General features: G+C 31.7%; 2 protein-coding genes across 6 annotated transcripts; one reads left to right on the top strand and one right to left on the bottom strand.

Moving 5' to 3' along the window:
• Positions 1-7,862: 7,862 nt before the first annotated feature.
• Positions 7,863-28,304, bottom strand: LOC141692692 (uncharacterized). 3 transcript variants are annotated; one of them, XM_074497605.1, is made up of 27 exons: positions 28,147-28,304; positions 27,778-28,038; positions 27,015-27,074; positions 26,800-26,892; positions 25,024-25,252; positions 24,666-24,772; positions 23,304-23,366; positions 23,050-23,150; positions 20,656-20,750; positions 20,301-20,321; positions 20,111-20,206; positions 19,913-20,033; positions 19,651-19,830; positions 19,352-19,536; positions 18,421-18,692; positions 15,987-16,088; positions 15,096-15,272; positions 14,793-14,981; positions 12,738-12,979; positions 12,477-12,623; positions 11,351-11,570; positions 10,412-10,537; positions 10,194-10,331; positions 9,215-9,280; positions 8,959-9,138; positions 8,618-8,677; positions 7,863-8,129 (listed from the first exon to the last, which is right to left on the bottom strand). In XM_074497605.1, the coding sequence occupies exons 1-27, from the start codon at positions 28,150-28,152 to the stop codon at positions 8,055-8,057; spliced, it is 3,612 nt and encodes a 1,203-aa protein (XP_074353706.1). In that variant the 5' UTR covers positions 28,153-28,304; the 3' UTR covers positions 7,863-8,054. The 3 variants fall into 3 exon arrangements, with proteins under 3 accessions (XP_074353706.1, XP_074353708.1, XP_074353707.1); XM_074497607.1 differs by lacking the exon at positions 9,215-9,280; XM_074497606.1 differs by lacking the exon at positions 28,147-28,304 and having other exon boundaries at positions 27,778-28,044.
• Positions 28,305-48,414: 20,110 nt separating this feature from the next.
• LOC141693285 (cyclin-L1-1) lies at positions 48,415-55,889 on the top strand. Of its 3 annotated transcripts, none has more exons than XM_074498329.1 (9): positions 48,415-48,593; positions 49,415-49,579; positions 50,045-50,126; positions 50,228-50,368; positions 50,476-50,645; positions 53,962-54,229; positions 54,449-54,842; positions 55,382-55,417; positions 55,503-55,889. In XM_074498329.1, exons 2-9 carry the CDS (start codon positions 49,428-49,430, stop codon positions 55,568-55,570), a joined length of 1,311 nt encoding a protein of 436 aa, XP_074354430.1. In that variant the 5' UTR covers positions 48,415-48,593; positions 49,415-49,427; the 3' UTR covers positions 55,571-55,889. The 3 variants fall into 3 exon arrangements, with proteins under 3 accessions (XP_074354430.1, XP_074354429.1, XP_074354428.1); XM_074498328.1 differs by lacking the exon at positions 48,415-48,593 and adding an exon at positions 49,090-49,313; XM_074498327.1 differs by lacking the exon at positions 48,415-48,593 and adding an exon at positions 49,090-49,294.
• The last annotated feature ends 16,200 nt before the right edge of the window (positions 55,890-72,089 follow it).

A 72,089-nucleotide genomic window follows, 5' to 3' on the forward strand; every position in this document is an offset into this window, starting at 1 on the left:
TCCACCTCCTTCCTCCTCCTTAACATCGTTTTCTTGGTGGATATCGGTGGAGTGCTTCACACTTGAGGAGGAACTGCTAAGGATCTCTGATCGTTGTCTCCGAATTATTTTAAAAGGTTAGATTCGATCCCTCGAATTTTTATTCATGATTTATATGCTTTTATTTGGATTTTGTATGTGTAAAAGTGTTTTGCCATGCCCCCGCTGCGTTAAAAATCCAACAGTAGAGCCATTAACATTTCTAAAGAAAAGAGTTTTGTCAACAGTACCTCTTGTGAAGTAATTATCTAACAGAAATTTTGACAAAGTCTCATACCAGGCTCTAGGTGCTTGCTTTAGTCCATAGAGTGCTTTCAACAGATAATACACATAGTCTGGAAAATTTGGCTTACATAAACTTCTTCCTCCAATTCTCCATTCAGAAATGCACTCTTGACATCCATTTGATAGACTTTGAAATTGGCATGGGCTGCATAGGCTAGAAAGATTCTGATGGCTTCAAGTCTGGCAACTGGAGCAAATGTCTCATCAAAATCTATTCCCTCTTGTTGAGAATAGCCTTTAGCAACCAATCTGGCTTTATTCCTTATGACAATGTCATTTTCATCCATCTTGTTTCTGAATACCCATTTTGTGTCAATAGAACTCTTATTCTTTGGCTTGGGTACCAGCTTCCATACTTTGTTCCTTTCAAATTGGTTTAGCTCCTCTTGCATTGCTAAAATCCAATCTGGATCCAATAGAGCTTCTTCCACTCTCTTAGGTTCCTCCTGTGATAGAAAGCTACTATACAGACATTCATCTTGAGTAGCTCTTCTAGTTTGCACTTTAAATGTAGCATCACCAATGATCAGTTCAAAAGGGTGATTCTTGGTCCATTTCCTTTGAGGTGGTAGATTAGCTCTAGATGAGGTTGCCTCGGTATTGTCATGATGTGAGATAGAGTGTTGATTGGTTGAAACTCCCTTTGAGTTGCTGATCCTTTGAAAGGAATTGGGAGTTCTATCAACTGATGAAGTGAAATGATTATTCGTTGACAAACTGTGATCAACGGATGCTTCATTATGAACTTCAACGGATGATGCCCTTTGTCTTTCAACGGATGCTGCATTGCTTCTATCTACGGAAGCTGAATTATGACTTTCAACGGATGCAGCATTCTGTGCATTATCCAAAGGCAGATTTTGAATTCTTTTCGAGGTGCCTTCTCCATCATTCTCATCTTCACTATCATCACAATATATCTCAATGTTGTCAAATTTGAGTCCTTCATGATGTCCCTCATCTGTTAGTCCATCAATCTTTTTATCATCAAACACAACATGCACAGATTCCATGATAATGTTGGTTCTTAGATTGTAGACTCTATATGATTTTCCAGCAGAATAACCAACAAATATTCCTTCATCAGCCTTTGCATCAAACTTCCCTTTGTGATCAGGTTGATTCCTTAGAATGTAGCATTTGCAACCAAAGACATGCAGAAAGTTTAAAGTTGGTTTTCTTCTCTTGAACAATTGATAGGGAGTCATGCCTTTTGCCTGATTAATTAGAGAAATATTCTGAGTGTAACATGCACAGTTAACAGCCTCAGCCCAAAAGTATGTTGGGAGTTTTGACTCTTCAAGCATTGTTCTTGCAGCTTCAATTAGTGATCTGTTCTTCCTTTCCACCATACCATTTTGTTGTGGAGTCCTTGGAGCTGAGAACTCATGCATGATCCCATTTTCTTCACAGAACAACTTCATGGTTGTATTCTTGAACTCAGTTCCATTGTCACTCCTGATATTCCTTACTTTGAAATCTGGATGATTGTTGACTTGCTTGATATGATTGATAATGATTTCACTAGCTTCATCCTTTGATCCAAGGAAATAACCCCATGAAAACTTTGAGAAATCATCTACAATCACTAGGCAATATCTTTTCCTTGAAATTGACAATACATTGACTGGTCCAAAAAGATCTATGTGTAGCAGTTGTAATGGTTCATCAATTGCTGATTCAAGCTTCTTACTGAATGATGCTTTCTTTTGCTTTCCTTTCTGACAAGCATCATACAGTCCATCCCTTGTGAATTTCACTAGAGGGATTCCTCTAACTAAGTCCTTTTTGACTAGATCATTCATTGTCTTAAAATTCAAATGGGACAGCTTCTTGTGCCATAGCCAACTTTTATCTGGACTTGCTTTGCTGAGAAGACAAGTAATTGATTCTGAATCTGTAGAGTTGAAGTCAGCTATGTACATATTCCCTTTTCTAACTCCAGTTAGAACCACTTTGTTGTCCTTCTTACTTGTGACAATACAGGCTTCAGAATTGAAGGAAACAGTATTCCCTCTGTCACATAGTTGACTGATGCTCAATAGATTGTGTTTGAGACCATCAACTAATGCAACTTCATCAATGATGACATTTTCTTTTGAAATCAAGCCATATCCCATAGTGAACCCTTTGCTGTCATCTCCAAAGGTTATGTTAGGGCCAGCTCTCTTCTTGAACTCTGTGAGCAGGGTGAAATCTCCTGTCATGTGTCTTGAACAACCACTGTCCAAGTACCATAGATTCCTTCTTTTTCCCTGCACACAACACAATCAATCAAGTTGATTTTGGTACCCAAGTTTCCTTGGGTCCAGCCTTGTTAGTCTTTTCCTAGACTTCATTCCTCCTGCACCTTTTAACTTAGGTAACTTTGGGTCAACCTTGGTCTCAGATGTAGTTGGTTGAAGTGTAGGGTTAGTCACAGAATCATTTAGCACATTTGGTTGAATTTGATAAGGCATAGATTGTGCAAACATATTATTCCACATAGGCATGTTGTATGGCATCTGAGGCATACTGAATGCAGTAAAATAAGGATTATTAACATATGGCATGTTTTCAAAATATGCATGAGGATTCTGATGAGACATAACATGCATAGCATGCAGAGGTGACATAGACATGTTAGGCATGGAGGGAGTTAAAGGCATGGGAGCATTCTTAACAGATTTGCAGTTATCAGATAGATGATTAACACTTTTACAATGCACACAACTTTTTCTAAGAGCATACTTATCAGGTGTGTAATTGTTGTGTTTGTTAATCCCTACCTTCCCATTTCTATTAGATTTTCTTTTAGTTTTCTTTTTATCCTCAACCAGTTTAAGCCTATTTTTCAACTGATCTAAAGTCATATGTCCTATATTCACCTTACTGGCATCTTTGGATGTGCTAGCTCCTTCTTTGACAAAGTTCTTGAAAGTTGAACCAACCTTCTTATTGAGATTTTTCTTTTTAGAATCACTTGCCTGTTTTAATTGATGAGCCTTCAACGGATGCTCTTTTTCTTCCTTCAACGGATAACTTTCATCATCCGTTGATTCCACATCCGTTGACAATCCATCAATTAATTCTAACTCCTTTTTGTTTTTCTTCTAGGCATTCTCACAGAATGATTCAATTCCCTGAACCTTGACAATCTGAGCACTAACATCCCTAGATGTTTTCCAGGCCTTGATTACCTCTTGCTCACTTTCTAACTGTTTAGAAAGAATTTCTACTTTCTTAACAGCTTCTTCTACTTCACTCTCAACAGTCAAGCATTTAATTTTAATCTTTTCAAGCTCAATTACCTGATTCTCTAACACAGCATTCCTATCACTTAAAAACAAATTATTCTCTTTGATTCTTGTGCTTTCTTTAGCTAGTGATTTAAGGGAAACACGCAAATGATATAATTCATTGGACATATCATTTATGGCTTCATTGCATTCAATCTTAGAAAGCTGAGAGAGATCAGTAGTAATTACCTGGTTGCTTGATGAACTAGTTTCATTTTCATTAGAATTAGCCATCAGGGCTAGGTTGACATATTCCATATCATCATCTTCATTGGCTCCATCTGCTGCCCAATCATCTTGAGTCAGAAAAGCTCTTTCCTTTTGTTTGAGCAAATCGAAATATTTCTTTTTGTAATCAACTTGCTCAAATTTCTTCTTATCAGAGGATGGTTTTCTGCACTCATTTGCAAAGTGTCCACTTAAGCCATAGTTATAACATTTGAACTTAGATTTGTCCACCATGTTCTTGTTTGACTTAGTGAATTTTATATTTTTCCTGAATTTCATCTTTGCAAACCTCCTGGACAGAAAAGCCAGATGTTCATCAACATCATCAGAGTCATCTTGACTGGAATTGTCTTCATCCTCAGCTACTTGCTCATTTCCCTTGCTTGATTCTGATTTGTTTGTGCCAATTTTGAGATTTGGCATTGTCTTTTCCTCATTCCTGGCTTCAATCTTCTCATTGTCAGCTACAAGTGCAACTGATCCTCCTTTTCTCTTTCCCTTTTCCAACAGCTCATCTTGCTCCATCTCAAGTTCATAGGTCTTCAAAATTCCATATAATCTTTCAAGTGTGAAGTCCTTATAATCTTGAAAATTTCTTAGAGAAACAGTCATAGGCTTCCATTCCTTTGGTAGAGACCTCGGAAATTTTAAATTGGAGTCCTTGACTTGGTACACTCTGCCATACAGCTTCAATCCATTCAACAGTTTCTGAAATCTGTTGAAGGTATCATTCAATGATTCTCCTTCTTCAAAATGAAAATATTCATATTGTTGAATGAGAAGCTGCATTTTGTTTTCTCTAACTTGCTCAGTACCTTCACAGATAAGTTGCACAGTATCCCAAATTTCCTTAGCAGTTTGGTTGTTAATGACATTGTCAAACATATCTTGATCTAGGCCATTAAACAGAATGTTCATGGCTTTCTTGTCCTTGTGAACCTCTTCAATATCTTCAACAGTTCATTCTGCTTTTGGCTTGGGAATAGACTGTCCAATAGCAATTGTGGCCGTTGCAGCTATGGCTATCTTGTGAGGGATGTGAGGACCATTTTCAATGCAGTTGATGTAGCTTTCATCTTGAGAGAGAAGATGTAAATGCATCTTCACTTTCCAGTGATGATAGTTATCTATTTCCAGGATTGGAATCTTTACACCAATATCCTTCTTACTCATGATGTTAGCAGAATAGATCTTTAAACTCTTTGTATGTTAAGAGCTTGCTCTGATACCAATTGTTATTCCTAGTGGACTAACAATGAGATTTACAGAAGGGGGGTTGAATGTAAATCTCAAAACTTTTTCAAGTTTTGAGCAGTTTCTAAGGGTAAGTGTTTTAATGAACAAATGTGTGTGAATTGCTTGAAGCTAATACAGACAGATATATATTCAAACACAAATGTAAAGAACACAAAGAAAACTTTTCTGGTGGATTTGTTGTTCCACCAGAGATGTGTTATTTTAGAAAATCTGTGATTCAAAGAATTTAAATCACAGCTGCGTCCTAGTACAAACTAGATGATTTTCTCTCTGGATTTTTCTAAACAGCTCTGGAAAATTCACACCTAATTACTAGCTGCTACTTGGTTTATATATATCACCAAGTTTACAAGTGAAGACAAAACTGTAAAATACAATTAAAAGATTCTTCACATATTTCTTCTTCATTTCTCTATCCAATGCAATTTAGGTTTAGCTGAGAATCTTTGAATACTTCCTAGTTTGCACCAGAATGGAAATGCTGCATTTTCTTGATTCCTCCTAGAGGCTGCCACATTCCAGTTTGTCTCTGTCAACCCATGTGCCCCTGTCAGCTTATGAATTGTCACTATCAACTGCTATTGAACTAAGCATCCGTTGAAACTTTCATCCGTTGATGACTTTATCCGTTGAAGCTTTATCCGTTGATGCATTAGCAGTTGAAACTTTATTCGTTGAAGCACTCATCCGTTGATGGATGTTATCTGTTGAAGCTTTAGAGACATCTGTTGAAGCTTTGTTTCTCATTCGTTGAAGGCCTTTAATATCAATTGATACTACTTCACTTATACAAAATTACAAGGCATGAAATATTTACAACTAGCCCTCCTATTTGCATATCCACTAGTAGTCAACATGACTGATAATTTCCCACAACATCTAAGAATTACAACTTAAATACAGAGAATGAAATGTGCTACAATACTAAACTTATTTCTAAGTAAAGCTACTTCTTCAACGAATAGCCAAAATGGTCTTATCCGTTGAGGCTACAAACACTAGATTTCTACTTAAATGTTTTGTTTAACTTATCATCAACCTAATACACATATTCCTGACAATACTATTTTTCAAATGTTTTTTACAAAAATAGTGTTTTTTACAACTAAAATCAATTGCATGGGTTTCTGCATCTACATTCAACCTCAAATACAACCAAAAAAACTCTATTATACTCGTTGCATATCTCCGTGGTCGATTCCATATTTTTACAAAAAAAATCAGAAAATAGTAAAATCGTAAAAAACCTTAGAAAAGTTAGTATTTTTAGTAATTTCACAATAAAAATTTGTTAAACCGGAAAATAATTAAATATATATATATATTAAATTATTTCTAAAACCCAAAAGGGGATTGTTGAATTGTTAGAAATTATTAAATTAAACTGCACCCTTAAATATTAAAATTGTTAAATTTAAAGTTTACAGCCAAACCCTAGATTATATTATATTAGGGTTTACGGCTAAACCCTTAAATATAGCCTATACTCCCTCCCCCTCCATCCGGCGAGGTTATATAAGTTTACTATTCCATGTATTTCGAGACATTCATAAAGCATAATTTCCTAAAAAAAATTAAATTTTTTTTGAATAATGTTTAAACTTTTTTTCAGAAAAAAAAATTAAAAAACATATTTTGGAGTTATGATTTAAAGAAGCATTGAAAACATGTCAAAAAATAATGTATAGGATTCATACATTATTAAGGGGTAATTTGTTAAATCTGAATAAATATACTTGATTGATTCAAATTTTTTAATGAATAATATATCTGAACATGAACGAATAATATCGTTTGATAAATAATTTTTCTGAACCATTTTAAAATAACACATTAAAATTTTATAATCTAGTAAAATATATTTATTACATCAAATTAGCAATCGTATTATTTCTACCAAGTGTCCTAATTATAATGTGGAATTCAACAAGATAGAATTAAAGTGTATTTTTGTTTTAAGCATTATTAATTAATGTTATGAGTAGTGCGTACCAAATTAGATATCAAAATTTGGTTCCCGGTGACTTGGCAATTTTGGATGCTTTTGTTGGTGAAATTTATTGAATGTGGGGTTCATTATTATTAATTGATTTGTAGCTAATCAGTCCACAACTTGGTATTTGTAATTCATTTTAAGTATAAATTTGGGGTCTCAAAAATTATTCTAATTTTTTATTTGATAAATATACAAGTTTTTGAGAAAAATAATATATTTTTTAATTAGTGCTAGCAACTAATATTTTCACGGTATTATATTGATATTTATAAATGATGTATGACAATATAGTAGAGAAGTACAGTCTACTAGTGCAGTACTAGAATTTTTAGCCCGAACCATTCAGGAAAAATGAACCATTCAAGTGAAAAAATATTGTAAACAAACAAGCTGGTTACATGAATCGGTCAGATAGCATTTCATTCAGCTAGGTTCAGTTGTAAACAAATGGACCCTAAGACTCATGTGCATAGCTCTTGAAAAGTATTTGTATTACAAGCGTAACTGCTCAACGGCTTGAAAATGCTACGGTCCATCAAAAGTGCACATAAGAGAATGCTCAGCTGTCAAGTCACTCCTGCAGAATTTGTGGTACTTGGAATTTTTAATTTGAATTGTGATATTCTAGAAAAATTTCAGTTTTGCTACTTTGTTTCTTCGCAGCATGCTTACACCTTATAAGTTTATTTAAATTCCACCATTTAACGTACCTGTAAGAGGCGGGCATTAATTTATATAAAAAGATATATGGATTTCTGAACTTGTGAAACACCGGGAAATACACATATAAACAATCAGTACTAGTTTTAACTTTTAAATAATGAATGTTTTGGTACATTTACAACAAAAACTCAGAGAAAAAGAAAAGCTATAGGCAAAATTATGGTACAAGTAAATGTCACGTCCAATCTCCGTAAACCAAAAAATAAATCCTCAAGCCGCATGGTTTCACTTCTCAATATCGAGCATCATCATGACTGGCTTACGTACAGTACAGGAACAAGACCTGCCGTTTTTCCATCCCTACCTGGACGTTTTTTCTTCACCTACAATAAGCATAACATCAAGACAAGTTAGCACATCATTAGGATACACGACTTCACTAACAGCTGCAGCATATTACTCATGGGTAAAATAATTAAATAGCACTCAGTTTGTTCTACAAAACTATAGCTGCAACAGAATGAATACTGCTCCAAGCTTGGCTCAAACACAACCCAAGAGTCTAGTAAGTAGAATCCACACAGTTAGCAAAAGCAATGATATATATACATGAATGTGTAATTTGTGTGTGTCTGGGTTTTTTTGCTTTGGTAGGGAGGGGATATCTAAGAAAAAGTTACATGTAACAGTATATCAGTATGACGTAAAAAGATCATATACAGCCTCAGAATCATAGTACATAATATGCATAGAAACTATCCAAGAGCAAGGTCTTTTAAGTCTTTGTTAATCTATATTATTCAATAACAAATATTAATGATTATCTATCTGCTTTCATTTGCCCGAAAACTTGCCAACAATGTATACTTACATAAAACCAGCCATCAACTTCATACTCAATTTCCACCTCTTCTCCTGCCGTTAGATTCAGCTGCATGGGGGAATAATTACAAAAAATGAACAATTTATAAATAAACAAATAGAGCACACGAAAATCACAAGAACCGATATCCGACAACTGTAATATTCACTGTACTAGTGGAGATCATTCAAAATGAACAGATGTCGCTCGAAGTGAAAATTAATCAACGACGGAAAAAATCAAACATCTAAAATTGAATTTCGATAAAAAAAAATATTCCCATACTTCAAGAACATGTGCTCTTGATAAGGTCAGCAGCCCACCACTATTGTCACTAAAAGTCAACTCACCTCATCATCACCACCAGCAGAGAAGTCATACAGCGCTGATCCATGTTGAGGAATTCCAGAAGAGACTCGCTCCTCATCTTGAGAAGACTCAAAGCTAGAAGAACCAGGCCCGGCTAAGGGATTTTCAAATGACTCGAATCTTCGCACAGGTGATGTATATGGAGGGGGTTCTTCACTTATCTGAAAGCAGTTGAAGCATTAGAGAATTTCACTGTCACATAATTTGACCATATATAACAAGTTAAGAGTTTTTAACCGGATCCCCATATAGCGAGGAACTACTTCCAGAGGGATTACTAAATCTGCTCGCAACTGGTTTTTCCTGTTATATACAACTCAAAGTGGTCAAAACTAATCTAAAAACCTACATTATTTTAGTAAAAAGTAATACCTCATACATACTTACGGTTTCCTGAGGGTATACTTGGTACTCTTTGGAAACTATGGTAGTATATAATATTTTTTGTTAATTGCTGAACAGGACAGTACTAGTCATATATATAATAAAACAGTGCTTGCATTAAAATAAAATTTTAAAATAATAATAAATTTGATAAGAACAAAAATAATAACAATATAATATTAATTAATAATAATACACACACATACTTAACACCATGGAAGTGTTCAGTAGCAACAAACACAGATGAATTGGGCATTGAATGTTATTAACAAAAAGTTCTAGAGATTATGATTCTTTCATGGGTGGCTATACAGCTTTAAAAAGATATTTTCAAAATTTTGCAAGATAAAAGAGAACCAAAAACTAGGAAGAAGCTTCGGCAAAAAAAAACGAGGAAGATGCAATAATCCATGTTCTCTATACAAAGTTCATCCGTTCGGCAAATGTCACAAAATGGGTTTTCTAATTCACCCAAATTTAGCGACATTTACTATTTTACATAAGGAAATACAGAAAAGAAAAACCAAATCATCATCAATTACGTTGAACTTTTTTTAGAGATGCAAGATCTTTACATATGGCTACAATGCAATTTTAGTTATTAATATTTCTTTTATAATATATACAACATATATATTATATATGTTGTATATATATTATATGTGTTGTAGGTGTAAGAAAAAAATCTAGAGCCCACCTAGCTACAAATGTACAAGCACGCACGCATCCAAATATATATACATATATATATAAGAATCTTTGTGAACAAATTAAGCTTAACAGTTAACACAGAGCGTACAATAATTAGCTGGAGTAAAAAGAAACTGCATACCGTGGATTGTGATGAACCATAGGCTGGCTTTGAACTGAACAATGAAGGGTAATTCATTCCACCAAAGTGAGAAGATATGGATGTCTCAACTGATCCTATTGAATCCGGGGATGAGGACCCAGACGACCTATCATCTTCCTGCAAATTCCAGAATATTCTGTTATGAGGACTTGATAACAATAAATTTATGGCTACATGGAAGGGATAAAAGATGATACCCCCAATTCTGTTGTCTCTAAGAGAGTCTTCGCCCACATATCATCATAGCTCATTGAAGGTCTAGAAGTAATGTTCTCCTCTACGTCCGGAGCATCAGTACCAGCCCCAGCAAGAAACTCGTTAACCTGGCATGAACCATTAGGTAAAGAGTCATTGGAAATCATTAGTGTTTCATAAAAATTCATTTTTCATCATACAAGTTGTTCCTCTCTCACCCACACTGTTCAGTTTTCTCATCATACATGTGTTTAATCCAGACATTTAACCCTCTTATAGTCATTTCCAAACTGTAATCTGAGGCTTCTGGACAACTTGTTTGAATAATACTTTGATTCTACTTCATAATATTCAAAGGGGATCAAGTCCATGTGATTAATTAGTAGCGAACAATCTTTTAAAAACAAATAGATATACAAGTATAAAAAACACTCTATGTGTTACATTTACATGCTGGGTTTTGTTTCCAAAAGACCAATAAAACAAATGATAATAACAACCAGGCATGATTACCTCTCAAGTCCCTTAAGTTTCTCCTCTCTGTCTTTTTAATTCTAAATAGGAAAATAGGTTATTTAAAAATTAGGTCAATGTAACTTGGGTCATTAATAGAAGTAATAAAAATAATTAATATTTTAAGAGATGGAAATTCATCAGCTGCATTTGTGGAGCAGTGATACACAGATTTTACAAGATGAGCCAGTATCACAGATGGTGTCATATTTTAACAAAAAATAATATACTAGAAGAGTTGCACCATTAGATGGTCCACTAGCAGAAGGATTGTTTACTTCTTATTAAAGTAGGAATACACTTGTTCAGTTTCTATGCAATTATTGCGCCTACAATTAAACAGAAAGAACAATAGGGAAAATCAACTTTTATCTTTAATTGACCACTTGAATAAATAATTAACTTTGAATAAGAACAGAATTCCTTACCCTATTCATTGCAGGAGCATTGTTTCCCCACAAACCATCATCTCCAAGGTTTGCTGCCCAAGCATTCACAAGGTCATCATCAAGGGAATCAGGATCAGCATGTGTTTCTTTAGTAGTTTCGTAAATAAGTTCAGAAATTCCAGTTGCCACAGCTGGATCATTCATCCCAGTTGACGCACTTATGTTGTACCGATTGCGATAAATGTCAATAAGTTTTGCACTGTTGTAATAACATAAACAAAAAACACAATGAGTTGTGTGACCAATAATAATAAACTTTTGCACCAAAAACTGATAACAATGACATGTGAACGGGGACACGGATACCAGACATAAAACAATTAGACATTTAATGTTGCTTAATGATTTATTTATAATGTTTTTGTACATATACATGATACAATATAGCGATTTCCCATGTAAAGCTAGGATCTAGACTTTATTTAAATCATGGAACTCCTAAATATTATATAAAGACTGATAATATAGATATAAAATGACATATCCTATGGGTTGAACAATACATCTTTCTAGGATTAAGAATTTATTTTAAAAAAAAATCACCCTAGACGGGCTTTTTATGCTTCCACAATTTCTTGTTCTGAAACCAAGTTCTACATCTATGTGAAGACACAAGAATAAATGTAAGAGAACTTACGAAAGACTGTACGAGGAATCAAGTAACATAGAAGGGCAAGGGAGAACAGTTGACCTAGACCAAAGGGGCTAGAGCCCCATTCCGCCCTACTTGTATTGTAGAAATGAATGATGCTAACTTTAGTGAGACATAATAACAAAACCTATTAAGTACGAAAAGAGCAAAGGATGATCATTGAACAAAATTTTGCCAATACCAATAACCTAATTTGTTATGTAATATGTATCTACTGTTTCTCGTATACGGGACCCATAGGCAATAAGAGTCCCCAAAGAGATCTCTAGCTACCAACCACTTGAGCTACTAAGTGCAATTTTATTATGTAATTATTTATTCGGGATCATTACAAAATGCAAACTCAAATCATCATGATCAAACCAAAACGGGAGTCCTAGATATCATGCAAATTTAAGTGAAACATTAAAATGTTCCAGATTAACAAGGAAATGATGCATGAAAGGGACATACCTTGTTGGCCCTAGTGGCAGATATTTTGCTCTTGGAACATAGCAGAACAGTGAGACAAGATCCAGCAACCGCTCATGGGTTTCATAGAGTTTCTTAAGTTCTTCATCTGTCCATTCCTTTTTTGCATTATCATGGTTCCTCATATCCCTATTAATTAAATTGGCCGTATCCAAGAAAAAAACAAGTTAATATTGTTATATTCTTTAATTTTTAACATCATCTTCATTGACCAAATTAGAATGAAGAAAATTCTACTCTTACTTGATCAATTCATCCTGCCCGCTGTACATTTCATCAAGGACCTTTATCATAGGACTTATTAGTGCTCCAAGCCCAGTACCACTAGCTCCTTGATCTTCCCCATTGCTGATGTGCATATCCGAAAACTGGGACTGCACACCACCCTGAGCTAACGTATGTAGGAATTCATAGATCTGTAATCTATATGGCTCCCCAGATCTTATTGCCATGGTTGTGAGAGCTTGAGCAGCTATAATGCGAACCTGCAGTTCACACACAAATTAGAGGAGAGAGTTAACCCCGGTTCAACATACATATATGGCATAACATGTCCCGTACAGAGAGCATATCCAAATTGTAAGAGTTAACATTGTCACAACTCTGTTCCGCAAGTAAAACATTTATAGAGCACATGGCAACACCTATTAATAGAGTAAGATGTTGCCAAGATATACAAAGTGAAACACACACACACAGTATATATAATATATCAATTCAAGGATCTATATGATGCACAAAGCACAATAAGAGATGACACGTATCTTGGCGGTGGTGCTTATAACATACATGTGGAACTAGAGTATCGATAAAGAGTGGAAATGAGTTCAAACTTTTTAATACAATCTATACGCACCAATACAACTTGGGTTCTACCAGCCCAACACAATCGTCCACGACAGTTACCATTCTCAAGCTACTTTTCTAAAAGATAAAATACCCCCACCCAAGGTTGTTAAGTCGACAAGTCGAGCCTCCACGCTCAAGTACCTTCAAATTGACTAGTCGACAAGTCGCCCGACTAGTCGTAAAAAGTCGACAAATAGTCGACATATATATATTTAGAATAATTATAATATATAATATGGGTTGGCACATGTCAATTTCATAATTCATCAAACTTGTATATATAGTGAACAACCCACATGTTCAGTGGATAGTGCATAGTTTTATTGTTCATCAAAAGTTAAAACGTGCTTAGGTAATTTAAAGATTTAAAATTGATGAAAATTAATTGAAGTTGGGAAAAAAAATTAAATGGATAAATTTTAAAATTTCATACCTGATAAAATAAATTTAAAACCTAAAAATCAAATAAAAACTCATCTTTTGTGTAAAAGAATGACAAATTTTTGTTTTTGAATAAAAGAAAAATTAAAATTCCTTTTTTCTATGTTCATAAGTAATGAAATAGAAAAAAGAAAAAAGCAAAAAAAGAAAGATTTAAAATAGTTTTTTTTATAAAACAGAATGAAAAACCGTACATGTACATATATATACAAAACATGTATATATAGACACGTACACACAGAGGAGGTATGAAGAAGAAGAGAGAAGAAGAAATAGAGAAAGAAGAAAGAGATGAAGAAGAGGAGGAGGAGGAGGAAGTAAGACAAAAAGAAGATAGAGATGAAGAACACCATCGATGGATCTATTAATCGCCGACGAGCCGGAATTCATAGCCGGATATAAGCCGCCATCGATGGATCTGTTAATTGGACATTAATACGTCGCCTTTGTAGCCGCCCAGGTTAGAATCGGGTAAGTCTTGGGTTTAAAAAACCCTATTTTGACTATTTGGGCCGGGTCGAGTTTTACCCATGGACGACAAAACAGAAAGTCGCTCCTCGACTTTTTCTTCCTCAGCGACTTGGCGACTAGTCGTTGACTAGTCGGCGACTAGTCCTCGACTTGATAACCATGCCCCCACCCCCTGCAGACAAATCAAAGTATCAAACCTTGTTACTCCATACCCGCACCATACTAAGCGGGCAATTATTTCCCGTAACTGCACAATTCCCCATTTTAACGGGGCGGGTGCCCATTCGGGGCGAATTAAAGACAAATTACCTATATATCCGCCCTATAATTACCCGTGCTGTCAAACGGCCCATAATTTATTTTAGTGGGGCAGCCAGGCAGGGATCCCCCATCCAGAAAAGGGTAGGGGTGGGTTACCCATCTACCAACTTCATTAGAATTTACAGACAACTCAGAAACTACATCTTCTACACAGCTATATCTGATGTTCATCTAGAAAGATACTAGACTCTGAAGGTAATATCAAATAGATGCTACCTCCCAGCTGCCACTAAAAGCACATCTTTGAAGTCGAGTGAGTGCACCAGCTAATGTCGGGTTCCGAGAACTGGCAGCAGCAACCATTTTATCGGCATCTAACATCATTAATGCAGTTCCAGGAGGGGTTGCAGACTCCCAAGCATATTCGGAAGCAGCATAATTTGCATTTTCACCAAGAAACCAGACCTACAATTTTAAACATGGTGATATAGAAAGATTAGCAACTTTTTCTCCATAACATTTCCACTTGCTCTAAACCCGGTCCGGTCATGATAGAGGTCATTGATTTAAGAAGCTTACTGCTGCCTGGACTAATCTTTGCAGTGCAAGTGCTGACTTCGGATCTGATGCAGAGACCCCATCAATTGACGTAATTCCCAACATCGAGCCAGGTTGTGGAGGTGGTAGATCAAGAACAATTGTGACTGCTTCAAGCGCCGTGTGTTTACCATCAGGACCAGCTCCAACAAGGCATGTCTGACAAATTAGATATTAACCTCATCAACAGATGACAGCAACTAAGATAAAATGAGAATGTATGATGCAAATTAGTACACTGCAAGGGTGTAAACTGTGAATAAGTAGTTTCATCCTAAAGGGTGTGAATAAGTAGTTTTATCCTAAGATGGAGTTATTTTTGCAATACTTGGAGAATAAACGGGCTACATTTATTTAGTTTGGAGGTGCCTGAACTGGGTATATCCCTCTTTCCAAACTATCATATCAAACTTGTTTAAAGTTTCAACCACCAGCCCCAGCCACTGTCTGAGGATGCTGATTAAGAGAATTTTAAGCTGGAGCCCGTAGAATTACATAACAATGCAGATGCAGTTCAAAAAATTCATGCTACTTCTAAGAAGAAAAGTCAATGCCCAGTCATCTTTTTAACCGGAGACATCATAGAGAGAATGGAGGTATACGGAAAACAATATCTAGTTATCGGGAATCAAATTATATCAGAAATATTGGTACTTAGATGTAATCAGATGATAAGTAATCTGTATATAAAGCTTAACAGCCAGAAGCCTGCCACTGCCGTCAATATTGAGGCAATATGGAGTAGTCCTTTACACGTAAAGATACAAAATTAAAAACAAGCAAGCCTTTAATAAAAAAGAAACACAAAGTGGGATAATAACAAAAAGAAATAATAAAGGGGTTGATAGTATACAAAAGTGAGAACAGACATACTTTCCACAGTAGTTGCAATACATCAGCATCAATTTTTCCCGGAACTTTAGTAGCAAATATTCTAGCAATCTCAAGAAGAGTGACGGCCATATCTGGAGTAGCCTATTATAATACAGCGGAAAGAGGAACATGAGAAGAAGTAAAGTATAGTTTAATAATAACTAAAGTTTACAATAAAGTCTGTTTTTATCATGTTTCGGTACATAAAGAATGCAACAAAAAGATTGGCATTACACAAGTTCACAATAATCTTCAAATTGACAATTAAAAAAGTCACTGTTATACAAAGCATGGTCTAATACTCTATCTAAAACACAAAACCTGCACACACCCAGGTATGCATACAATATTTCTACCTGCAACCTCTTTGCAACACAGCTGTAGATATATGCCAGGAATTCAGGCACCGCAAGGTCTGAAAGTCTGAAATATATAATGCTGACAATCAGTTTCTGCCTACTACAAATCTGTCCTATCTTCTGGTGTTCTGCAAGCATTCGCGGAACTAGCAACTTCTATCAAGGTGCCTTAAAGTCTATTTTCAGCATGAATGATTCAGTTGATTTCAGGTCCTCTTTCTAATATATCAAAATCATAGTGGTAAATTTTCTGTACTTTTATATCCTGAACTTGCATAGAATTAAATCCTGGCAAAAACAATCGGCAACATAGGAATTTTAAATGACTTGGATCCAATTGAATATCGTGTTGCAGGGCCTAGCCAACACATCATGATAAAACTGAAAAAGAATCTTGCCACTCTCACATGCACCTAATTTTGTAAAGAAATCAACTTAGTTTCTGCTGCTAACAGTGTTTCTTCCAAGATTTCTGTAATGACACCATTTATTTAAACCTGATATCCTCTGTCCAGTTAATGTTAAATACAAAGGCAGGTTCCTTATAAAACTCAGACATGACAATCAGAAAATCGTAGAAAGACCATCTCCAACCCAATTACAAATTTGTACTTCTACACCATTTTAGTGTAAAATTCCTCTCCAACCCAACTCTAAATCGTACACCATTTTGGTGTTAACCAAATTTGGTGTCCCACCAAATTTTTAGAGTTTTTGTTTATTCCAACATTACCCGTTCACTCCTGACCTAAAACAAAGTTATTCCATTTGTATCCTACAGTACCAACTATTTACTATTGTACTTTAACAATAAAATAACCTATATAGTACAAGAATGGTGTGAAATTTAGTGTATGGGGGTTGGAGTTAAATATGAAAATAGTGTAATTTTTACACCATTTTGGTGTGAAATTTTTACACCATTTTGGTGTAGAAATCACACCAAAATAGTGTGATGCACTGTAGATGCCCTAACAATAAAAAACTGATTTTCACCCTAAAGGTGGTTATGAAACTGCCAAAATATCCCAACTCAAAAGGGTGGTATTCATAGAAGTCATGTGTACATTGAAGTGCACGATTTTCTATATGATGAGTGCAACAACAAAATATACTTCTTTAAGGATTCAAAACCTAAGCCCCTGGACAACTATAATTTTTGTTCAACGGATATATAACTCAGGTTCAACATCATTTATTAAACAATAATTAAAATTTTATTGAATACACAAATTAATTTTTTAATAACCTTCTGGGGTTCACCAATACCAAATTAGGGTATAAAAATATGAAATCTTATTTGTTTAATACAGGGGTATTGAGTATGTTGAACCGTAGTTGAATTTTTGTTGAATATATATATTATATAATTCTCAATTATTCTTCTGGGGTTCAACAAAGGGTATACAAATATGAAATATTATTAATTATTATTTAATAAATGATGTTGAACCCAAGTCATATATGTGTTGAACAAAAAAAGTTTGCAAGTTTGTATCTTAGGACAGTTTGTACCGGAACTCAACCCCATGTATAAATGTCTTTTCTTTCACTAATGACCAGGGACCAGATAATAATAATTACAATACAAGAGCGAGGTAATACATGATCATAATCCAATATATTGCACAATCTGAACTTTTGGATGTCGTTGTATTGAATGACAGCCAAACCATGTAAATCCAACATCTTGGTCTTAAAGATTCAGTGATCAAGATTGCTGAGAGAAAGAGAGATCAGACAACGGAAAAGTAAAAAGAAACATACGCATTATGGTCCCCGTGTTTTTAATTTTCAGAGACAGCCGCTATTAGGGCGTAAAAAGAATAAAGTCTCCTTACTAGACCAGAATATAAAATGGCAACTGCTACTAATGTTACAAGTTCTATAAATGAAGTTATAAGCTAAAAAAATCATCAAAAACAGCAAATTTCCTATAATATGAAATATAGAGTAAAACACCAATGATTAATCTCCAAATAGTAATATATAGATTATGAAACAAAGTTGAACTATCAAAAAAAACATATGAAACAAAGTTATTAGAAACAAATCTAATAAAACCTTTAAAGTACCTTAAAGCGAGCATGCAAGGTGAGTAAAACATCATTCAATAGAGTTGCTGGCCAAGCAGGATCAGAAAGCTCAGAGGCAATTATTGATTTTAGTTCATCAAAGGATTCATGTGGACTTTGCATCCATATCAAAGCTTTAATAACCATTGCACGAACGTATACACATTCACATGCTACAGTTGTCCGCACCACCTCCATCAATGAGGCTAATAAGCTGGAAACTGTTTCCTTCCCACTGGTGCCATTTGACATAGAAGGAACCTTCCGGTTAGCTGGAGGAAAAGATATGAGATTAAAAAACAACAAATAATGAAGATGAATATAAAGCAAGGTAATTGATTATTGTAATTGTTTGCAAGGACAGGAGACCTGCGCATGTGCCTATCTGAGCATATCTGTAGTTTTAATATATGTGAATGTTTTATTTTTATCTTTATTAAGCAAAAAAAAATATTAATATCAGAATGAGTAAATAACCGTTCCTATCCACCATTCAACTTTTTTGACACAAAAGGAACTATTGCACGTGCATAGGATTATTTAGTTAACTGTTGGTGACCAAAACAAACATCATTTCACATAGTATTATGTAACTTACAGAATTAAGAACTGTCCTCAAACATAATTACGAAGGAAACATCAAATCAGTTTAATCTTGCACCATGGGACAAAAAGAACAAATTATAATCAGAATTTCTAGTCTTGCGGTTTGAACAAGGGAAATGCTAACAAGGACACCTTGTTCACCATAATCAGAGATATAGAAGACTATCCCTAGCATTGTCGCCTATTGGGTACCCATCTTTTTGGTAACAAGAGGTTTACGGTTCAAGGCTCAGTGAAGACGCGTGTGTGAGTAATTGAATATTTATATATCTAGAATTGACCATTACCAATCATATATATGTGTGTATATGTCTAGAAGAGTTACCATCATAGGCAGTTTCATTAATATCTGAATCACTATATTCAGAATAAGTATTGATATTTTCTCCTTCATCAAGATCCTGTAAACCTACAGCAAAAGCAGCGGCTCTACTTTTCCCCATCTCCTGTACAACTCTTGCTGCAGCATGAAGTACAGGTCGGGAGAAACTGCGGAAAGAACTCTCCAGCCTGAAGCATTAGTCAGTGATATAATAATGTTAACATCAACCAAAAAAAAACAATAACAACAAAAACCACATTTTTTTACTAAGAAAAAAGTAAACAGTAAATAAAAGTGTAAACCTTCTCATTACAAGTTTGATCAAGAGTTGGGGCCGTCTTGTCTTCTTTGCTTTATCTTTGGTGGGCTTTGGAGGAATAGCATCTTTGGTTTCTATATTAACATCCTTTGCAGAAGGTGCATCTGGGACCTTAAGAATTTCTCTGGTCAGACGATACCAACCACCGGCACGTTCCTCAGTCCTGTAGTGGAACAATGCAGAATGAAATTTTAAACCCTTATTTCTTAACAGCTGAAACATGTGAAATTGAGCACAAAGACTACCTTTCCGCATTATCAAATTTTCCCAGTACACAAAATATAGCCTCAAAACAAACTCTTTCACTAGGATCAAGGAGCAGTTGATAAAGAAGAGAATTAAACTGAGACTTGATGTCCGGTCTTTCTGTACAAATATAACACTTTAGCATTTACAAACAACTATATCCTTCTTAGAGAAACTACTTTGTTAACGATAAATACCATCCAGTGCCCGAGCTCTAGAAATTGAATAGCACAACCTAGCAAGTGCAACTCTAGCAAGAACATCATGCAAATGAAGAACATCATGCAGAGCTCCTGATACAGTAAAAACCCTACACACGTTAGTAACAACTAGTGAAGTAGCAAGGACATTAATATATGGCACAAGTACTAAGGCTATCACATATACCCCCAGGTTGAACAAGCTTTCCTGCACAAGAAAATGAAAATGAAAATGAAAAGATTAGATAGCTTAAAAACATATATTAATCCACTAATGGCATTTTAGAGATATATTATTTAGAGTAATAACTAATGCATGCATATATAATGCAACTGCAGATGACTACTATAGGGAGGAAATCCATTAAACCAATAATTATAAAGTTGCATGCACTGACCACATAAAACATAAGGGCAGATAGCAGATGTACAAATGTTCTTTTTTCACTTTTACGTAGGGAATAAAAATTGACTGGGCTTCAAGCAAGCATAAACTGTTAAAATTTTCTAGAATAGGAAGCTTTAATAAATGGTCAAAATACCCAATGACATTGCAACTGCATACGGATCCAAAGCTGCCAGCTCAGATATCATCTCTAAAGAATGTCTCACAGCCAGTGGATCAGCAAAAGTTACCCTGAAAGAGCATAAGAATTACTAAAAAACAAAATCATTTGAAGTAGAAAAGCAGTTGAGTCGTGCTGTAAATACAATGCAAAATTAAAAGTTTGCTCTTTATCTCATTGTTTAATAAGAGGCCATCTAAGTGATTGACCTAATTTAGGCCTCTAAAAAGACCCATCATGACTAACATTGCATTTGAATAACCAATATAATTTTGTGAAACCATATCCGAAGTAATATCAGTTTGAAAGACCAAGACCAAAGGAACAATGATCAACTTTATATCAAAAAATAGTTATTACATAAAACTATGGACATTAATAGAAAAGAAACACTTCCTCCATTCCTAATTAAGTGTCCTTTTTAAGTAAACTTCAGTCAAATTGACTAAACTTTTGACCGTAACTTTACAAATATTTATTAACGTTTCGATGTTTTAGAAACTTGGACATGATAATACATGGAATATAGTGTCGTATGTATATATATCTATTACTAAATAATTACAAACAAATTTTATGAAAAAATTAAGGTCAAAATCTGGTCAATTTGATTGAAATTAATCAAAAGGACATTTAAATAGGAAAGGAGAGATTAAATTTTATAGAGAGACAAATAAACATTTCTAGAGGAACATAGAGCATGTGAAATTCAAAAAAAAATAGTTGGAAGAAATACAACTTGCATGTCTAAAAAACATCTGAGACAGCTACTCTATTTTATACCCCCCCCCCCAAAATATGGCTTTAGAAGAAACGCGCGAGCCAGTGGTATTCAATTACATCATATCTCATTTGAGATGGACAAACTCTCCATATAAGGGTTGTTCTCCTATATATCACGAAGTGAGACATGCCTCTTTGATGCAGGACAAAAATAAAAAACATGATAAAAAAAGATAGATATTTGTTGATTAACCACAAAAAATCCAAAAGCCTAAGGTGATCCAACCGAAGAAGAATCACTATCCCAATGGGTTAGGATTGCAACCCATAACAAGAGAGAACAATCGCAATTCAATAGTGACCACAGTCTCCTTAATTATAAAAGATTACATCTTATATAGGAGTAAATCCCTAAACTTAACCACCACATAAAAACTTTAATAAATAAGATAATCCTTTTATTGTTCTACTACTATAATCTAGAATATTCTTAATAATCTATTCATTTGATATAAATAATATCTGGTAAATTTCAATCAAATCTATTCTTAATCAAAAACATAGATAAATACAAATTAATATTTTAATTCCTTGTTCCACATCACTCTTGACTTGTATAAGGTAATAGACCCTAATGAGACAATTTAAAGTCTTAAACAACTTATCGAGTAGATAAACCAAGTAACATATAATCCGTCGATCACTCCATCCACACAACAAATTCCACACACTGCATTTTATATTTAGATAAATATCTAAAATAAACATGTCATAACTTATATAGCAACAACTTATCAGGTGAATATAGTCAGAAACCAAGGGCAGTCGCCCCTTAAAGCATCAGAACAGAAAATATTGTTAAACTTATATGTATGTGACTGTTATTCTTTAAGTGAAATGGGGGCACTTCAATTAGAAAACTACATAGAAAAGGATGCTTTTGAATTTTGATACTATTGACAATAAAGAAATAACAAAAAAATAAAGGGTTAAAACCTAGAAATTGTTATTGTATATAGTTGAGACTGATTTAACTAACATGAACATGACGTTTAGTTGTTACTTATTAGAAATATTTAATTTAAAATTAGACACATACAAATAGGGTCACCTTGGACTACAAACTTTTAGATTACAAACTCAACTTTCAGGATTCACCAAAACAAATTAACCTAAGCTTTGTTTGTAAAACAGTAAAGCAGTATACACTAAAATATGTATATAATTCACTAAAATACATTACAAATACTATTTACCAAGGTTGTAGGCCATTTCGTATTTATAATTGAACATGAGCCCTAAATATAATCTTTTTTTCTGACTGGAACCTGTGACACACATTACTTACTGCCGTCCGTGATCTTTGAAAAGGAAATTGCTATATATTATACACATAAACAGCAAAAAAATCTTAATAGGAAAATTTGACCTACGTTGATCCAAATTTGGAATCAGAAAATAGAACTAACTTTGGGAGACTCTGGTAATCTCGAGTAAAATGAGCAAAATCTAAGAATAAATTAACACCAGAAAGGGTATCTTATACTTGTTTTTAGATAGGTAGTAGAGTTGTACATTACTGACCAAGAGTGCTTATACATGACATGCCTAGATATCGCAAACTTAAACAAATAGTAATAAACTAACCCTTGCACAGCACGATGAAGAAATGCTGGATTTCCTGGATCCAGAGGAAGCCTTCTCAAGGCGCTTAGGGCAGCATATTGCAGATTACTTCGAATAATAAACTGACAATCCAGTGCAAGAAAAAGATATTACAAATGAAATACCTTATTAGAAAAAAGCATGTTAACACAACTGTAAATAATAATAATACAATTACAGGTAATTTAAAAAACAAAATCACAACATAAAATTTAACAGATTATTTCTACAGTTACCTCTTTATCGCCACCTTTTGTCCCAAATATGCCTTTCTTGCGCTTCTGAGGTCCATCAGCAACCTGAGTACCCAATTAAATGTAGCTAAGACATAGTTTTGGCACGCAAACTAGTAAAACAAGTATAAAGTAACACAGTACAATCAATAAGAAAAAAAGGTACAAGTTGAAATGAATTTATGAGATGACGATATCCTACTAAAAAAATTAACTAAAACGTGCATGTGTACAGTCTGCACATTTCAGAATATTGTAAAATCTATCATGGTCAAACTAGAAGAATACTGTAGCATGGCAAGAGAGATTTGTCATGTCATCCTTGTCAAAGATCTGCTTAAAACTTGTATACAAGAAACGGCAAGTAGTACGAGTAGCAAATGCAATTTTCTCTCTTACAAATAATATTACCAACAGGTGAGCCTCTGCATATAATCTTCTGAATGTTATGGGCATTCAGGTGCTCTGAGGTTATGTCAATGCCATATAAACTAGCTATCAGCCATAATAAATATACTCTCTATGAGTGCATCTATACATACGTATTTTTTGATATATAAACTCCTGTACATGCAATAATTATATTAAAATCTATGCCCTTCCGACAAAAAATTGTTAAATTCTAAATATGTAAGAGATATATAAAGTCCAAAGCACTGACAGAGTTAAGGGGTTCTCGGGGAAGTCACACCTCCAAAGTTCGATCTATTTATAAAGGTATAACATTTCTTAAAAACATATTTTGGTTTTAATGTGTAAATATTTAGAAGTTCAAGTTAAATTTCCTAAATTATTTCAAAACAATATAATTTTGTGTTATGTCCAAAGCTACCATAAGCAAACAAAGTATATCCCTCCGTTTTTTATGTACATAGAATTCAACAAAATGAGCAATTTTTACTGAGTATTGGCTCAGGCATGAGCATAACTTGCAAGTAGACGCTTACATGTCCACTGCATAATAGGCAAGATTAAAACAATAATATTATATATACTATATCAACATTCAACAAATAAAAAAGTTAACTAAATTATACTTACAAAGGAAGAAACAATGTTCATAATCCCTCTGTTTTTTTTATATGACGTTTGACTTTTTTGCACACAATTCTAAGTCCTCTGACTGCACAGATAAAATAATATTTTGAAAAATTTTGTTTTTGTAAATTGAAGTTTTAGTTATATATTTTTATTCACAAAAAGAAAAAATTGAAAATTATTATTCCAACTATGCGGTCAAAGCACTTAGAAGTGTGTGCACAAAATTCAAACGACATATAATAAAAACAGAGGGAGTAATATGGCAGCAACATTGTCTAACTACACACAAGGCACCATGAAGATGTAAAAATTGCACATACATACCTTATCAAGAATACCAAACACGATTTCGTACAACCTGGACAGAATTTCAGAGTTACTTGAAGGAGCATACGAAAGAGCCTTCAACGCCTGAAGTCTTCGAGCATGAACTTAATAGACAGAAGATGGCAAAAGTAAATTTAGTCAGGCTTGGACAAGAGTGATTGCATTAATCTCAGAAGTAATAACTTATACTATATTTTATCTATTTCACAACACAAATATCCATAGAATATTTACAATCAATGCACCAAATACAACTAGATTGAGAATAACAAGTTTTCTAGGATGCACTTCTGTAGTATAAATCCTCCACTATCGCACTAACGAATGGAAAAATAGCGAAAGGGAGTTCCATTACATTCAACATCAGCATTTAAGGCCTCCACAGTAAGTCGTTCCACTATTCGAGGCGCCACATCAGCTCGTGTTACGCCTCCACCGGCATCAATGTCAGCTCTAGCATCCCAATTTGGTGTAGGAATTCCACCACCAGGAGTTAAACCTTGTGAACCAGGATCTCCTAATATTCTGGCCAAGTAATAATAGACATATCGTAGAACAGTCCTATCTTCACATTGCTGGTCAAGCTACATAATGAAAACATTATTTAAGTCAAAAAATTTACAAAACCCTCTGTACGGTTCAATTTTGTTGAAACGTAAGATTTCAGTCTTGCATTAAATTGTCTTCCTCAATAACTCAGGCATTTAATAAAAATTATTTGTAAATTTATGTTGAATAATATTTGTTGTATCATACGATCATGTTGGGGTCTTGTTCCGACACCTTAAGATTTTAGAGCGACTGGTTACTTAACATGATACCAGAACTCGGTTTAGGAGGGGACTTGGGTTCGAGTCCTCCCACCCCCGTTTATTTACTTCAAATATTCGTTGTTGGTATTGCCTATATTATTCGGACTCTTCATTTTATCATCGAGTACCCGTGTCGGACCCTTGACACCTAAACATGGATACTCAGATTTGGACAATTATTTTAAGGCAAAAACATGTATATTTTTTCAAAATGTTGTCGAGTCCGATATTTAGACATGTATCCATGTTGGGCACTTCTAACCGAGTCCGAGTAACATAGGGTATTGCTATTAATTATATTTTTTGTTAGGATTGCTACTGGTTATAATGGTTGTTGTCGATCGTAGAGATACGCATCGTACTTTGTACGATTGAGTGAGTGTGACTGGTTACTTGACAATTTAAAAGCTTACTGGTCACGGATTCATATAGCTTACACTCGGCTAAAAATGTAAATGTGGCAACTAGAGCATCACAATTGGCCTCGGACATGTTTTATGCCCATGAAAACAAAGGTGCACCTAGTGTTAGAGTTAGATTTTCACTTTCCATTTCCCCTATATTTAGAGATATATTTACCACCAAAAAAAAGTGCCATTTCAGATTCATGTAAAAGGATTGAGCTATACACCTAAAGAACAAATGGATGCACCTACATCATGCAACATTTTACATAGTAAGCTGAGAATAAACAATTGCAGTATATTTGGAAATTCGTTCTCTCGGAGAAAGAAATTTTAAAGGAAGATGAGATATATCGCGTAAAAAATCAATGTGCACATTTTCTAGTCGATGAAGACTGCATTTTTGCATCAACTCAAGGCATAGATCTCTCTGATTAAATTATAAGTGACTGATGATATGTTAGGATATATACGGTGTAAAGATATAATCAATTCACACAAGAAACTTGCACTATTTGAGATTTGATTCTAAGGCTCTGTTTGGGATTGCTGTTAAAAATTGTTGTGTTGTTAGAAAAAGTGTTGCTGAAAAAAGTGTTGTTATAAAAATCAGATGACTGTTTGGTAATTTTTTGATAAGTATATGTTTTGATGCAAAAAATTAAAAATAATAATGTTTTTTTAAGGTTTCATGGTAAAATCAGCATTTGCTTCCCGCAACAGCTGAAACCGGCTTTTTCTAAAAGCATGGGGGGACTTACTTTCTCTAAGAGCAGCTTTTAGGCCAAAAGCACTTTCCCGAAAAGTAGGTTTTAAATTTTACCAAACAGTTTTTTACCGGCTTTTTAGCGAAAAGCTATTGTTGCTGCAGTAGTTAGGTTGACACAAAACAAATAAAACCAAACAATAACGTACCATAAGCAAAGATGGTGCTAACGAGGGATCAACAGAATTGTAAACGGCAAGTTTGGGAAAAACGTGATGGACTAACTGCTTCTGTGAACTTTTCTGCATTCAAAAACATAGCAAAAAAACATAAACAGTAACAAACACAAGGTAAATAACTTAAAATCTTAAAATCCATTTATGAAACAGTATGTACTGAATCAGGAGTCGAAATGACAGCATACTTGATCTGAACTAGCAGCTAGCTCGTGAATACTCCTTGCAAGTTGTGCATAAGATACTGGCTGTACATATAAATGAGCTTGTATTAGATATGCAAACTAAGATTATTCATTCACAAATCAGTTAACTGTAACCTTCCCCTACTAATCCAAATCAAGCAAATAAAATCACGGTAAAATTTCCGGCAACAGTCTGTTCAACAGTCGATAGCAGAAATACAATCAAAAATGTTGTAAATGAACATTATGGGTCACGATAAAACAATCACTACGAGTAAAGTATAAAGCTCCTCTATTGGTCCAAATTATGCACATATCATATAGTAAAATTGCCAAAAACAATCTATTTAACAATCATTAGGGACAGCATAATGAAAAATGCCATACTTAAGTTAATAATTCTATATAAAATATACAAACTGCAATACTAAATAATAATTTAGTAATGTAGGTTTGCTTCATTAATTTATATCACGTGCATGTCTAACAGTAAAATTGCAAGCGACAATCAATTAGACAATCAATAACAGAAATATGACCAAACTAGCTTTGCATAAGCTGTTAAGTTAGAATTAGGTATAAAAACTTAAATATGGCGTACACAAATAATTTAATCCTAATATTCCTCTATCGATTTCGAAAAATGCGGCATAGCGCAATTTCATCTACTGATTCAAATTAAGCACGTATCATACAGTAAAATTACTGACCAACAACAGTGAACGGAAACAGTATAATCCGAAAAATCGACTAAAAGTAACTAAACCTTCTTTCTCTGTTTCTGCTTCTGAGGCAATATATTAGCTCTAACTGGATTCAAAGCAGCTTTCGCAGCCGATATCGTATCACTCTGGATCTGCATCAAAGTGCCTTTCTTCGATTTCCGATCCGACGCCGGTTTCGAAGGTCCGGTATTAACAGGAGGAAATGCCGCCGGAGAAGCTGCCGGAGAAGAAGACGCAGGTGGAGGCGCCGTCGGCGTAGGATCCGAAGTGATGAGATCCATCAACGTCGTCCCCGAAGAGTCCTGCATAATCAATCAATATATAGTTAATGATGAGTGTGTGTATATTTACTTGAATTGTACTGATCTGGGGTTTAAGAAGAGATCTGAGAGCGGAGAAAATAGACTTACCGCCATTGAATTGGTGTGAGTTGTGAACTCGGTGGATCAACGCTTTGAAAATGAGTGAGTTGGTTGTTATTTCACTCCCAACTTACTTTTTCTTGTCCGAAACGGGTCGGGTCGTCACTGCTATGGGCGTTCGTCGACCGTGGAACAACGATATGCACTTCCGTAAATTAATTAATCTTGTTTTGTTCTTCTGTCTAGTAATATTTTCTAATTTTTTATAAAAAAATATTAAAACGGTAGGAAAATTGGATATTTTTTAACTTAAATTACTGATTACTGTATGTATAATCAAACTTGAAAAATATAAATTCATTTAAATATTATTAACTTTGTATCAACTGGTTTGGTATTTTCATATTAACTAGCTCTATAGCCCGTACAATGAACGGGCATGCTCTAAATTGGGTGAATCGATATTATTTTAGTTATTCTTGTTGATAATATTTCATGTTGTCCCCTTCCTAATGATGATGGATTTATTTGTGTATATGAGTAGATTTTTATTGTGATGACATTGGTGTACAATTGACGTAGAGACTTGTAGTGGCATTTCTTGTTTTTTAGACGATCCATGGAAGTTTTTAGAAATTTTAGTAATTTTACATAATATAGTTGTTTGTTTATATAAGATTTTGTTCTATAATTGTTATTTGAATTTTAGTATTCTTCAATTTTAACTTCCGACCTCATTAACTATTTCCCGTCTCTCAAAAAATATTAATAAATCAACATCTTTCGGCATACTAGGCGCTTTCTGGTTGTATTTCATATGTAAACTTTACCAAAATTATTTATTTTAGTTAATATTATCCGTTCATGCCATAATGACGCAGTAAAATACCAATTTAAACCAACATTATCATATATATTATGAATTATGAAAACCATAAGTTAAAAGTTTTTTTACATAAATTCACATATACATATACATATATATATATGTGTATATATATTATATATACATATATATATGTGTGTATTTATATATATATATATATATATATGAAAGCCCTTAATTTATTTATTTTTGTGTAAATACAAAAATATAATACTTAAAGTATGACATGGTTAGATATAAATATATATTCAGTTAGAGATATAAATGGTTGTGATGCACATAATCATATTTAATATATAAGTTTATCTAGTTCATTTGTTTGTATTATTTAATTCGCAAATGTTTATAGTAAATCTAAATATTAGTGTTAATGTGATAAATATGATATATGTTAGTCAACTGTGTTATTAAAGGTCACCGGTAGGTTGTGATAATATCATTAAAATTAATGACGAACAATAATATTTTGTAAAAATAAAATTTATTATAATTTAAATGTACTACCACTTTTTATAAATAACATGATTTTGTACTCAAGTTTCTCATGTATTAATATTGTTTATTTTATTATAATAATAATAATATTATTATTATAATTATTATTACTATAATATAAATAACAATTATTATTAGAATTTTTAATATATATGTTTTATAAACCTGCTATTAAAATGAAATATTTTTTCTTTTTAATGAAATTTAAAATTATTACTATTAATATTAATATTTATTTTTACTTTATATTTAAAATTCACTTATTTATATTATTAATTTGATAATTAATAATGTATGTATTCTCGTTTTTAGAATTTAACTTATGTTAAAAATAAAGACAATTTTTGTAGACAAAAAAATTTGAATCATTAACTAAAAGGAAAATTTCATTTGAAGATCAGGGTTTTTAATTTTCGGAGCAAATAAAAAGGATAAGACAATACTACGCCATGCCAAATAAAAAATAAACTGAGGGTAATATAATATTTTTATTGTCTTGCTCTAATAATTAAGAACCTGCTCTGAAAATATACCATCTCTCACTAAATTATTATTATATATACATATATACGTACATATGTTTGGATGTATGTATGTATGTATACATGCGTGCATGTATTTCTATAATAATTAGTTATAAATGAATATATATATATATATATATATATTAAGTATGCAATTATTAATCTATATTAATAAGTCAATTATGGGATAACTTATGTATTATATGATCTCTATAATAATTAGTTATAAATAAATATATATATTAAGTATGCAACAACTAATCGATATTAATAAGTGATAACTTATGTATTATATGAATTCTTATGCAATGGTTATCATTTAATTTTTTTATACTAATTTTTTAATAGAGTATGTAAATTTTGTGAAGAAATTATTTTTAATGACTTGCATATTAATGATGTTTTAATTGAGGTAATAAAAATGACATGAATGAATCAGTATTAATTATATAATAATAAATGAGCATTAATGATTACAACAAATAATGTATGAATATTAATTAGTGTATTTATGATTAAATAATGAATGAGCATTAATGGTTAAAACAAATATCGTATGGCTATTATATTTATGATTAAATTTGCTCATTAATTACCGTATTTATGATTAAATAATGAATGAACATTAATGGTTAAAACAAATATTGTATGGACATTAATTATTGTATTTATGATTAAATTTTCTCAGCGAACCCCCTGTTGTTGTATTAGATATATAATAGATAATAGATGTCATCAAAGTTATAGTGTTAATTTTAACTAGCATAATAATTAGTGGGTCATTTTCTAGAGTTTACTAATCCATCATACAATTATAATGTTTTAGCTGTTTTTTTATTTGTAAATATTGTATAATGTCTAACGTATATCAAATACAAGTTGATTGTTTATCAATGTATATTATTTTCATACAAAACATTATCAAATTACACAACATTTCAAATATAGCTCATTAAATAACATATATATATTTTTGTTTGTGTTGTATAATTTGTCGTTAATGAATAAATATAAAAAGGGTAATTAATGTACGTTTAAAACGAAACGATTAAACTTAATCTATAGAATGTCATTACTATGTTTACAAAGAAAAAGCTAAAAATAAACATATATGTCGTATACACAATTGACCAAAAATTTTGAATTTTATTTAAATAAACTATATGTAGTGGGTTATATTATTACCGAATTCACAATTAACTTACGATTAATTTACTTAATTTAAAAAGATAAAAAAATGCAGAATTGAAGTCAGAATGACTTGCAATCATAATATACAATAATATAAAATTTACACTACTCTTAATATAAAAGTTGAATTTAATAAAAAATGTTAATTTTTAAAATTCAACATATGTATGTATGGAAAAAATATTAGTTTTTTATTTACGGTATTGTTAACAAAGTAAGATTAAGTTACATGTGTGTGTGTCATGTAAATTATCGTATATTACATTTCTTAGTAAATTACGATGGTTTTAATTATTTATATGCTAAATATTTGATTTGTGTACATGTATAATCATTATTAACATGTAGTGAGACAATTGATTACTTAAATAACATGAATTATTCAAAAATTAAAATTATGTAATAAATAGATTGCAATAATATATATAGTATTCACATTATTACTAACAAACAATCCATATATATTTTTTACGCAAACGAGTATCAATCATGGTTATAACATAAAACTAAATTATATATTGTAAAGACTTATTATTGATATTCATGATTTTTGTTCAAGAATTCGAAGGAAAAATTATAATCATATCGTTATTTAAACCATTTTTAAGTTTCTTTCATTACGATACTATTCTCCTAAAATTAAATATGTTTCAATTCGATAAAGTTTTATAAATATCAGTTGAACTGGTTATTCCTTCAAATCATTGAACAATATATATTTTTTCTTTAAATAACATAAAATACATTTAATCAAATGCTACAATATATTATAGATATAACTTTTATTCGAATAATTCAAAATTTTAAAATTATTCAAAATATTTGTACAATATTATACTGATCAATGAATATTGCTTATCTAAAAGATTTTTTTTTTTAAAAGCTAGTTTTTTTTTAAATGAAAAATAAAAATTAAATCGATTTAATATATCATTGTAGTTTTAACAAATCTCGTGAGATCTCATATCAAATTTCGAATATTTTTTAAAATCGGGACAAGTCTCAAAAACAATAATGCGCTACGGGTGAATTTAGTAATTTTAATACAAATAATCAATTGACTTGATCATATAAAGACCTTAAACACATTAATTTATATTAACATAAGATATTGAAAAATTTCACATTATTTATAAGATATTCTCGTCGAGCTTGTAATTTAAATTTACAAAACATAGAATGTGACGATGTCTTTCGGTCAGATCATGTAGTCAAATTTCGAGTATTTTTTGAACAATGGGCCAAGTTCTGATTTCAAATTCGAAATAAACTAAAGTGCATTGTCTCATTATAATTCAAACTTATCTAAATATGTAATAACAATAAAGATTATTTATATATAAGCAATTTTATTTCCAATATTTTATTTAAAAATTATATATGTACATTTTAATTACTTTTTATAATAAAAAATATGTTAAAAATATATGAGATATATTTTCAAACTAAAAAATGATTAATAAATAAGATAATAATCCATTTATGTACTATGCCTAACTTAATATATGGAATTCAATTCTTTAAAATTAACTGTACAAATATTCAAGTAATTATTTTTTTTATCGGAATTCAAGTAACTATCTTAAAAACTAAATAAAATATTCACTTAGCACACTTACATATTATGTGTATAATGTGAATGAACTATCCCAATTTAAATACCTACAAACCACATATTTTGTATAAATATTAAAAATAGGGTTAGTTAGGCACGGGTTATTTTATAGAGTTTTTTTATGCATGCAATTATAATGTTTTTAGTTATATTCTTATTTGTAAATGTTGTATAATGTCTAACGTATTTATCTCTGTATCATTTTCGTACAAGACATTACTAAATTACACAACGTTTTCAATAGAGCTCATTAAAAAAAATATATATATATTATTGTTTGTGTTGTATAATTGTATTTAATGAATGAATATAAACAGGGTAGTCATTGTACGTTTAAAATAAAACAAATAAACTTAATATGTAGAATGTCGTTGTTATGTTTACAAAGAAAAAGTTAAAAATTAACATATATGTTGAATATAGAGTTGACTAAAATTTTTGAATTTTATTTAAATAAAATATATAACTGGTATATATATTATTATTGAGTTCTCTACTAACATACAGTTAACTTACTCAAATTAAAAGAATAAAAAATGAATAACTGAATTGAGAATTACTTGCAATCATAATATAAAATTTACACTACTGTTAATATAAAAGTTGATTTTAATGAAAAATGTTAGTTTTTGAAATTTAATGTATGTATGTTTGTAAAAATGTTAGTTTTTTTACACTACTCTTAACAAAATAAGATTAAGTTATATGTGTCTATGTTAGCATGTGAATTATCGTATGTTACATTCTTAGGAAATTACGATGGTTTCAATTATTTATATGCTAAATATCTGATTTATGTACATGTATAATCATTATTAATATCTAGTGAGACAAGTGATTACTTAAATAACATTTATTTATAATTATTCAAAAATTAAAATTATGTAATAAATAAATTACAATAATTTATATATGGTATTCACATTATTACTGACAAACAATCCATATCTGTTTTTTACGCGACCGAGTATCAATCTTGTAACATAAGAATAAATTATATATTGTAAGACTTATTATTGATGTTCATGATTTTTTTTCAATAATTTGAAGGAAACATTCTAATTATATTGTTATTTAAACTATTTTTAAGTTTCTTTCATTACAACTATAATATTTCTTAATATAATAATTTGATAATATTGTATACTATTCTCCTAAAATTAAATATTTTTCAATTCGATAAATTTTATAAATATTAGTTGAACTGTTTAATTTCTTCAAATTATTGAACAATATATATTTTTATAACTAGTATAAAATGTATTGAACTCAATGCTACAATATATAGTATAGATATAACTTTTATTTGAATAATTCAAAATATTAAAATAACTTAAAATATTTGTACAATATTATCTTGATCAATAAATATTATTTATCTAAAAGAATTCTTTTTAAAATACTAGCCTTTTTTAAGTGAAAAATGAAAAATAAATCGATTTAATATATCATCGTAGTTTTAACAAATGTTGTGAGATCTCATATCAAATTTCAAATATTTTTAAAATTGGGACAAGTCCCAAAACACTATTGCGCTACCAGTGAAGTTAATAATTTTAATACAAATAATCAATTGACTTGATCCTATAAATAACTCAAACACATCAAGTTATATTAATATAAGATATCAAAAAAATTTACATTATTGTTAAGATATTCTCGTCGAACTTGTAATTTAAATTTACTAAACGTAGAATATGACAATGTTTTTCGGCTAGTCATGTAGTCAAATTTCGAGTATTTTTGAATAATGGGTCAAATTCTTATTTAAAATTCAAAATAAACTAAAATTCATTTATAATTCGAACTTATCTAAATATTTAATACCAATCTAGATTATTTATATGTAGGCGATTCTATTTTCAATATTTTCTTTAAAAATTATATATGTACATTTTAATTACTTTTTATAATAAAAAATATGTTAAAAATATATGAGATATATTTTTAAACTAAAAAAATAATAAAAAATAAGATAATAATCCATTTATGTATTATGCCTAACTTTATATGTGGAATTTAGTTATTTAAAATTAATTATACAAATATTCAAGTAACTATCATTTTTTTTGCGGAATTCAAGTAACTATTTTTAAAGTTAAATAAAATATTCATTTAGCACACTTACATATTATGTGTATAATAAAAAACACATGTGACAATATGGTGTAGTGGTATGAGGTTGTATAGAATAATGAAGTAACTCGAGTTCGATTCTCCTAAAACCAAACTTTTATATAAATATTAAAAACATGGGTAGTTTAGTTTTTTCAATGAGATTTTTTAATCTCGAAATATTATCCCCTTGTTGTGATATTATATATACAAGAGATGAAAAAATGAAAGTACCTAAAATCAAGTAATTAGTTTTAAACAAAATTAATATAAGATTTAAGAATATTTTTCTTTTCTTAAAAAAATATTTTTCCTTTATGGTTGTTGGCAAAATTCGAACCCAAGAATTTCGATGATGTATTTTTTTAGAATTTAAATCTAACGGTTCTTATTATTTGTTAAGAAGATTTAACGGTCATGATTGACGATTATCAAACAAAACCAAAAAAAACAGTAACAAATTATATCTCATTATTATTATTATAATTTAGTATATACTACTAAAAATCAAGTAAGAAGCTTTAAAGAAAATTAATATAAGGTTTAAGAACATTTTTCCTTTCTTTAAGAAAAAAATATTTTTTCTTGGTATTCTTTCCTTTTAAGTTAATGTGAACTTTAAACAAAATTAATACATTGACCTGAAATTATTCGTTGCAAGAGTTTGTTCATTCAAATATTTATTTGAACTATTACAACCTTTGTGTAGAATAAATGACATACATATATGATTAATATTTTAAAGACTTAATGCATCATAATATACAACAATGTCTCATACTGAACAATAAAATAAGAATTAAATTAAATTAAATATAACTTTTTCATGAAAATGGATAATATGGATTCAAATTTGGTAACTTATTTGTATTCTTAAATTATAATATAAATATTTGTTGTTGGTAACATTCGAAACTCATAACTTATGTAAGGTATAATATATATATATATAGGGCTACTACAATAGAAACCAATTTAGAATAGAAACTAGAAATTAAATAATTTTTAAAAAAAAAACTAATTCGAAATATAACACATATGGTATGCAAATCGATCGTTGAGAGATGTAGAAAAATATAGTGAAATCGGATTTAAAAAAAAAACTTACGGTTTGACGAGAAAAATCAAATTAAAAACGGAGGGGAAAAGCTGAAACGGTGGGGTGATTTCGGGGGACCATTAGATTAGGTAGATCTAATGGCTTAGATTGGTTTCTAGTTTCTATTTTAATTTTAGTTTGTATTTGATCATTCCCTTTTATATATATATATATATATATATATATATATATAGAGAGAGAGAGAGAGAGAGAGAGACAGAGAGAGAAAGAGAGAGAGAGTTAAGTTCTATGGAGTCCTCATTTTTTTGTGGAGACCTCGAGTCCACTCACATTCTGCAATTAAAATATTACGTAAAATATTGCACAACATATAATTTTGTGAATAATCTTGCATAATAACACCCTTTTAATGAAAATTATGCAAAACACTCACAATTTATGAATAGAAAATTACAAAATATATTATTCTACAAAACATGTTTATTTGCTGAACATTCATCTTTACATTACAGAACATATATGTTCTACTCATAAAAATTAGGATATTTGCAAAATTTTCATTTGAATATTAATATTTATATAAAATGATCGCGAAATAATAGGTTCTGCAATAATTTACGTAATATTTTAATTGCAGAACGTAAGTGGACTCCAGGACTCCACAAAAAATGAGGACTCCATAGAATTTTTATATATATATATATATATTGCTGATGGGTTTCGAACCCAATAGCTTGGATAACGTATAAAAATAATTTAAATGTTTGTAGTTGGCGGAATTTGAACCCATGAACTTAGATGATGTGTTTTTTTAGTATTTAGATTTAACGGTCATTATAGTATGTTAAAAATATCTGACGGTCATGACTAAGAATAACCAAACCAGAAAAAGGTACCAAGTTATGCTTCAGTTATTATAGTTTAGTATACATCATGAATAATTTATTTGGCTCATGACTCGATCCAACGTTCATGTATTTTTATGGACCAATGCTAAAAAACTCAAAAAGAAAATTGAATTAATTTTTAAAATAATAATTTTGGTAGGTTCACCAATTTATGAAATTTTCCTATCAAATGTAATTCGGCACATGTACACTACAGTCTACAAGTACATTCATACAACAATTTTAAAAAAGGTTCTAGACTTTTTAGTATTTCTCATAATTTTTTATTTCTAAATCTTCTACTTTCAAAACTAAATTAAGTCACTTTAAACTCAAATTAGTGATTTATAAATTATACAGAACATACCAAGATATTAACTAGATTTTTAAGAGATAAAAAGTTTAAATTTATTTTAAAATAAGTGAAATATTAAAAACCAAGCAAACAAAATCATAATTACTTTCAAATAAACGAACCAAACAAGACGACTGCTTGTAGTATTGGCGTTGCCACCTTAGATTCCCTACCAATAACTCAACTGCGATCCATCCATCCAAGAAATGCATGGAGGCATCGCAAGGAGGGGGAGGGAAGAGGGAGAGATATATGTGTTGTGCAAGAATGTCTGTATAATAACAAAACCAAGTCACGTTGACTACCCTGAGATTCAATTTTGGAAGAAGATCGAACCATGATCATGCCTCGGAAAAAATGTAGAAGCTTGGAGTTGAATAAAACTGTTTTATGAAAGATGTTCTAAGTTAAGATATCGATAAGTGACAGAATAAGTTATATCGAGAAGTCCATAATAGCTTATCGAGAAGTCCAAAATGGCTTATAAAGACGTCTCAGAGATATCGACAAGTCAAATTAAGATGTAGAGAACTGGAGATATCGACAAGTCATTTCCGCATGTAGAGAACTCAAAAATATCGACAAGTCAAATGAGTATGTGAAGAAATTGGAGATATCGACAAGTCAATTTCTCATTAGGGATCTCAGAGATATCGACGAGTCAAAAGATGTATGTAGAGATCTCAGAGATATCGGAAAGTCATTTCTACATGTAGAGATCTCAGACATATCGACAAGTCATTTCACATGCAAAGATATGAATGCAAAGAACTGAAGTTATCAAGTTTTACATGATTATAATTTTGGACCTGCGAAAATAAAAAGAGCAAAGAAATTAGGTCAGGAGCAAGGAAATGTATCATTAAAACATAAAAGATGAAGGGGAAGAGGTAAAGAAATCCACTTCTTTCATTTATCTATCAAAGTTCAAACCAAGAAGATAGAAAATCAAATGTTATAGATTGCAATTCAAATTACTTCAAATTTGAAAAAGCAAGATCACAAAAATAATCACTTTATCAAAATTATAAATAGTAATTTATTAGTTTAGGATATTTACCTTGTAACAGAATTTTAGATCACCGAAGCTCTCAACTCACCGTGGCTCCTTGTTCCGTTTTCTTGCATCAGTTGTGGGATATTGGCCTAGGCGCTAGGAGTACTCAACAGACTTCTCCAAAATGTTGTTTTAAGATAATATTTTCTAAACTAATAAATACTAAATATAATTTCATAATGTAACCTTTCTGATTTTATGATATTGTGATTGGTTGAAATTATGGAAAAGAGAAGTGTTTAGCTACACATGAGAGATATATGAAACTGAAGATTTTTATAGCAAATAACAGATGTCCTTCTTTATTACAATGAGGCTCCTTATATAGAAATCCTCTTCATTATTGATACAGTACTATATTATTTCATTACTTTTTTCTTGTGGTCTTCCAGCATGCTATCCTCCTTTATGTCTTATCTCTGTCGGTCATTGTCATCAAACTTGCCTTTTTCTTTTTGTCTTCTATCATTTCAGCATTTTCAACTTATTTTTTGTAGTCTTTTGCTTTCCTTTCTTCCAGCTTGCATTTTTTCTTCTTTCTTTGAAATTTTTGGGCTTGTAAAGTAGTAACATGTTGGGCCTTTTGTAGTTAAACTACACTGGGCTATAATATGGTATTATTGATGGGCCTTTTGTAGTAAAACTGCATTGGGCTTGTAATATCTTTAATATTGGAATGGATCAATACCTTTTTTTCCTTTTATCCTAATAGGGATATTATTTGTATTATTTGTACTGACACTGATCACTGGTCTCTATTTTGGACTTGTTAAAATGTGATATTGTTCTATGATTTCTTTTGCATGTGTGTGTTGTAGATTAATAATTTTGTCATGCAGTCTTTCAAGCTCGATAGTATCTTGGGACAAAGCTTCATTGTCATAATATAGAGTAAAAATTTCTTCAGCTTGTCCTCCTCGACTTGATCCAATAATATTAGCTTTTCTTGCTCTCAACATGTCTTGTATCTTGATTTTTAAGGTTATAAGACCAATTGCTCTTTTTGTAGAAATTTATTCTTGGAAATTTTCTATATTACATGGGATAGGTAGTTTCAAATTTGCATTGTCTCCACTTACCGGTATCTTTCCAGTGTTAAATATTTGACATATGACTATAGGCTTTCCTACCAAATCTGTTGAAGCATCAAATATCTGGATTCCATAAATTCCATTTCCCATGGATTCCATGTAGGCTTTTGTGGATTCCACAATTACTGTAGGTAATTTTGAAATGTTATATAATGTGTCATCAACTAATATTTTATCAATAAATCCATAGGTAAATAGTTTTTCTACCACATATGGGTTTGCATTTATTTGGCATAAATATCTTGGATATTTACTTGTTTTAATGCCTCGTACTATCTGATCATTTGACTTATAGTCATAATTTTTTCGTATGTTGTTATGATCTCAGATTAGAATTTAACCCCGGCACTCATGGAAATAGGTGGAGATATTTCATGTTAGTTTGAAGAAGAATGAATGGTTGCAAGTTTAGATGTAAAAGTTTGTAGTTTGGTAGAGGGTGCAAGTGGGTTTTGTAGAGTTTTCATTGTTTGTTTGTCTTTTATAACATATGATAACTGTTTCAGAAGATGTGCATTTTCTTGGACTAAAATCTTGATGTCTTTGTCTAACTGGGCGATTGTTTCATATTTTTGGGCTATATCTTCATGATTTTTTGTAATAATTTTTGTAACATCACTGACATACACATCAAAGTTGTTAGTCATCATACTTGTACCTGCTAAAAAAATCAGCTAGAACATTTTTAGTACCAGATATGTTTTTAACAATAAAATCATAACAACAGAAAAATGATTGCCATTTTCTTCTTTTATTTAGTTCTGGCAACAAATCTATTTTGTTTGTAATAAAAGCCTTTACTTGAGTATTGTCTGTTCTAACTATAAACTTTACTGGTAATAAATGATAATGAAATTTTTTATTTCCAAATTTTACTTCCAATAGTTCTTTTTCATTCATATGGTAGTTTAGTTCATTTGGTTTCCACGTTCCTCCTGCATAACCACATATAAGGGGGTTTTCATTGTCAATATCATTATTTTCGTAAGCAATAAGAACAGCTCTCCATCCTATATCACTAGCATCAGTATAAAGTTCTAATTTATCTGTTTCTATCGGTATCCTATATTTTGGTAAATTACTGACCTTTTCTTTAAGAGTTTTAACAGCTTTATCATGTTCTTCTTTCCACTCAAAAGTTTTATTTTTTGTTAATTCTTGTAAGGGTTTCCTTAATTGTCGTAATTTTTTTATATGATCTGCTGCATAATTAATTATTCCTAAAAATTGTTGGACTTCTTTCTTATTTTCTAGTTTATCTTTAAAATTTTGTATTTTTGAAACTATATGATTTTGTAATTTTAATCCATCTTTATCTATTATATATCCTAGGTATTTTATTTTATTTTTAAAGACTTCTGATTTCTTTTAAGAAAGTAGTATCCCATGTTGTTTTACGGTTGTTATAAATTGTTCTAGGTGTTTTATATGGCATTCTAAAGTGTCACTATATATCAGTATATCGTCTACATATACGATGCAAAAATCAATTAATTTTCAAAAAACTTGGTCCATTATTCTCTTAAATATTTGTGGAACATTTTTTAATCCAAAGGGTAATACTATCTATTCATAATGTCCTTGCGGTGCACTAAAAGCTGTTAAAGGTCTGGATTCTTCGGTCAACTTAATTTGCCAAAATCCACTTTTATAGTCAAATTTACTAAACCATTTTTTTTTATTTATGAGTCTATTAATAAGATTTCTTTTATATGATAAGAAATATCCATCAAATATAGTCTTTTTATTTGATTCTCTATAATCTATTACCATTTTAGCCTTGCCTCTTTTTTGTTCAATGTGTTTTCTTACTAAAAAAGCTGGACTACTATGTGGACTTTTACTTTCTTGTATTATTTTTAGTTTTAATAATTCATTTATTTGGATTTCAAATTATTTTTGGTCTGTTGGGCTATATCTAATAGGTTTTGATCTGATTATATCGTTTGCACTTATCAATTTCACCACAGCATATATTTTTTCTTTATCCCATAATTGCACTGTATTTTCTCCAAAATTTGATTTTAGTAAATTATGATATTTTTCCGATAACTCTTGTAGATTATTGTTTATACTTATTATCAAGTTGTTTATACTTAATGTGTTTATAGGCATTATTCTTTTTAAAATTATCCATTTATTACAAGGTGTTTGCAAACTTAAAGTATTAGATGTTACAACTTGTGTTATAAAATGATCTAAAAAATTATTTTCTAATAATATTGGTTGCTTCATTTTATTTTCTTGATAAATTAAAGATAATTTAAATATTGTTTTATTTAATAATATTCTCATGTTTTCAGCTATTGTATCTAATTCTTTTCTTTGTTCATTAAATCCTGTTATTTTAGTTCTGTGTATTTTAGATTTTTTCCATTTATGCGAGGTTAATACTTCTTCTCTTGCCAAGCATAAGTCTGCTCCGCTATCTATAAATATTTTTTGTTTTATTATTTTTCCAGGTTTATGTAAGCTTCTATGTAAATAACTACCATTAATCTGGATAACTTTCACTTGAAGAATTATAAATTAAAGATTCCGATCCACTATCTTTATCAGTTTCACTAACATAAAACTCTCTGTATTCATACCAGTTATCATTATCTTCTTTTATTTGTTTCAGATTCATTATAAATTGTGATGTATTTATATATTTTACTCCCTTTTCTTATAATTTCATTACAATTCCAACATTTGCATTCACTCAAATTTTCTTTTCCTCTATTAAATGGTTTTCTTCTAAATTTTCTTCTATTCCTAAATCTTTTCCTCGTGCCAGAATGATTTCTGAATTTTCTGAACTTTCTTCTTTTATATTTGTTATAATATGGATTGTTGTTCCGATTGTAATTTTGTCTTTTATCAAATCTTTTTATGTATTTTTTCTTATATCTCTTATTTGGTTTTTCTCTCCTTTCATCATCACATCCAAATACTAATTTTCTTTCAGTAAAACCAAATATTTCTCTTAATCCTAGTTTTTATCCTTTTTAACCGTTTGTTGAACTCGGTATTCTTCGCATTTTCTCATAATATATTCTCTTAATACTCTTATTCTTTCTCCTAAAGTGTTTTCTCTTGGTTCTAAATTATTATATTCTTTTGTTATTTCATTATTATATGGTTTTGAAAGATGTTCATAATATAGTTGTTGGTAGATTAGGCTTTCTTCGGGTTGAAACCTAGCTTCATAAAAGAATTTAGTAAAACTTATAGTATATTGAGGTAGTTTATTTATTTTACAAAATTTCATGTTATTTAAATTCATTATTATTTCTATTTTTCTTTCTACCAATACTTGATCTCTAGCTACTATCCATGGTTCTTCTAAAAAATTATCTTTTCAGTATCATATCAAATATTTGTAACATAGATTTTCAGTCTCCTACATTACGCATTACTTCTGTTTTCAATTGGTATGCTATAGATTCTATCCAAGATGCTACTTTTCCTATTAATGTTTTGGATATTAAATCATAAGTATAATCTAAATTATCAGTATGTGTGGAAATCATTAGTGTTATATAAGTTCCTAGATTCCAATCTGTAATCCTTCTACTAATTTCTTGTTCTTCGTAGACATTATCTAAATCTAAGAAATATCCATTAAGGTTAACACCTTGTGACATAGATCCTACAAATTCTTTAAATTCTGCACGATGTCCAATTGGTATATGTTTAGGTATTTTATTACTACTTCTTGTTATTACTTCTAAATTAACATCTGTTAATTCTTCTTCTGTGTAATTATCAGCGTCTTCATTTACAGTTTCCATTTCAGTGTCTATAGATTCGTTATACTCATCTTGATTGTCACTTTGTGGTTCTTCTTTTATGATAGCATTCACATTTTTCATTTTTCTTAAGGCTTGCATTATTTGATTGTTCTCTTTTACTATTTCTGATTTATCTTCATTTTCATATTCTTCTATAAAATTTATTAATTTTTCATTAGAACTGACACTATTACTCGAAGTATCCGAGTTACTTGTACTTTCAGTAATTTTTTCTTTTTCTTTAATTTTTTTTGATTTCTTCTCTTAATATTTCTAAATTTCTTTTGGTTTCCTCTACTTCATGATATAACTATTTTTTCGTTTGTTTTAGTTCTCTTTTAGTATCTTTCAAATCTTTTTTAATATTTTAATATTTGTTTTTATATTTATTATACTTGTCAAACCATTCTTCATTAGTATTTAATTTGAGTTTGCTATTTTCTACTTTTAATCTTTTCAATTCTTGTTCCTGTTTTTCAAACTTTAATTGTATGTATTCTATTTTTTCCTTTTCTATATTATCTAAATTTTTTGATTCCTTTTTCATTGGTTCATATTTATATATCTTTCTTTTTCTAGTAGTTCATTTCCATTATATGTTAATTTAGAAGTAATAACAAGAAGTAGTAATAAAATACCTAAACATATACCAATTGGACATCGTGCAAAATTTAAAGAATTTGTAGGATCTATGTCACAAGGTGTTAACCTTAATGGATATTTCTTAGATTTAGATAATGTCTACGAAGAACAAGAAATTAGTAGATTGATTACACATTGGAATCTAGGAACTTACATAACACTAATGATTTCCACACATACTGATAATTTAGATTATACTTATGATTTAATATCCAAAATATTAATAGGAAAAGTAGCATTTTGGATAGAATCTATAGCATACCAATTGAAAACAGAAGTAATGCGTAATGTAGGAGACTGGAAATCTATGTTACAAATATTTGATATGATACTGAAAAGAGAATTTTTAGGAGAACCATGGATAGTAGCTAGAAATCAAGTATTGGTAGAAAGAAAAATAGAAATAATAATGAATTTAAATAACATAAAATTTTGTAAAATAAATAAACTACCTGAATATACTATAAGTTTTACTAAATACTTTTATGAAGCTAGGTTTTAACCCGAAGAAAGTCTAATATACCAACAACTATATTATGATCATCTTCCAAAACCATATAATAATGAAATAACAAAAGAATATAATAATTTAGAACCAAGAGAAAACACTTTAGGAGAAATAATAAGAGTATTAAGAGGATATCTTATGAGAAAATGCGAAGAATACCGAGTTCAACAAACGGTTAAAAAGAATAAAAAAAACTAGGATTAAGAGAAATATGTGGTTTTACTGAAAGAAGATTGGTATTTGGATGTGATGATGAAAGGAGTGAAAAACCAAATAAGAGATATAAGAAAAAATACATAAAAAGATTTGATAAAAGACAAAACTACAATCGGAACAACAATCCATATTATAACAAATATAAAAGAAGAAAGTTCAGAAAATTCAGAAATAATTCTGGCACGAGGAAAAGATTTAGGAATAAAAGAAAATTTAGAAGAAAACCGTTTAATAAAGGAAAAGAAAAATTGAGTGAATGCAAATGTTGGAATTGTAACGAAAAGGGACATTATGCAAATAAATGCCCTAAATTAAAAGAAAAGGGAGTAAAATATATAGATACATCACAGTTGATAATGAATCTGAAACAAATAAAAGAAGATAATGATAACTGGTATGAATACGAAGAGTTTTATGTTAGTGAAACTGATAAAGATAGTGGATCAGAATCTTTAATTTATAATTCTTCAAGTGAAAGTTATTCAGATTAATTGTAGCTATTTACATAGAAGCTTACATAAACCTAGAAAATTAATAAAACAAAAAATATTTATAGATAGCGGAGCAGACTTACGCTTGGCAAGAGAAGAAGTATTAACCTCGCATAAATAGAAAAAAATCTAAAATACATAGAACTAAAGTAACAAATGTTAATGAACAAAGAAAAGAATTAGATATAATAGCTGAAAACATGAGAATAGTATTAAATAAAACAATATTTAAATTATCTTTAATTTATCAAGATAATAAAATGAAGCAACCAATATTATTAGGAAATAATTTTTGGATCATTTTAAAAGACAAGTTCTAACTTCTAATACTTTAAGTTTGCAAACACCTTGTAATTAATGGATAATATTAAAAAGAATAATGCCTATAAACACATTAAGTATAAACAACTTGATAACAAGTAGAAACAAAAATCTACAAGAATTATCGAAAAAATATCATAATTAACTAAAATCAAATTTTGGAGAAAATCCAGTGCAATTATGGGATAAAGAAAAAATATATTTTGAGGTGAAATTGATAAGTCCAAACGATATAATCAGATCAAAACCTATTAGATATAGCCCAACAGACCAAAAAAATTTTGAAATCCAAATAAATGAATTATTAAAACTAAAAATAATACAAGAAAGTAAAAGTCCACATAGTAATCCAGCTTTTTTAGTAAGAAAACACAGTGAACAAAAAAGAGGCAAGGCTAGAATGATAATAGATTATAGAGAATTAAATAAAAATACTATATTTGATGGATATTTCTTACCATATAAAAGAAATCTTATTAATAGACTCGGAAATAAAAAAATGGTTTAGTAAATTTGACTGTAAAAGTGAATTTTGGCAAATTAAGTTGACCGAAGAATCCAGACCTTTAACAGCTTTTAGTGCACCGCAAGGACATTATGAATGGATAGTATTACCATTTGGATTAAAAAATGTTCCACAAATATTTAAGAGAAGAATGGACCAAGTTTTTTGAAAATTAATTGATTTTTGCATCGTATATGTAAACGATATACTGATATATAGTGACACTTTAGAATGCCATATAAAACACCTAGAACAATTTATAACAACCGTAAAACAACATGGGATACTACTTTCTGAAAAGAAATCAGAAGTCTTTAAAAAAAAATAGAATATCTAGGATATATAATAGATAAAGATGGATTAAAATTAGAAAACCATATAGTTTCAAAAATACAAAATTTTAAAGATAAACTAGAAAATAAGAAAGAAGTCCAACAATTTTTAGGAATAATTAATTATGCAGCTGATCATATAAAAAATTTACCACAATTAAGGAAACCCTTACAAGAATTAACAAAAAATAAACCTTTTGAGTGGAAAGAAGAGCATGATAAAGCTTTTAAAACTCTTAAGGAAAAGGTCAGTAATTTACCAAAACATAGGATACCGATAGAAACAGATAAATTAGAACTTTATAATGATGCTAGTGATATAGGATGGGGAGTTGTTCTTATTACTTACGAAAATAATGGTATTGACAATGAAAAATCCCTTATATGTGGTTATGCAGGAGGAACGTGGAAACCAAATGAACTAAACTACCATGTAAATTAAAAAGAATTATTGGCAGTAAAATTCGGAATTAAAAAATTTCATTATCATTTGTTACCAGTAAAGTTTATAGTTAGAACAGACAATACTCAAGTAAAGGCTTTTATTACAAATAAAATAGATTTGTTGCCAGAACTAATAGAAGAAGAAAATGGCAGTCATTTTTCTGTTGTTATGATTTTATTGTTAAAAACATATATGGTACTAAAAATGTTCTAGCTGATTTTCTTAGCAGGTACAAGTATGACGGCTAACAACTTTGATGTGTATATCAGTGATGTTACAAAAATTATTACAAAAAATTATGAAGATATAGCCCAAAAATATGAAACAATCACCCAGTTAGACAAATACATCAAGATTTTAGTCCAAGAGAATACACATCTTCTGAAACAGTTATCAGTTGCTTTAAAAGACAAACAAACAGTGAAAATTCTACAAAACCCACTTGCACCCTCTACCAAACTACAAACTTTTACATCTAAACTTGCAACCATTCATTCTTCTTCAAACTCACATGAAATATCTCCACCTATTTCCATGAGTACCAGGGTTAAATTCTCATCTGAGATCATAACAATATACGAAAAAATTATGAAATATTATGACTATAAGTCAAATGATCAGGTAGTACGAGGCATTAAAACAAGTAAATATCCAAGATATTTGTGCCAAATAAATGCTAACCCATATGTGATAGAAAAGCTATTTACCTATGGATTTATTGATAAAATATTAGTTGATGACACATTATATAGCATTTCAAAATACCTACAGTAATTGTGGAATCAACAAAAGCCTACATGGAATCCATGGGAAATGGAATTTATGGAATCCAGATATTTGATGCTTCAACAGATTTGGTGGGAAAGCCTATAGTCATATGTCAAATATTCAAGAGTGGAAAAATACCAGTAAATGGAGACAATGCAAATTTGAAACTACCTATCCCATGTAATATAGAAAATTTCCAAGAATGAATTTCTACATAAAGAGCAATTGGTCTTATAACCTTTAAAATCAAGATACAAGACATGTTGAGAGCAAGAAAATCTAATATTGTTGGATCAAGTCGAGGAGGATAAGCTGAAGAAATTATTACTCTATATTATGACAATGAAGGTTTGTCCCAAGATACTATCTAGCTTGAAAGACTGCATGACAAAATTAGTAATCTACAACACACACATGCAAAAGAAACCATAGAACAATATCACATTTTAACAAGTCCAAGAAAGAGACTAGTGATCAATGTCAGTACAAATAATACAAATAATATCCTTATTAAGATAAAAGGAGAAAAAGGTAGTGATCCATTCCAATAGTAAACATATTACAAGCCCAATGTAGTTTTACTACAAAAGGCCCATCAATAATACCATATTATAGCCCAATGTAGTTTAACTACAAAAGGCCTAACATGTTACTACTTTACAAGCCCAAAAATTTCAAAGAAAGAAGAAAAAATGCAAGCCGGAAGAAATGAAAGCAAAAGACTACAAAAAACAAGTTGGAAATGCTGAAATGATAAAAGACAAAAAGAAGAAGGCAAGTTTGATGACAATGACCGACATAGATAAGACATAAAGGAGGATAGCATGCTGGAAGACCACAAGAAAAAAGTAATGAAATAGTATACTACTGTATCAATAATGAAGAGGATTTCTATATAAGGAGACTCATTGTAACAAAAAAGGACATCTGCTATTTGTTATAAAAATTTTCAGTTTCATATATCTCTCATGTGTAACTAAACACTTCTCTTTTCCATAATTTCAGCCAAGCACAATATCATAAAATCAGTAAGGTTACATTATGAAATTATATTTAGAATTTATTAGTTTAGAAAATATTATCTTAAAACAGCATTTTGGAGAAGTGTGTTGAGTACTTCTAGTGCTTAGGCCAATATCTCACAGCTGATGCAAGAAAAGAGAACAAGGAGCCACGGTGAGTTAGAGCTCCGGTGATCTAAAATTCTGTTACAAGGTAAATATCCTAAACTAAAATTATTATTTATAATCTTGATAAAGTGATTATTTTTATGATTATAATATTAAATTTGGTTAGAAATTATGGAAAATTTAAATTAAAAAATGATTTTAATTTTATTTAATATTCTGTGCAGTTATAAAATACCATCTATATTCCTTCTCTCCTTAGGGTTAATAGATGATGAGATTCTAATATTTAAAAAATTTAGTATGCTTAAAACTTATTATATTACCTGTTATATAATATATTTAAGGTACCTATTAATATAGACTCAGTGCAGAATAATTTTATATGTTTTAGTTTACATGTATGTTGTACATAATAATTTTATTTTTAATTGCACTTTACTAATATATTTAAATATTTGGTTCGATTCGGTTATATCGGTCGATTTGAAGGTAAAAACCGAAACCAAACCGAAAAAATTCTGTCTTTAAAATGGCAATCCGTAACCGAACCAAACCGTAAAATTCGGTTTGGTCTGTTTGGATTGGGCGGTTTCGGTGGGTTTGGGTAATTGATGCTCCGCCGCTAGCCATGTCATTGTAGTGTTTTTACACAAGAGTGTGACTAAATTGTAAATTAAACAGATTGAAATCGAAGCAAATTAGCTATTTATCTAGGTCTCAAAATTATTCAAAGGTGCGCAATTTGAAAGTAACGAGCTTCTCCGCTCAGCTCTTCTAGGGTTTCCTGTAAGTATTTGTACCCAGGGTATATAAACTTCTCTTATTTATTCACTTTCAATTTGGAGATTTCTAATGTATAATTGTGAATTAGTTTTTTGTTAAATGGTTTACAATCAATTGATTCAGTGCTCGTGAAGTCATGATTTATACGGCGATAGATACATTTTATTTAACGGATGAAGAATTGAACAACTCGCCGTCTCGAAAAGATGGAATAGACGAGGCTACCGAAGTTAATCTTAGGATTTATGGCTGTGATCTTATTCAGGAGTGCGGTATTTTGTTGAAACTGTATCCTTTTCTTATATTTATGTACGTGTGTGTATGAATAGGGCGGAATGTGGTGGAATTTTGCGTAATTGAATATTCGGACAAATGATATGAATTGTATACCCAGATTGGGAATTTCGGCTTTTAAGAGAAAAAGCGTTATAATACTGAAATGAAATTGACTTATGATGATAGATATTGTGTCTTCAGTTGAGATTTAAGCGAGTGTTGTTAAATATGGCATTGATGAAGTGAGATTTTATGCGTAATAAATAGGTTACCTGCTAATGATAAAAACATATCGGTTATTATGTCTATGATTGTTTTTAAATGTAATTATTTATGAACATATTCATTAGTTTTATATGTAAGTCTCCTCGGCCTTATGGATACATTATTTAGCTGCTTCTAGACATTATGTATAATGATGTTATGTACGTTTTTAAATAGACAATTGAATGGGGATTTCCTTAATTCCGAGTATAGACCTCAAGCAGTTATGGCATCTGGGCAGGTTCTCTTTCATCGTTTTTATTGCAAGAAGTCCTTTGCTAAGTTTAATGTGAAGGTTGGTTTTCTGATCTGTAATCATCACTGTTTAAAATGATTTGGAAGAGTCATAGTGTTCTCTTATAATTTTTTTTGGCTGAACTTGTTATTTCCTTGCAGAGGCTTGCTGCAAGTTGTGTTTGGGTTGCCTCAAAGCTCGAGGAAAATCCTAGGAAAGCAAGACATGTTATTAATGTTTTCCATAGAATGGAATGTAGAAGGGAGAACTTAACGATAGAGCATCTGGATTCATTTTCTAAGGTTAGGTGTTAATGTTAGTTTAAACCATCTGGACTATGTATATCATCTGTTGTGTATGTCGGATCTTAAATTATTTCTTTCCTTATAAGAGTTGCTTATTTTTGCAGAAATATGCCGAACTAAAGTTGGATTTGATCAGAACAGAGAGGCACCTTTTAAAGGAGATGGGTTTTGTCTGCCACGTTGAGCATCCCCATAAATTTATATCGAACTACCTTGCCACTCTTGAAACACCCCCAGAATTGAGACAGGAAGCTTGGAATCTTGCAAATGACAGGTAATTGTAGTGTAGCATGCTTGGTTTTACAAAAGTTGTTAGGGGAGAACTAAATAATCATAGTCACTAGAATGTCTTGAATATCCAGTATAATTGTGCATTGTATTAGATCTACAATCTTTATTATTATTGTTGGTATGCAATAATGCATGATTATTTCATTTCAACCAAAGCAGAGTGTAGCATTAAGATGACTTCAGCTGTTTAAGTAAATGGATTCTGTTAATTTTTCTGTCAATTTCACTAACTTTTTAATCAACCGAGGTGGTATACCGTGCAACATCATAACGTTGTTCTTTTTTTTTTGGGGGGGGGGTGATATAATGCAATGTTAATCATATAGGGCCTGCAATGCGGAGGTTGCGATTTGAAGGAGACTTTTTTTTTGTAATACTATGTCAGCAGGCAGCAGTTATTGAGTGTATCACAGAACTCAGAAAATCAAATACTAATAGACAATTTATTTCTAATCCTGTCAAAAACCACTGAAGGGGCCTCAAGTGATGGTTAATTGGCTATAGTGCTATATTATATTAGCCTTAGCATAAGTGAATTGAGTTCGTTGGTATATTATTAAATAATGAAAAACTGGTATTTCTTCACTAACTCTCTCGCTAAAATATCTATATTTTTCTATATTTCCTCCTTCTGACTATCACAGTATCACCCTTTGATGATATCATATTATATATTTTCTCTTGATTCTCCTTATTCGGGAAACACATGAAAAATTCTTGAAACACTCTTACGCCCCTGGAAGAATAGAAAAACGATTTAATGTAGCAGTGTATTGATCAGAGAACATAATATCCTTTCATGTGAATTCGTGCATTATGCAGAGCCTAGGTTTTCAATTACATTAACACCTACACTTCTGAAGTATATTTATCCCCCGATACTTCTTTATCTACCAGAGTTTTTCTAAGGGATCAGTTGTCTGGCCTTTATTTCTAAGATAGACAATAATGTTGGAGGTGATGGGTTGGTTTTGAGCTGTCATGGAGTAAAAATATTTTGTGTATAATGTTCATGCTTCAAAGTATGGAACTTGTCACTTAGAATTGTTCCGACAAGTAAATTTTTGTTAACAAGTTTTCATTGAAATTTGTGCCATTCTAACAAGGGCTGCATTTTCTTTGGTCTTTGTGGGGAGTTAGGATGTCTGAGAGTACTAACATGAAGCACATAGGTCATGGAAGATTGGTCACATAGATGCTACTCCTTCACTGGTTTACTTCTGTCAGTAGGCCTGTAGGTCTGTAGTTAGTCCCTTGCTGGTCAAATTTTTGTGAAAAACATCCAAGTATTTGTTGGTCGCTCCTTTTCTTCCTTCAATATTCCTAAATTTAAAGTTTCCATGTGCTGGAGTGCAAAATGCACTAATGAGTCTACACCTCACATCACCAAACTACCCCAAACTGTGATCCTGCACATTGTTATCACGAAGACGACTAGTCAACGACTAGTCAGCGACTAGTCGACACGAAGGTACTCAGGCGCCGAGAGTCTCCAAGCCCGACTTGTCGTCGACTAGTTGACGTGAAGGTCACCCAAGAGTCTCGTAGCCCGACTTGGGGCCTTTCATAATTGTGATGTACCACGCTTATTTTGAACTAAGTATTCTACTACTTTTGATCTAAATTATAAAACTAACGTGTTCAAATATATTATATATTAAATCTAGTAATTATACGTATAATGAACACTTTGTCGACTTTTTACGACTAGTCGGACGACTTGTCGACTAGTCTTCACGAAGGTACTAAGGCGTCAAGGGTCGACTTGGCGCCGTGATAACCTTGATCCTGCATGTGCTTTTTTTAATATCATGTTTGTTCATTAAAAAAAAATCCTTTTTGATTTCGATCTTTAAAGTGTACTAAGGCTAGTTGGAGAGTTCAATTACACGAGTAACTGATAATTATGTAAAATTTGATTGCTATGAAGATAAATTATATATCTCAGAAGTTCGACTCAACTGATTGAACTTCTTCCGACTTGGTAACAGGGAAGAAGAGAGGCAACACAGTCAGTGTTGCATTATGAACTCCCCGTGTCTCTCATCTTCCCTGTTAGCAAGGCGGAAGAAGTTCAATCGATGTCCTGCTTCACTCCTTTCTTGTATAGCTTAACTAATAGCTTTTACTTCCATCTTAATTGTTTCCCTGGTCCAGTTTAGTCCGTTTTTCATGGCTTACTCTCTGATACTCCATCTAGGCAGATTGGCATTACTATTAGAATGCAGATGTTGGATTTCTCCCTGGTTATAACCTTACTAGATATCTTTAGGGCTATCTTGTCTGGTATTAAGTTTGTGCAGCTATGTGGCTGGATGGAACTCATGTTCGTGAGCTGCAATATTAGGAAAGCTATAAATTAATCAGTGTTCAGTGTTCACGCTGTAGCATTTATAAATTAGCGGAACAATTTAGCTTTTGTTAATTCTTTTACAGAGTATGCTCGAGAATGTACTCGATTAAGTTTAATAATCCAATTGTATCCATGTTGTGTCCTTACATGTTTTTAGGCGAGTCTTGTATTGGTATTGTCACAGAAATTCTTCTATGACTTTCTATATATATTTGTATAAGATTATAGACCAGCAGTTATGAAACATATTCATCCATCTTCTCATGTAACCCCAAAACGGTGCCTAGAAAAATAAATCTATGATTAGGCCATTGGATATTCAAGAACCTGAGACTAGTAAGGATTCTTATGAACTGTGCTGTCAACTGCAGCATGTAACAGTGTTACTAATAGAATTGGTATAGAATATAAAGAAATGTTTAGGCTCACTTAAGAATTTTTTAACTATTCTTTCTGAAGCTGGTGCAAATGTTTTCGTTTGGGTTTTAATGAATACCTGTATCCACATTGATATTTCGACGAGGTTACAGTAAATTTAATGCAGAAAAGGGTTACCATACACACCCATTATGTCCCGCTCAGAATTAGGATACAGGGAGGGTGAGATATCTGATATCCACACACTTTCCCTTAATCATAGAGAGTTTTTTTGCTGTGATGACTGGTAGCCTGGTAGGACAGGGTAATAGAAGATTGATTACGCAATAGGTTTTGCTCTGCATCAGATTGTTCCATTCTTCTTTTTAGTATGATAGCTGAAACTCTTCAGTGATTTTGATGTTGTTTGTGAACGTAGGAATCAAGAGAATAAAAGCTCCGTATTTTTGTATTTTTTTCAGTTGAGCTTATATACCTTTTTAAGATAGAAAGTAATCATGATGTTTGTTCTATGTCTTTATTGTTGTTTTACTTATACCTTTTCAACTCTTGGTTCTGATTTGAGCAGCTTGCGCACAACTCTATGTGTTCGATTCAAAAGTGAGGTTGTAGCTTGTGGGGTTGTATATGCTGCTGCTCGTAGATTTCAAGTACCCCTGCCCGAGAATCCTCCATGGTGGAAAGCTTTTGATGCAGACAAGTCTGGGATAGAAGAAGTTTGTAGAGTGCTGGCTCATTTGTACAGCCTGCCCAAGGCACAATATATTCCAGTATGCAAGGAAGGAGGCTCTTTTTCTACTACAAGTAAATCATGGGATCCTCAGCCAATGCCAAAGGTAAATCCACTCTCTCATTGTATTGGTGGTTTTCTGCTAAAATTGACTTTTTCAAATATTTTCTCTTATGGCACTTGCATACTTGTCAAAGTATTTTGTGAATATACGAGTCAACCAACTGTAATAATTGTGTTGAACTTAAAATAAGGATATCTTCTCATTGTGTTGAATGTTTTTCTGAATTGTGTTTCTTCTACTTTGTGTCTCCTATATATATAGGAAGATTCCTTGAGTGGCCCACCAACAAAGGACGACCATAAAACAGCTACAACTGTCATCATCAACTCTGGTGGGACAAAGGAGTCACTTGGGAAAACAGCTGTTGGCAAATTGAAAGAGTCAAAGAAAAATGGAGACATTTCTCAAACCATACCTCCCGTAGATGGCGAGGCAAAGGAAGAACAAATACCAAAAAGGCCAAGATCTGAATATAAAATGGAGGGTGGAGGGGAAAGGATCAAGGAGAGGGAGAGAGAGAAAGACAGAGTCAAGGTTCGGGATCGGGAAAGAGGAAAGGACTCTGACAGAGAGCGGGAGCGGGAGGATGGCGAACGTGATAGAGATAAAATTAAGGACAGAACCCACCGTTCAAAAGACAAAGGTAGAGATTCAGGTTAGTTCAGATCCTCAAACATATTTATTTTGTCAACAGTCAAACACTATTTTAATCTGAAGATTAGTATCTAAAGAGAGAAGGGTCTAAAGAAGACCTGTAAAATATCATCAGCTTTATGTACTAGATATGTCATGGTTGCTGTGTAATACAAAAATGAAAAATTAATGATGTGCATTATGTAGAATAGGTTCACGACTACTTGTAAAACTTTATTGTGTAATTTTGTTACTCCACAGTGTGTTGCGAATTTGCATGTGATCATGCATAGTGCTTCTGTCATGAAGTATTTACTATTTACAGTTGATAATGAAACAAAATCACATAATTCTAGTTTCTGTACACTGACGCTTTGAACTAGAAAAAACAATTTAGTTAAACTAAGTGTTAGCCTTTCCCTCAGAGGGTAGAAGTTAAATCTACTTTCTAGTAGCATGCTTTTAAATGATTTACCTGCCCTCTATTCTGAAAATAAAAGTTGAAATATTGTTTACCTGTAGTATCTAATTTGGTTATTCTTCTCTGCTCTCTTTGTACAGGACATTCAGGTATGCTAAAGCATCATTCGTCGCGAGGTATCTAATGTTGTATTAAAATAATTTTTGGATATCTGTTTGTTAATAAAGTAATATCCAACAATGTTATGTCTTGTAACTACAGATCGCGACCATCATAGCTCGTATTCCTCAAGGGAGAAAGATCGCCATAGGCATCATTCTTATAGTTGAAGGCAACCATACTCCAGAGCTGCTCCTAGATGTTGGAAGTGCATTACTGGTGGATAGGTGTATTCCATATTGACTATCAAGAAAAGACGGATGCATACTTTTTTCAAGTGAGATGAAACTGTTGAGTTGCTTAAATGTTCATTTTAGATCTTAATGGCAATCCTGGAAAGCCGTTGGTCCTTGGGTACAGAGTGTGAACGTATGATATTATTCCAATTCACTGTTCTGAAAAGTGGGAGATAAAAGATCCGGTCATCTCATTAGCAGTGTCCAAGTTTGTTTAAATTTTACTAGCAATCAATTTATGGTATTTATATGATATATGTAGTTTTCTTCAAGGGGTTTAAAATGTTGCATCTCATGTGCAAATGTGGTAACTATGGACTGTTTTAAAATATATCTAGAAGTAAAGAAACAACATGCCCGTACTCTTATGGCTCAACTGGTGAAATTAAATTATTTTAATATGTAATCACAAGATGGGGGTTTGCAACTGCAACTGCTCTCTAGCTCCGACTTATCACCACCAGGGGAGGGGGTGTGCTGTGCTGAAATTTTGAGGAGAAAACATTCAAAAGCCACTTCTTTCCAACTGCCATGTTTTCAATTTCTTTTCTACTTTCGATAGAAATATAATGAATTGCTTAATAGGGTCAGTTCTTGTTCTCTGGATATGAACTGTAACATGTAAGATTTCCAACTAAATTAAAAATATCGATATTAATTTGAACGAAAGAATGGAGTCACTTGAATGAAAAATTAACGGTTAACATCTATAGATATCTGAACAGGTGACAATAAAAAAGGCTTAGCAGATAAAAGTACACAAAGAATGATTTAAATTTTCCCCAAAAACAAGCATACACATTATAAGGTAGGTAATATTTTTTTCCCAAAATAACTCTGCAATAAACTATGCCGAGTCGAAACAAATTTGCAAGAAAACGGGGGGAACACGAAACAATTTGTAATATAAAATGACTGGTATCTGCGAATAACCGGTAACTGACTAACACCGACATTGTTTCAATCACATTATTCCTTAAAACATTGTTTCAATCACGTTATTTTTTTAAATAACATCAATTAATCATTGTCAACATAAATAGGCTTATATTTATAAGTACATTTTATAAGTACATGACTGTTGATCATTGTCAACGTATACATGCTCATTTTTATAAGTACATATCGCTAACTGTTATGCGATACATAGCAATATAATCGTCGCCAGAATAATGATCGTCGCCAGAATAATGATATCTTCGTATTTATCTTTAATCCGTTACCTGTAATCGGTTATCGAAAATTTAACATCTTCATAATTATTTACTTGCACAGTTATTACATATCGCAGCCTACTACGTAATTGTAATATTACCTCATCCGCATGATACGTTCACATAAACTTTAAGTACATTTTCAAGTAAAAGCACTAACTATAAGTTATTATAAATATCATGGTTGTTTACCTTATCAACGTAATTAAATTTCTAGTCATTTTTTTACACCCTACTACCGAATTTTAAAAATGGACGAGTCGTTTAAGTAAAACGAAAATAACAAAATTTTAACTCATGTTCATATTACCCTGTTTTTTTTTGAAATGAAGGGAAATAAATTATTAGAAGTAAAAAATTTATATTTTTTCTTCTCGAAACATTCACTCAAAAAGTATTATACAGGTGAAGGTAAATGATGTTGTTACTTTAAAAATACTAAATATTACAAATATGCTCTTATTACCTAAATTATATAACCTTTTAGATTTAAAGTTAAATTGTAACTTGATAACTAAATATATGTTTTCCTTGCAATTCGAGAGCTCGAATAACTAAATAATAATTAATTAGGCCATTTTTGTTTTCATTCTATATATTAATTGATCATCGTAAATCTAAAAAAGGTGGTATTTTATAAGTACAAATTGTTTAATGTGTGTTTAAGAATATATATTAATAAGTTAGATGGCATGCATAAAAAATTTCACAAATCATAATAAGTTAAATTATCAAAAATACATGAAATTTCATATTTATAGTGCGTTACCAGGTGCAGGAGTGTCAGTGACATCTCTGTATTTATCTTTCATTTAAAGCCCGTCATTTGAATTCTAACTACATCTTGACATCTATTTATATGTACATAATTACTGCTTACAGTGCCACCTAATTATAATATTATCTCATCAAAACTCTATGTTAACATGAACTTTAAGTTCGTGTCAAGAAAACATATTAATGTAAGTTATTAAAAATATCGAAATAGCTTATTTTATCAATAAAACTGGATTTAAAGTTTTGCGCCTTACTCCCGATTTTTAAAAATGAACGAAATTAAGTACAAAGTAAAGCGGATAATAAAATGCTTACTCTTATTCGCGTTCACAAGTTCATTTAAAAGAGGTAAATAAGTTATTAGCATTGAAATTATTATTTTTACTTTAGAAAGTTGCAGTAAAAAATGGGATTCAAATGAAAGTAGGTACCGTGATTAATTAAAAAAAAGTTAATATATATCGGAATAGCTTACTCTATCAATAAAATTGGATTTTAAGTTTATGCCTTACTCTCAAATTTAAAAAATAGAACGAAATATTATTTTTACGAGAAAATGAACGAAATTTACTGTAAAGAAAACCGGATAAGAAAATGATTAGAAGTGAAAGTTTTATTTTATTTTTCTAGAAAATTTTAGTGAAAATGGGATTCAAGTAAAAATTAGCGGTGTGATTAACTAAAAAAATATTATAAATATACTCGTATTACTTAAGTTATACACTAATTTTCTAGATCTAAAGTTAAATTTGTAACTTAACGATTAATTATATGCTTTCCATAGAATATGGGAGCATGCTAATAAAATTAGTTTCACTCTATAATTTTTCAAACTCGGAGATCAAGCCGGTGAAACATACTATTTATTCTTTTAATTATTTTCTCTTATATTTATTTACTTCTTTTAAAAAACTCGAAAACAAGATATTAATTAATCCTATTTCAAAATTCTCTCGCGCCATGTTATGGCAAACGTCAAATTTAAAAAACACAATTTTCTTAAACTACAAATATTTTAAAAACAGAAGTAAATAGCTATTTTTTAAAACTCATGTACATTTCTTTTCCAAACTAAGTAATACTTTGCAACAAGTACCGTAAAAACTTTTCATAAATTAAAATTTGAGGCATTTTGAATAAAAGAATGCTTGAACAATATACTAGTGGTGCCTTAAAATATTAGGACATTCATCATGTGCCCACTAAACATGCTCTATCTCATTTATTTCAATTAAAAAATTATTCCCCTCCCATTTTACACATCTCTCTTCTCTTATCATTTATTTTCCCTCCTCATCATAATTTAAAAATATTATTACTTTAGTAATAATACACAAATATAAGGCATATTATTGGGGCTGATATACAACAAATTTGTCTTAAATCACTAGAACATAATATTTTATTATATTTATATAACATTTCTAAAACATTGTTGGACTTACTCTTATATTAAATAATTTTTATTTCTCCTAAATGATTTAAGTTTTTTTTACAAGGACCCGTATGATTAACATAAAATAAATTCTATTGAATAACTCAAGTATTTAAAAATTTATTAAAAATTTATTCTCTATTATCGGTCATGAGTTCTACCTCGCGGAAATTATTAAGAACAGATAACTATAAATCAAATTTGTCAAAAAAAAAATATACACGAGTGCCAAGTTCCAACTTCCAATTTCCCAGTTTACTTGATTTTTGCATATTTACATATACTAGCCTAGAATCCGTGCGATGCGCGGATTCTTTTTAATATTACATAATTTGTTTGAATTTAATTTGGAGTAAAAACTTTAAGTTATGAAACTTAATTATTTGAAATTTTAATAATATGATTTGATAATACTTATTAATATACACATATGTGTATAAGTTAGTGATACTACAGTTTTAAAAAATAATGCAATGATTGAAATTTATATGTTACTGATATTTATAGGTATGTTTATGAAATATTATTATATTTAATTAAAAGGTAAATTTTAGCTGAGATCAATAGTATACGAATTGTCATTAGTCTGTTAACCGGCCAAATCCAACTAACTATATTCAGATTTATATTATTTTAATATGTTTAAAACCTAGATCAATGGTAAAATTTTATGTGTCAATGACAAAAAGATTATGTTAGCTTGAGGCACGTTATATCAACCAAATCCATCTAAGTATACTTACTATTTTGTTTAATTTTATTTTAGCACACGGTGATTATTATTTTTGATTTTATACCGAATGAATAATATGTATTTTGTTAGGTCACACACACTGTAGAAGGGGGTTGAATACAGTGTCTAGTACAATCAAATCTAATTAAGAACACAAATATGAAACACAAAATAATCTTATTAATAAAACAGTATTACAGTAGAACCGTTCTCTCTCAGTGATGAACAAATATCACGAGAGCTGCTAAGGTTACAATGAATAATATTCTCGATTAAGATAACACTTATAGTGTAAACCCTACGATGTGTTTATATAGACACACAGTTACAAGATAAACTTCTAATTGATATCGAACATAAGTCTGCATCCTAAAATATATCAACTAGTTATCTTTTCTTCCAAGTATTCTATTCTTCATAAAATTATTCTCCATGCATATCTCTTCTTGTGTTTGCCTTAATCTTCTTTCCTTCAATCAGTCGTCTTCTTCATCTAAATGTCTTCTTAAGTCCTGATATTATCTCCTGATAAATATCTTCTGATATCTTAAGTTCTGATAACTTAAGTCTTGATATCTTAAGTTCCGACTTCAGTGTAAGTACTGATTTCCAGTTAATTCCTGATTTGTCTTGTTAGTTAAGATCTGAAAACTAAACACAAATTATTATTAGACATGACATCACAAATATATCTAACAATCTCCCCCAACTTGTAAATTAGCATAATATACAAGTTTAATAGATATTTGATGATGTCAAAAACATTAAGTACAAATGCATATGAGAATTTGACTAAGTAACAACAACTCACAGTCCTTGTAGCTTTTACCATCCTTAAAGTTTGATATCAGCTTTAGCCTGTATAACCTTCAAAATTTAACAGTTGTAGTTCTTGACTTGGCTTCAGTGTGTAATCTCTCTAATGACAGGAGTTGTTCTGATATAGTTCTTCAACAGACTTCTCTCAGCATATTCAAGTTCATTCTTCATCCTCCTTTTTGCATCTTTAAGTTCAACTGTATCTTCACCTGTTTGAAAGATAGCAGCTCTGAGATCATTTATTTTTGCCTTCCTTATATCCTGATCCAGTTTGATGACATAGACTTTATCAGACTCTAGATTGAATTCAAGTCCCTTAATACCAAGAAATATAGTGATGATTTTGGCGGTATTAGGCTTCATCTCAACTATATCACCATTGTGAGCTCTGTACTTAGGATAATATGGCCTGTCAGACTTTACAGAGTAAAGTTTCTTCTGCCTTTGAATATCAGATTTTAAGTAACTGACAGCACCATCCGTTGACCTGTTTTTCACTTGAAGTAGAAATAGCACATGTTGCAATTTTTCAAAATACTTCAAACGAATAACATTCTTTCTAATCTGGAATACCCTCCCATCTGTCATGACATATAGCATGATATCTTCTTTCAATACAGAGTGGTAAACCATTTGTACAGACTCCAGTTGATTCAATCTTTCAGGAGTTGTTCCTACTCCTGGTTCACTCAAAGAAGTTGGATCAGAGGTCGTATTATTTACCCTTTTTTCTTTAGAACTACCCAATCCTGATATGTCTCTACCTTCCTTTCCTCTAATAACTCTTGCTTCAAAACCACTTGATGTAGTCTTCAAAAGTTGTGTAGATTGTTGAGCTTTAGTAAACCCAGGTAGTAGAATTTTTGAAGGTTTAACATGAGCAATGTCAGAGGTTTCCTTTTCTTTATCTTCTGATATCAATCCAACTTGAGCTATGTCAGAGGTTGCTTACTTCATTGTAACATCAGAATTTACTAAGTCCCGATATTGAACAACATGAGCTATGTCAGAAGTTGTTTGAATATTCTTTTTCTTCAAAATCAGACTAGTATCTTCATCAGATTTTGCTTCCAGATTCATGATTGGCATATATACCTTTACAGGTTCATCAATTTTAGCTTTGCCCTTGGATCTAGGATCAACTTTCACCTGTGATTTGGATTTGGATTCAGATTTGATTGCCTCATAGTTTATCTTTTCTTTAATCACAATGCCCTTAGGCTTAGGTGGTTTCTTTGCAATAACTTGAACTTTAGACTTTGATGTGATATTTTCTGTTTTAAGTCTGGCTTCTTCTTTCTTCAGACTTTCAAAGTCCATTCCTGGATTATCTTTGAGAAATAGTCTTTTTGAAATTTCTTCATCCAGCTTCTGTAACTCGGGGTCTTGATAGTAGACTGGTGTTTCCTTCCCCTTAAGCTTCAGTGTCTGCATAAACTTCTGTGATTCTTGACTTTCACCCTGTATCAGAACATCAGGCTTAGTCAGAACTTGCTTATCAGAACTGATTCTTCTATCAGTATCAGAACTTGATTTTTGTGTAGAAGTTCCTGTTTTCCTGAATGAAGAGCCTTTTCCTTGACCATGACCTTTACCCCTTTCAGAGTTTCCCTGGTCATCATTTCCATCATCCTTTTTCTTCAGTGCTAAATCAGATTTACATTTGGACTTAATCACTTTCTCCCCCTTTTTGGCATTATCAGGTAATAGGAGAGAGAGAAGTAATTCCACTGAAGATTGGATTTCATTTAGTTGAACTTGTTGTGAAGCTTGATTCTTCAGTACTTCAGCAATCTGAGCTTGCTGTTTTTCCTAAGCTTCCTCAATATACCCAATGCGGTCAAAGGCTGGTTTAAAAAACCTGTTCTTTTCCAATTTGACATTCATGTCTTTCTGAATTAGAGTTTCTTGAATTTTGTTCACTTTGGTTTGAGTTATTGAGTGTTGACCTTGAAGGTGCCTTGTACTCAATGCAGTAACTCTGAGTTGTGTTTTGAAGTCATCATTCAGTAGCATCTCATCAGCTTTAGCCAGGTGCTTAGCAAGAATTTTTTCAGTAGGAACAAAATTAACTTTGTTCCACTCCTTGATCCATTCCTTTCCTCTTGGAGTTTCACTCCAAGGTACGGGTGCATCCCCTCTCACAAACTTTTTAATCAAATCAGCTTTATTAACTGCTGGTAGAGGTGCATGTCCTGAAGGACCAGCTGCATCAGCATTTTCATTTATAGCAGCTTCACCAGTAGTGTCAACATTTGCAACATTAGAACTTATAGAGCCTGCAGAATCAGTTTCCTCTGATAAAATGATAGTGTGTGAGGCTATAGAGGTTTCAAAATCATCCTCTAAGTTATGATCAAAATCCAAATTCTGATGCTCACCTGATATCTGAACTTCATCATCTAGATTCAGAAGAGGTGTTGTTGGAATATCTGCATTGAGATTAACATCTAAAATTGGTGTTGTTGGTGGAGTTTGTTGAGGAATGGTTGGAGCTTCTAAGTACAGAACCTCAGGCACGACCAAGTTGTGAATATCTATTTCAGCACTTGTACCTGGGTCTTTAGCATGTACTTATTCAATGATAGGAGACACATGAGGTGTAGGCACTCTGTCTTGAGCAGTGTCTTCAGCTTGAATTGGTGACAGTGGTGGTGTAGATTCAGTGGCTTCAGCAAATTTTGGTTAGGTAGAAGGAAGGGATTCAATCACAATTGGCTCCTTTGAGATCAGAGATTCTTGATCCCCTTCCTTAGCTGCTGCTTCCACATCCTCTGAATCTGACTCAACTGTGTCCCTGTTAGCTCTTTGTTTCTTCCATCTCTTCAAGGATGGAGAGACTTTGGGAGCTTTATCATCAGAATTTATCTTTCTAAGCCTTTTGAGTGGCCTAGAACTCCCAGTTTCCTGAACTTTCTGAGAAGAGACCTTCTCGGCTACTTTAGCAACAAGTTCTGATGGTTGAACCTGTACCTCAATTGTTTCCTCAAATCATCAAAATTTATTATTGACCATTATTAAATCAAAACATTCATCACAGGTTAAAGTTTAAAAATGATGAAGTAAAGATTAACAAATTGCAATTAAAACATGCACGGTCACATAATTTGAGAAACAAAGACCAAATCTTGCAACTTTAAAGTAAATTTCATTAATATAGCAGATGAGTACATTTCATGAAATTAATCAATTACATGCAAAAATTACAAGATAGTCCTATTCTTAGAATTCTTAACATCAACAGTCTTAGTCCTAGTCTAAGAAGACTTAACGACTAGCTTCTTCTGCTGCTGACGAAGAGCACTGCAAGACGAATGTTTCGTTCTTGCTGACGGAGAGCTTCTCTCCTTTACTCTTCCAGACGATCATAATGGAGATGATAGTCCATATAAAAGAATAAAAGGTCTGTGTGAACCTCTTGTGGAACTGAGTTCCAAATTTCTTCAGTAATGACAGTTACATGCCACTCTTGTCGCCAATCATCACAAATCAACTCGATATTGAAAGTATCATAGTTCAGGAGCAAGTTGAAACGAACCATGTTTTTTATGAGCATGTAAAAAAAGTGAGTTTGTGAGAAAATGGAAGATGTATCGGCTGGAATGAATAGTTGGTTTAAATAGCCAATAGAATACCAAGAGACGCGAGGAGTATTTAATAATTACAGGTAAACATAATGATACCTCGTCTCCCTAGACCAATGTATAATAATAACAGTCATTAAAAGATCTAAAGCCAGAGTTAATGGGCACGGGAAATAAGTAATGATTACTATGCACATTAAGTTTTCAAAAAAAACTGTTCCCACGAAACAAATGATTATGACTGCTTTATCTCACGTAGTCCAATTTCTGATAAAATATAACCGTTCAAGTATTGACTTAAAACTAAATCAAGTAAATAAAAACTGCCACGTAAGCATCAGAACTTGATTATTATCAGAATTTAAAAGTCATCAGAATATGGCTTCTTTACTCAAAAAGTGAATGTTTATTTATGTAATTCTTCACACAAATACTGATATGGTTTCCTCAGAACTTAATCATCAGAACTTCCATCAGAACTTGTCCTCAGAATTTATGCAACTGACACTTAAACTGTTCATCTAAAACAACATTGAGCACCACAGTAATTTTCATCATTCATATGGACTGTAAGTGTGTGCTTTAAGCTAAATATCAGACAAAGAGTAAAGTCTGATTCACTTCAGTACATCTTAGAAATAAGGCATAACTAAGAACTTTGCTTAAAATCTATTATTAGTCTGAAGTCTACTATCGAATGAGTTCATGCATGAGTCCACCTCAACTGTTTTGTGCTCATTTTATGCATCTTTGAAATTCCTTTTTACAGTGGCTTCTCAGTGTAAGTGAGTCACGACTGCTTATCAGAATTTATGCTGTTATCAGAGTATTTCTCCAGTAATCAGAGAATGTGAAAAGTCAATAAGAAAATTTTATTTTTCTTTTCTAATGCATATTACTTAATACCAGCAATGCACTTGGGTCTTCCCTTCCACATATATTTTTCTCTAGATCTCAAAGGAGTACCTGATTTTTATTTTTTTTTCTTTTCTTTTTCTTTTGATAAGTGAGGCTTATCAGCACTTAGTACATCCATAAGATTTACCAACATCAGAACTTAATAGATAAGAAGCACTATTCTAGTTTTTGACTTAGTAATAAGATACACAAAGTAAACCTAACTAAGCTCAACATCAGAATTTACTTGTGTCAAAAGATTTCCACATAAACAATTACTTCAAACATGAGATATTTAGTATATTAGAGATTACTAGGTCAGTATCTTATCCTCATTGGATTGAATAGTCACAGAAACATTCATATCACTATCAGAGTTTAGAAATTCACATCAGACAACAATCAGCACTTAGGTAAATTTCAAGTTAAGCACAGATTACATAAAGAGAGTAATATATGTAAATATTGATCATAAAGTCTGATGTATTAGAACACAAACTAAACAGATTTAGAGAAAGAACCTGAAACCATTTCAAGTTCATTTACCAATCTTGTAAAAGTAGCTTTGTATAGCGGTTTTGTGAAGATATCTACTAGTTGTTGATCTGTTGGAACAAAATACAATTCCACTGTACCTTCCATCACACGTTCCCTTATGAAATGGTACCGAATGCTGATGTGCTTTATCATTGAGTGTTGAACTGGATTACATGTCATAACAATAGCACTTTGATTATCACAGTAAATAGGAATTTTGGAAAATTCTAACCCATAATCCAGTAACTGATTCTTCATCCAAAGAATCTGTGCACAACAGCTTCCTGCAACAATGTACTCTGCTACTGCAGTTAATGTGGAAATTGACTTTTGTTTCTTGCTAAACCAAGAAACTAATCTGCCTCCAAGAAATTGGCAGCTTCCACTTGTGCTTTTCCTGTCAATTTTGCACCCTGCAAAATCTGCATCTGAGTAACCTATTAGCTTAAAGTCTGATTCTCTAGGATACCACAATCCCAGATCAGCTGTATCCTTAAGGTACTTTGAATTTTTTTTTCACAGCTGTTAAGTGAGGTTCTCTTGGATCTGCTTGAAATCTTGCACAAAGACAGGTAGTATACATGATATAAGGTCTACTTGCAGTTAGACAGAGTATTGAGCCAATCATACCTCTATAATCAGTAATATCTACTGATGTACCAGTATCCTTATCCAATTTTGTTGCAGTGGCCATAGGAGTGGATGCACTTGAACAGTCTTGTATTCCAAATTTCTTCAACAAATTTCTGGTGTACTTAGATTGACAAATAAAAGTTTCTTCTTCATTCTGCTTGACTTAAAGGCCCAGAAATAGCTAAGTTCTCCCATCATACTCATTTGATATCTTGACTGCATTAGCTTGACAAACCTTTTACAATGTCTGTCATTTGTAGAACCAAAAATGATATAATCAACATATATCTGCACCAAAAGTAAGTCCTTTCCATGGTTGAGATATGATAAAGTTTTATCAATAGTCCCTCTGTTAAATCCACTTTCCAGAAGAAACTGAGCTAATGTCTCATACCATGCTCTTGGAGCTTGCTTAAGGCCATAAAGTGCTTTATCAAGTCTGTAGGCATGATTAGAAAATTTTGAATCTACAAAACCTGGAGGTTGTTCAACATATACTTCTTCTTCCAATTCTCCATTGAAAAACACTTTTTACATCCATTTGAAAGACTGTAAACTTTTTGTGAGCAGCATAAGCTAAAAATATCCTTATGGCTTCCAATCTAGCAACTGGTGTAAATATTTCATCATAATCAATTCCCTCCTGTTGAGAATATCTTTTTGCAACCAGCCTTGCTTTATTCCTTGTAATTATGCCATCACTATCAGTTTTGTTTCTGAACACCCATTTTGTACCAACAACAGATTTGTTCTTTGGTCTTGGCACTAGGGTCCAGACTTTATTTCTTTCAGATTTTTTTAACTCTTCCTGCATTGCTTGCACCCAATCAGCATCTTGAAGAGCTTCTTCCACTTTCTTTGGTTCAGCCTGAGAAAGAAAAGAATGGTAGAGACATTCATTTGATGTTTCTGTTCTAGTTCTAATACATGCTTCAGGATCTCCAATAATCAAGTCAGGTGTATGTGCTTTAGTCCACTTCCTTGCAGATGGAAGATTATCTCTAGAACTGGATGCTCCCTCATGATCCATGCTGTCTCCATCAACATTATCTGATGCTCCCCCTGAAATCATGCTCTCTTAGTTGGATTCTTCAGAATTTGGGTTTCCAGAATTATCAGAACTTGGCCCATCAGAATTTGAGTTTCCAGAATTATCAGAACTTGGCCCATCAGAGCTTGACGAATCAGAACTTGAAGAGCCTGTTCTATGTTCTGATTCTTCTTGAGATGTGGTTGGATCTTCAGTATGCTCCCCCTGCACAGGTGCATTTTTCTTTGGAGTAGTCACCACAGTTTCAATAACATCAGAGTTTAATCCATCAGAGTTTACAGTATCAGGATTTAGACTATCAGAATTTAAAACTTCATTCTCAAATCTCAACTGATCATGATCATTGAAATCTTCAAGTCCAGTAATCTTCTTATCATCAAAAGAGACATTGATAGATTCCATGACAACCCTTGTTCTTAAATTGTAGACTCTGAAGGCTTTTGTGGAAAGTGGATATCCAACAAAAATTCCTTCATCAGCTTTTAGATCAAATTTGGATAGCTGTTCAGGATGAGTCTTAAGAACAAAAAACTTGCATCCAAATACATGAAAATACTTCAGATTTGGCTTCTTTTTCTTCACCATCTCATATGGTGTCTTTCCATGCTTGTTGATAAGTGTTGCATTCTGAGTAAAACAAGCAGTCTGCACAGCTTCAACCTAAAAATAGGTTGGTAACTTTGCTTCATCAAGCATAGTTCGTGCAGCTTCAATAAGAGTTCTATTCTTTCTTTCAACAACTCCATTTTGCTATGGAGTTCCAGGAGCAGAGAATTCCTGCTTTATTTCACGGTCTTTGCAGAACTCTTCCATAATCATATTCTTGAACTCAGTGCCATTATCAATTCTTATAATTTTCACAGAGTCTTTGACCAACTTATCCAGTTGTTTGACATGATCAATCAAGTTAGATGCAGTTTCACTTTTTGTGTGCAAGAAATACACCCATGTATATCTGGTAAACTCATCTACTATGACCATGCCATATTTCTTCTTTGCAATAGACATGACATTCACTGGACCAAATAGATCAACATGTAGTAGGTGATAAGGCTCAAAAATTGAAGATTCAGTCTTGCTCTTGAATGAAGATTTTCTTTGTTTTGCCTTTTGACATGAATCACAAAGGCCATCAGGAGCAAATACTAATTTTGGCAGTCCTCTCACATGATCTTTCTTGACTAGTTCATTTATATTGTTGAAATTTAAATGATAGAGTTTCTTGTGTCCATCCCAGCTTTCTTTAATTGATGCTCTACTTAACAGACAAATTGCAAAACTATCAGAACTTGTTGAAAGCTTGGCTTCATAAATGTTACCATGTCTGTATCCCTTTAGAACAACTTTGCCTGTAGATTTGCTTACAACTTCACAGTGTTCTTCAAAGAAATCCACATGATAACCTCTTTCACAGATTTGAATAACGCTTAGCAGATTGTGTTTAAGTCCTGAGACTAGAGCTACTTTTTCAATGATGACATTCCCAAGATTGATATTGCCATATCCCAGAGTTTTTCCCATGTTGCCATATCCATAAGAAACACATGGGCCAGCTTTCTCCACTAAGTCTGATAACAGGGTTTTTTTCCAGTCATATGTCCTGAACATCCACTGTCCAGAACTAAGAAGTTTTTCCTGTTGCCCTGCAATCACAAAGACCACTAATGATTAGTTTTAAGGACCCAGACTTGCTTGGATCCTTTGGCCTTATTAAGTTTGTTAACATTTGCAGCGAATTTAATATCAGAGTTTATGTTAACATTTTTCTTATCAGAATTTACAGTATCAGACTTTGCATCAGAACTTACACTAGAAGGAATAATGCTAACTGTCTTCAAAGAAGGTTTTATTTGATAATAATCACAGTACAAACTATGATATTCCTTACAAGTATAAATTGAATGCCATAAACTACCACAATGAAAACAAGGATTTTGTGGCTTAAACCTAACAGGCTGACTCTTAACTCCTGACTTAGAAGGTAAGGAGTTTATATTCTTATTCTTCCTGCAAAAAGAAGCCAGATGGTTAGAATTTCCACAGTTATAATATTTCTTTCTAGGAGCATTAAGAACATGCATATAATTATTGCTTTTATTCACACCTTCCTTTCCATTCCTATTTTTTTCTAGGTGGTTTTACCTTGTTTACATTCTTAATCTCTTTCAGCTTATACTTAAGCTGCTTCTTTGTCATTAAGCTTGTGTTAACTTCAATTGTATTATCCTGTTTCAATTTGTCAGAAGTTGACTCTGCCTTAACTTCTGCCTCAGTATCTTTCATCTTTTCAGAATCAGACTTTACAGATTTAGCTACAAACTTAACAAGATTTAACTTTGGCTTAGTAGTCTGTTTAACAATAATTGGCTTAACTTGTTCAGTTTTGTTTCACTTTTATTATCTCCATAACCTAAGCCCTCTTTCCAGTTTCCACTACTTAGCAAATTCTGAGTTGTTCTGCCAGGGTTAGTCCAACTCCTGATAATCTCTCTTTCCTTTTCTAACTCAGTTTTTAGAGATTGATTCAATTTTAACACTTCATCTCTAACATAAAAAGTATCATCTTTCTTTCTGAGTTTGATGGAACGTAACTAACTCCTTTTCTTAATAGTCATTCCTTTTCTTAAAAACCAGATTTTCAGAAGTTAACTATCACAAGTTAAAGTCTGATCTTTATAACTAATGAATATAGTTTTAAGATAAGATCTCAACTCAGTAATATCATCAGTATGAAAAATATAAGTTGTTTGAGGTACCTTTAACTCAGCAGCTTCAGAACTGCTATCAGCATTTGCCATTAAGGCATAGTTCACCTCATTCTCAGAATCTGAAGTGTCTGTCTAGCTTTTCTTCTTTGTGACAAGTGCCTTGCCTTTGTCACCTTTTCCTTTCTTGCAATCAGGAGATATGTGGCCTTTCTCACCATAATTGTAGCATTTAATATTTGAGTAATCTACTCTGTCAGACTTTCCAGCTCTGCCTTAGGATTTTCTGAATCCCTTCTTATCAGAACTTCCACTTTTCCTGGAAAACTTTTTTCCCCTTCTGAATTTCCTGTAGGTTATCTTTGTGATACCCTTCACCATAAGAGCACACAATTTCATCATCTCTTCATCAACATCCATCTCAGATAGACTTTCAGTTTCTGAATCCTCATCACTATCAGAACTTGATGACTCAGTATCAGACTTTGTGATGAGAGCCTTTCCTTTCCTTTCTTTGAGACAACCACTTTGGGGGATTCCTCCTCAGCCTTGAGAGCAACTGTTCTTGACTTTCTCCCATGCCTCTTGCTTCTTTGATCCATCTCAAGTTCATGAGTTTTGAGCATACCATAAATTTCATCAAGAGTAGTTTCATCAAGAGCATAGTTGTCTCTTATAGTAGTTGCCTTCAAATCCCAACTTTCAGGAAGAGCTAAAAGGAATTTAAGATTAGTATCTTCAAGATCATATTCCTTATCCACCAGTGACAGATCATTCAGGAGTTTGACAAATCTGTCATATAAACCAGTTAATGACTCATCAGGTTTTGAGTCAAAGTGCTCATACTCTTGAGTGAGTATAGTCCTCATGTTCTTCTTAATTAAATTAGTTCCCTGGCATCTTGTCTCTTAGGCATCCCATATCTCCTTTGCAGTCTTGTAGTTTATTACCCTGTTTGACATGACATTATCAATGGCACTATACAACAAATGTCTTACCTTTGCATCCTTGGCAATAGATGAGATATCTTCAGTTGTATACTCACTTTTCTCCTTTGGTACAGTCTGTGCTGGCTGATCTGCAACTACAACAGAGAGCTTGGTTGGCTTATGTGGACCTTCATTAATTCTGTCAAGATATTCTGGATCTGTAGCTTCCAGAAACATAATCATCCTCACTTTCCATATGGGATACTCAGAAGGTTTCAGTATGAAACCCTAATGGTCTCATATCGATTATGGATTTGAGTCTTTGGAGTTTTCTTCATTTTTGGCGGGCTTGGTTGGAGTTTTCTCTTCTCCGGACATGATTGTTTTGGATCTTTACTATATATGTGTTAACAGACTGCTCTGATACCACTTGTTAGGTCACACACACTGTAGAAGGGGGTTGAATACAGTGTCTAGTACAATCAAATCGAATTAAGAACACAAGTATGAAATACATAATAATCTTATTAATAAAACAGTATTACAGTAGAACCGTTCTCTCTCAGTGATGAACAAATATCACGAGAGCTGCTAAGGTTAGAATGAATAATATTCTCGATTAAGATAACACTTATAGTGTAAACCCTATGCTGTATTTATATAGACACACATTTACAAGATAAACTTCTAATTGATATCGAACATAAGTCTGCATCCTAAAATATATCAACTAGTTATCTTTTCTTCCAAGTATTCTATTCTTCATAGAATTCTTCTCCATGCATATCTCTTCTTGTGTTTGCCTTAATCCTCTTTCCTTCAATCAGTCATTGTAATATCCCGTAATTTTTAGATATCGATTAATAATAGAATAATAGAAAAAAGTATTAAAATTGGATAAGGACTAGGATTTAAAATTTGAATTAGATTAATGGGCCTAAAATTTGGATCAGATTCTAATATGGATAACTTGTAGGTTAAGAAAAAGGGTTTTGTATCCTTATAAATATATTCTATTCGTCTTCCTCGTTTTAATCATTAAAATTCGTAGATCTTTAGTCATAAAATTCAGCAGTTTTGTAAAATTCATAGGAAATTCATCGTAAGTCAGAATTTGTTGATCCTGGACTTTTCGGAAA

The sequence above is a fragment of the Apium graveolens genome, chromosome 10 (genome assembly GCF_009905375.1).
Source record: "Apium graveolens cultivar Ventura chromosome 10, ASM990537v1, whole genome shotgun sequence".
NCBI classification, from domain to species: Eukaryota; Viridiplantae; Streptophyta; class Magnoliopsida; order Apiales; family Apiaceae; genus Apium; species Apium graveolens.

What these genes read in the sequence shown, in the direction of transcription:
- LOC141692692 (XM_074497605.1), bottom strand. An exon ending in AAAGATTAGTCCAGGCAGCA is followed by an intron (nt 14,982 to 15,095) that starts GTAAGCTTCTTA and finishes TTAAAATTGTAG; the next exon opens with GTCTGGTTTCTTGGTGAAAA. An exon ending in CCTCGCTATATGGGGATCCG is followed by an intron (nt 9,139 to 9,214) that starts GTTAAAAACTCT and finishes AACTGCTTTCAG; the next exon opens with ATAAGTGAAGAACCCCCTCC.
- LOC141693285 (XM_074498329.1), top strand. Translation starts at nt 49,428, where the DNA reads ATGATTTATACGGCGATAGATACATTTTATTTAACGGATGAAGAATTG. An exon ending in ATCTGGATTCATTTTCTAAG is followed by an intron (nt 50,369 to 50,475) that starts GTTAGGTGTTAA and finishes TTATTTTTGCAG; the next exon opens with AAATATGCCGAACTAAAGTT. An exon ending in AAAGCATCATTCGTCGCGAG is followed by an intron (nt 55,418 to 55,502) that starts GTATCTAATGTT and finishes TTGTAACTACAG; the next exon opens with ATCGCGACCATCATAGCTCG.